We start from the raw sequence: 72089 nt of genomic DNA on the forward strand, positions 1-72089 counted from the left end.
CGGATATGAAATAAATACAACTTCTAGAAGAGATCACAATTTAACATTTTCCAATATTTCGACCAATCCTTTTCATAGAGCGATAACCAACAAACCACGATAGTAACTCCATAACTTTCATAGTGTGAGAAACGTACTCAAGATATCAAGTCAATGGCACGACAACACCATTCGTGCATTTATCTCATCCTCACCAAATATGTGTATAACGGTACCAACCAAGTGGCGGAAATGCCGATAACAATAATGACAAAATAGGAAATACATGAGTGACAATAATGAGCAAGGAAATACATATATGGACAACGTTAATATACTAGGTTGAAGACATATGAGTAATGACAACAATTAGGAAATAGGAACATAAACTTCACCTAACTAGCATGGTAGAAGGCATAGTTGTAGATATAACAATTAAGAAGGGAAAATATGATCTTTATAAGCTAACAAGTATAGGCATGAATGACTATCATGGTAGAAGGCTTATACTAAAGTGCAACAAAATAGAAATGCAAGAAGGAAGGCATGATATTTGCAAGTTAAACAGATAGAAGTCATGGACAACACAACAACAATCGAGACACAGGACAAAGACAGAACAACAACAACAAGTCACGTAGATAACATAGGCGCAACAATAATAACTCCAGGTAAATACATGAATGTACACACAAGGAAAAGATATCACAACATAAGGCATGTCCCTCGTCCTCGCCTGCACGGAAACACCCTATGTGCTTTGAACTCATGATAATATACGGCATCATCCTTCGTATTTTTACTCTCATCCTCACATGATAATGTAAATGATATCAGGATAATATAAATGAAATGACACAACATTACCCTTCGTGCTTTTACTCTCAAATGTAATGGCACGGTATCATCCTTCGTGCTTTACATTTCTCTTCGCATGATAAAATATATGAAATGACACGGCATCACCATTCGCGCTTTACACTCTCCCTCACATGATAATATATATGCAATGGCACGACATCACCCTTCATGCTTTATGTTCTTCCTCACCAAGTATATGTTTATCAATGACACACAAGGTAGGAAGCATAAATAAAGTCAAGGAGAGTGGTTAAACGAATATTCAAAATGAAGCCCAATCACAACTTTCAAGCCAACAATAGTTCAATAAACCCTCAAGGACCTTCTTATTCAAGTATTTCAGCAAATGTCAAGAATGATCTACAACACGAGTATAGAATCTAATATCTCAAGATTAACGACCGTAGCAATGTATTAGTGATTAAGCATAATGATGACCGAATTAGACACATCAATGATTTTCACAATTCCGTCAAATTTTAATCAATTTATAATAAACTAAATCTTGGTTTCTAATATTTAATTGCATATTCTTAGTAATCTAGAAGTCAAGTAAGACATGAAGCAGGGAGATCACGTAATTCTACAAGTCGCAATTTATAGTATAATTTATCCCCGAGTATAACTAACCATGGCACATGCATATATGCTCGTCACCTCATATATGTATCACCCCTGTATGTAGCAAATAATGTCAATTAGCAGAAAAATTCCATCAACAAAGCTAGGCAAGACACTTACCTCAAATAAGCCAAATCGATACACTAGAAGCGCCATCCCTCTCAAATCATCCTCTAAACGGCTCAAAACTAGCCAAAAGCAACTCAAAATCATCAAATAATGCCATAGGAAGCAAACCCAATCGATAAAGGTCGAATCTTTACACATTTACTCAAAGTCAACAAAAAGGTCAAACACGGGACCGCACCTCAAAACTCGACAAAACTCACAAAATCTAAAAACACATTCAATTATGAGTCCAACCATACTAGTTTTACTCAAATCAAACTCCGAATCAATGTTCAAAACTCAAAAATTCACTTTGTGAAACTTTGTACAAAAACCCTCAATTTTCTCTTTAAAATTCACAATCTAATTACCAAAAATAAAGATAGACTCACGATTATAGTCAAAATCGAGTAGAGAACTGATCGATGCCAACCCTGCACCACTACAAAGTAGCGAGAGCGGTCGAAGCAGCTTTTACCCGAGATGATCGGGATCGAATCCACAGGGAGCTAGAATTGGGAATTGGATTCCTATCTAAACTAGTAGTGCGTAGTGCTCTTAATTACACTTCCAATCATCTTTGGTTGTTTGCTATTTCTACTTTTTATACTAATAGTATGCTAAATTTATCTAAGTATGAATGCTTGTAAGGTTTTCTAAATGGTTAAAAAGGCACTATGGAAGTGACTTTCTCCTAGGTGAATACTTGACGGAATCTAAAGCCTAAGGCAAAGATGTTATGTTGGAAATTGCGATATAGCCAATGCACGAAAATACTCACTATATACCTCTCGGTAGCTTGAGTGACTTTGCCCTAATTGACTTTCTCAAGACCAATTGGGTGTCAAAATTGTGCAAGTAATATAGGCTCAAGTCGGGTATTACTATCTCTAGGTTTAACCCTTTAATTGGGACTATCAATCTCTTGATTACACCCCAATTCCTTGTTGGACTGATTTTCCTAGACTCAAGCTCTCTTTCTCAAGAGGAACCCAAGTCAAATAGGCACAAATTAGTGTTTGTAATCACTAATTCAATATGGAAAACACAAATCAATCCAAATATCAACTACCCATAAACATCTAAGTCTTAAATCAAAAGACTCATCACATAATCACACTAGGGTTGAGCCACAACCCTAGCTAATGGTCTAGCTACTCATAATAATGGAAGAAAATAGAGAAATAGATGAAGAATAACCCATATGACTTAATTACAAGCTAAGATAATGAAGATTCAGTATTAAAGTAGCTACAAATTACTCAAAATGGAACAAAACAGCCGTTCACGTGCTCTGGAGTCTAACAGATTACAAAAGTACCCTAAAAATGTAAAAAGAAAGTACTTATACTAGGCCGAATTTTTTGGACAAAAATACCCTTGACGGAGGTGTTGCGAACCGCGGAAAATGCACCGCGGCCGCACTGAAGCTTTTTGGCTTGACTTTCCATTCTCTGAATATGGCCACCGCGGGCCGCATAAAATGTACCGCGACCGCAGTGGCTTCATTGCGGTCCGCACAAAATGGACCATGGACCATGCTGGCTTCAATCCTCCAAACTACCAACTCTCTGAATCCCCCTCTTTGCGGACCGCATAAAATGGGTTGCGACCGCGGTGAGGCTACTGCGGTCCGCACAAAATGGATTGTGGCCGTAGTGCTTGAGCTTCCAAAAATTGCACCTCTCTGAATCTTCTCACCGCGGACCGCACTAAATGGATTGCGGCCGCGGTGGCTCTGTTGCAGCTATGCTTTGACTTGTTCTTGGTATTTGTGCATGTTTCACTCCTTTTTGTGCTGGTTTTGACTACTTTGTCACTTTTTTTTTACCAAACCCTGCAAGCAAGTACAACATGTAAGCCTTTGGGACTATTTGTATACATTTTTAATCAAAACTTAAGTAAAAATGAGTGTAAAATGAACTAGAATCCCTACTTATCAACTCCCCCAAACTTAAGCTTTTGCTTGTCCTCAAGCAAACAAAATAAGTCTCACCTCCTTAAGAGTAAAACCAAGAAAATTCAGCTGACCTAAGGTGACCTCATCTAGCATCAATTGGGACTAACAATTACCCTCAATTCAAATGAATCATTAACAACAATCAACCTTTTAAGCACCATGGACTTAGTGCGACACAAGATCATCAAGGATTGACTCAACCCATCAAAGAAACTATTTATACTACTTTGGTCATTGTGGAACCCAAACTCCTACTCCTCAACTCTCCCTGAGCAAACCTCACTTTTAGGTTGTAGCACTCAGAACGAGGATTGTGGAAAATACACACATCTCTCTCAATGAAAATCACAAGTCCGACTCTAAGTACCATAAGTTTGCCCCTTATGTGAATCACCACTAATGTATGCTTCATTCAACTCAAGATCATATAGGGCTTTTGTGGAGATATAGTGAAGGCTTTTGGTTCAGGGTAGGAAATATTTTGTCTAAGTAGGTTCCATCTTCCCTTAAGCACTTCATTTGTTTCATTTAGCACACATTCTCTTGACTCTTTGAGTCATTTACTTCTTTCTTATGGGTTAGAGAGACACACTGTCACTTTCTTGTTCATTTCAAACATTTTTCTCCTTTCTCAACTTTCCATACCTTTATCTCTTTATTTTTATTGCATCCCTTCATTTCTTCTATTTTTTTGATTTTTTGATTTTCTTTCTTTTTCATTGCCTTTCGTTTTCTTCATTTTTTACCTTTTACCACTTTGGTGCATTCCTCGTCTCTCCCCCCAAACTTATGTTTTTGCCTTGTGCTAAGAAAAGATCGGGTGCCAAGAGAGGGTCTTTTTAGAACGGGTAAAGGCTTGTATCATGGTCTTTGAAAGAAAAAGGTTTATGGCTCAAAAGAGTTGACTAGGGATATTATCATTGGTAGGCTATGGATGTTTTCAAGATAACATTCGGATCAAGGAGAGCCTATAATCACTTCTCAAGTCAAACTACACTTAGGATTTCGCCTAGACAAACATTCAAGGCAAGTTTTAGACTAATGGCACGGGACTTGGACTTGCAATTCTAATTCTCACCACGCAAGTTGTAGGATTGCTAAAGAGATAGAGTCGGGGGCCACAACAACCTTAGCTAAGATTTGAGCAACACAATGGTTCCGAAAAAACACTTGATAGTTATCGGCCAACACAAGAGTCTCAACGTCACAACTTTCACCATCCTATACACAACAATTTATTTTTGACCATAAGATCAAAGGCAATTGTGTTAGGCCCAAGCGAAGCTTTGCTTGAGGCACCATTACTCACTAGCTACTATTTACACCAAAAATAAAAAGAAAACAGATCCAAACCCTTAAGAAGGTTGTCATGTCATCCATCATCGGGAAGAGCCACCTGGTTCACACAAATTTCACCTTTGGAAAGAACCGTGGCATTAAGAAAACCAAAGGCTTATTGAACGCAAAATTCAAAATAAGAAGCTACCAAAATGAAATAAGAAGCTATGATGCGGAAAGTAGAATGAATATATACAAGAGGGGATTTAGTCAAATATACACAGGGGGGAATGAATATATACATCAGAAAGTAACTTTATATACAGACCAAAGTTGCAAAGTACGAAAAATGAACTAAAATGGTAAAATTAGGTACATACCAAAAGTGAAAATCAAAGCATAATAAAAAGAAAATAGTATCATATTTACAATACCAAATCATCCAAATAGGGCTACCCCCTCAAATGAAAGCCAGCATTGTCCTCAATGCTAACTAACCAAAAATAGCTCAAAATAAGATAGAGAGTAAAGAAAACTCCCTATTGGCCCTCCGTCTGCATAGGATCATGAGTCTGGGTCCCTGGGTCCTCGGACTGCTCGTGAATCGGTGACTGGATCCCTGTAACCTGTGTTTGTACTGGGTCCTGGGCCTGCACTAGGACCTAGGGCTGGCTGGAGGAACCATCCTGGGGGTCTGCTAACTCAATCACTGCATCATCAGTACGGGGGATCATCTTTCTCATCTTCGGTGCCCTCTCTAACTCCTGCTCCGGCTCAGGCTGGGCTGCTGGAATTGGGTCATGCAATAATAGCTCTAAAGGCAATTGATCAGCCTTCATTTTCTCTACTTCCACCCTCAACTCCTTCACTGACTCATTTGATGCCCGAGTCTTTCTCAACTTCTTTGTTTCCTTCGTCAGCTCCTTCAATGCTTTGCCATGAGAACCTACAGCCTCCAATATTAATTGTTGGTTATCCAAGAGCTTCTTCTGGTTGTTCAGAAGCTCCTTGAGAGTATCCTCCACTAATTGTGGAACTTGTGGCTGAAGGGGTACAGACTGGGCTGCCACTGAGGTTGAAAGCACAGACAGCATAGAAGTGGTTGCCTACATCCAGTTTATACTGGCAAGGGTTTGGCTCAAACGGTGGGCAGTCAATAGGTAGGCTGAAGATGAGGGGATATCTGGGGCAGTGGAAGTAGAGGGTCCCGGGGTAGTCTCTGGTATGGCTGAGGGAGGCTGAGAAGAAGCTACTACTACTACTTGCTCTTTAGACTGGCCAGTAAAGCTACGGCTTTGCCTTTAGGGTCTTTGGGGTTGTCCTCATCCTTGAGGCTGTACTAGGAAAAGGGTGCCTTCGGTTTCACCTTCACATCGAATTTCCTTTTTTCTACATCCTGATCCTCAAAGTACATAGTCAGGAAATGTGGAAAGGGGTATGATCTATCACCTTCATTAACCATCTGTGTGATTACCCTGGACATAACATTCCCGATGTTGATCGGGTACCCCGCCATGATAGAAGCTACCAAAATTGCCCGGGAGATAGGAAGAGACTTCTCATGAGTGGTAGAGTCTAGCCTACTGCAAACAAATGTCTCCCACCATTTTGCCTCAAAGTTCAGGGTTCTCCTCAAAATTTTGACTCCCGCTGTCAACCATGTTGGGGTGGTATCTGGGATTGCCAAGTACTCTACTAACCACGGACGGGCATCCTCCCCCAATGCTAAGTATAAAGTTTCATCCTCCTCTGGAAAGCTCAGGTATTCATTGATAGTTTGGCCATCAAACTTCACTATCAAGTTTCGCACCTTAGTCATTTTAGCTCCCTTTTTGATGTGGGAAACATTAGTGTAGAACTCCTTGACTAAGTGCTCATTTGCATCCTCAACGTTGCCTATGAAATAGTCCCAGCCTGACCTCTCTCTGAATTGCCTCTACACATTTGGGTTGTGAGGCAGAACATCTTTGTCAATGAATCTCCGTTCAAGTATCAACTTCCTCTCGGGCCACTATTCTCAAAATTTGTGGTAAGCAAGCTCACTGACAAATCTATCCTGCCAAACCTCCGACTTTCTAGTTCTCTCCACCCCCACCCCCTACTTGAGGTACACCCCCTCCTTCTTCTTCTTCTATGGGATCCTCACCGGGTGTTGAAGCTGTAGGTGAGGTAGAAGAAACATCATCACCGCTCTCAGCTGAGCCCTTAAACGACTCAGAAGAAATTACAACTGAAGCTTGAGCAGTATGAGTGTCTGGAGGTGTATCTCTTAATCTTCGCCTTTACGGCCAGTCAGGAACATACTCCAGCACTGACTCGGAGTCAGATGCCTCCCGGGAGGACAAATACTCACTTCCCGAATGGGAAACAGCTCTATCTGCAGCTTTTATTGACTTCCTAGTGTCCTTGATTGCTTGTCGGACATGGGGGGTCAATCTGATCATGCCTTGTCCCCTACCACGGAAGGACTCTCCTTTTTCCTTTTGTTTTCCACCACCGCCTCGTGATTTAACAATTTTTTGCAAGTGAAATTCAGTTGAAGCTTGTCAGTATCACAGTATCAGAAGAATCAGATAAGAAAGTAATTGCAGACAAAGAAGAAAATCGTTGCAGACAGCAGACTGCGGACCGCATAAAAGGCAGTACGGCTGCAAAGGGATCACCGCGGACCGCACAGAATGGTACCGTGGTCCGAATTGAGGTGGGGGGTCAAAATACCCACTCTCTGATAAAGGTCACCATGGACCGCAAGAATTGTAGTGCGGCCGCAGTAATGCACCGCGGACCGCAGAAAATACACCGCGGTCGCGGTCCTAAAACCTTCACTCTCTAAAGTTTTACCACTGTGGTCCGCACAAAATGAAATCGTGGACCGCATAGAGGCATCGCGGACCGCAATAAATCCACCGCGGATCGCAGTAAGCCATAAGCGGCAATACCAAATTAGGGTTTCAATTTTTGTCTCATTTTTAGCCTAAAATCATATATCATTAACCCACTAGGTGTTCAATCATTATTCTTAACTAATTAACCATAATCTAACATCAGTATGTAAACCTATGCTACAATTTAAAGAAAAGAGAAGAAAAAGAAGTACAACTAACTAATTAAAAGAAAATAAAACAAGGTTAAAAACTAAGAAAAGATTAATATTACTAGTAATGAGATGCAACACAGATGATTTAGAAACAGAGTTTGAATTTGTGCAGTTAGGGCCTGGATGAATAGTACTTTTTTACTATTAAGAGTGAGAAGGAGAGAAAAGGGTAAATGAGGGCTAGAGGTCCTATTTATAGAAAAGGAACCTAGGACCCACTGTACCTACCCACCGCGGACCGCGGTACTCAAAAACATGAAGCACTGGGGAGATAGCCACTACGGACCACAAGAAATGCACTGCGGCCGTAGTGGGGCACCGTGGACCGCATAAAATGCATAACGATCACGGTGCAAATCTTTAGAGAACCACCACTTTTTACCAATCAACACTGCAGACCGCAATGTAATTTTGCCCCCGCAACAAGGCCATTGCGGCCGCACAAAATGCATTGCGCCAGTAGTCCAAACTTCAGAGAGTGCATCATTTTTCCAGTTTTAGTCATGCACTACATCAAAACAATCCTACACACATCTCACAACTAGTTAGACCAAAAGTAAATCCTATACTAAAAACAAAAGCAAAGAAAAACAAAAAGAAAGACACATGGGTTGCCTCCCAAGAAGCCCCTGATTTAACGTCGTGGCACGATGCAGGTTACCATCAAATCACTTTAGATGGATCAATGCCACCACGTGGCTGTTATCAATCTTCCCAAGGTAGTGCTTGACTTTATGACCATTAACTCTAAAGACCTCCCCATTTTTGTTTTTCAAGTCAAGTGCACCAAAAGGAGTCACAAACACCACTTCAAAAGGTCCACTCCATTTCGACTTAAGCTTTCCCGAAAACAGACATAACCGAGAATTGAACAAGAGAACCAAATCACCCACTTTGAACTCCTTGCCACGAGCATACTTATCATGAAGGTACTTCATCTTGTCCTTATACAAGGACGGACTGGAGTAGGCATGGAACCGGAATTCAGCAAGTTCATTAAGCTGCTCTACACGAAGATTTGTTGCCACATCCCATTCAAGATTCAGTTTCCTCAAAGCCCACATGGCCTTGTGCTCTAACTCAACCGGTAGATGGCAAGCTTTCCCAAACACCAATCGGTACGGAGATGTACCAATCGGAGTCTTGTAAGCAGTCATATAAGCCCATAGAGCATCATCCAATTTCTTTGACCAATCGGTCCTATTTGCATTGACCGTCTTTGACAATATACTCTTGATTTCCCTGTTTGAGACTTCAACTTGGCCACTTGCCTGAGGATGATAAGGAGTATAAACGTTGTGATTGAGACCATACTTTGAAAGCAAAGTGTCAACCGTTTTCGACATGTCTATTATGTGTTTCCTAGACGGGTTCACGTCATTCTGAGTTTCCACCTCGGCATCTTGGATATCAATCCTCACTTCCTTATTAACGTTCTCATCAATCATATTTTCAACCACCAAAGGGATCTCATCCTCTTGCAACTCACCGTCTCGTCCACTTTTGTAGTTACCACCATTACATATTTGGAATTGTTTCCACCCTTCGTGTTTACTACCGTATCACTTGTTAAAGCCCCATTAGGGCGAGTATTCAAGGATTACGAGATTTGGCCTAATTAAACCTCCAAGTTTCTGATTGAAGTTTGTGGGAAGCCAACTGAGTATCAGAGTCTGCATTCTTTTTCATCATCTGTTCAAACATCATTTTAATTCTCCCCATTTCATTGTTGGAAGAACTAGGATCTTTGGGATAGAAATGGGGGTGGATTATTCGGTTGTTGATACATTGGGGGCCTTTGAAAGCCTTGCCCCCTATTTCCTTGGTTTCCATTATTCCAACCACCCTGATTGTTGTTTCCACCCTAGTTGTTGTTGTTGCCACTCCAATTATCCTGATTGTTCTGATTGCCCCAATTTGCATTTTGATTGTTGTTCCCCCAATTACTATTCCCTTGTTGTCATTGATTGCCCCAATTGCCTTGGGGTCTCTATTGTTGTTGGTTGGAAGAATTACCCATTTGGCCCTAATAATTGTTCACATATTGCACTTCTTCATTCTGCCCATCATAAGCATCATCTTGGAATCCACCACTATCATTGTCATATTGATCCGAACTCCCTTGGTTTTGTTGACCTCTTTGTCTTCTTTTGTTCACTAGCATGTTGACACCCTCCATAGCATTAACCTGTCGTGGATTTTGAACCTGCTGTAATTGTGACTTTGCTAGCTGGTTCATTGTTGTTGTCAGCTCTGCTATTGCTTGCCCATGATCATAGAGCTCTTTGTGCAAGTGAGTGACCGTGGGGTCACCCTGTGGCATATTGGCTCTATTTTGCCAAGCGGAGGACGTGTCGTCCATCTCATCAAAAATGTCACAAGCCTCATCATAGGCAACTTCATGAAATTACCCCCGACAAGTTGGTTCACTATACACTGATTTGTTGTGTTAATGCCCTAGTAGAATGTCTGTTGTATCATTGCCTCAATCATATCATTGTTTGGACATTCCTTTACCATGGTTCGGTATCTCTCATATCTCATGCAGTGGTTCGTTGGGCTCCTGCTTGAAAGTTAAGATCTCATCCCTCAATGCTGCCATATGTCCCGGCGAGAAATACTTAGCAATGAACTTATCCGCCAACTCATCCCAAGTAGTGATGGAATGGTTGGGAAGCCGTTCAAGCCAATCCAATGCCTTCCATCTAAGTGAGAAAGGGAATAATCTCAACCGAAGTGCATCCTCTGACACATTAGTTTGCTTGCTCCCCCAACAGGTATCCATGAAACCCTTAAGATGTTTGTAAGCATTCTGATGGGGAGCACCCGTGAAATACCCTCGCTGCTCCAACAATGTTAGCATCACATTTGTAATTTGAAAATTGCCCGCCCGGATCCGGGGTGGGACAATTGCACTAGCATATTCTTGGTTGGGAAGCACTCGAGGAGCCACTCTTGGAGGTGGCGGGGGAGGGTCTGGAACATTATTATTAGCCTGGCGGCCACTCCTTTGTCCTTGAGGTACTATAGGAACCTCATCATCAATATTGTCATCTACCTCCTCCCCCGACGGAAGATCTCCAAGAGGTGCGTTGTTTGTTGTCATTGTGTACCTGAATTTGCGACACACAAATTAGTAACACAGAAGGAAAGAAGAACAATACACAAAACTATTTAGATAGTTAGCCAAAACGGTTAGCTTCCCCGGCAACGGCGCCAAAAAGTGATCGGTGCCAACCCTACACCACTACAAAGTGGCGAGAGCGGTCGAAGCAGCTTTTACCCGAGATGGTCGGGATCGAATCCACAGGGAACTAGAATTGAGAATTGGATTCCTATCTAAACTAGTAGTGCGTAGTGCTCTTAATTACACTTCCAATCATATTTGGTTGTTTGCTTTTCTACTTTTCATACTAATAGTATTCTAAATTTAACCAAGTATGAATGTTTGTAAGATTTTCTAAATGGTTAAATAGGCACTAGGGAAGTGACTTTCTCCTAGGTGAATACTTGACGGGATCTAAAGTCTAAGGTAAAGATATTATGTTGGGAATTGTGATATAGCCAATGCATAGAAATACTCACTCTATATCTCTCGGTAGCTTGAGTGACTTTGCCTTAATTGACTTTCTCAAGACCAATTGAGTGTCAAAATTGTGCAAGCAATATAAGCTCAAGTCGGGTGTTACTATCTCTAGGTTTAACCCTTTAATTGGGGCTATCAATCTCTTGATTACACCCCAATTCCTTGTTGGACTGATTTTTCTAGACTCAAGCTCTCTTTCTCAAGAGGAACCCAAGTCAAATAGGTACAAATTAGTGTTTGCAACCACTAATTCAACATGGAAAACACAAATCAGTCCAAATATCAACTACCCATAAATATCTAAGCTTTAAATCAAACGACCCATCAAATACCCACACTAGGGTTGAGCCACAACCCTAGATAATGGTCTAGCTACTCATAATAATGGAAGAAAACAGAGAAATAGATGAAGAATAACTCATATGACTTAATTACAAGTAAAGATAATGAAGATTCAGTGTTAAAGTAACTACAAATTTCTCAAAATGGAACAAAACAGTCGTTCACGTGCTCTGGAGTCTAACAGATTACAAAAAATACCCTAAAATGTAAAAAGAAAGTATTTATACTAGGCCGATTTTTTGGACAAAAATACCCCTGGCAGAGGTGTTGCGGACCGCGGAAAATGCACCGCGGCCGCACTGAGGCTTTTTGGCTTGACTTTCTAATCTCTGAATCTGGCCACCGCAGGCCGCATAAAACGTATCGCGGCCGCGGTGGCTTCATTGCAGTCCGCACAAAATGGAACGCGAACTGCGCTGGCTTAAATCCTCCAAACTACCAACTCTCTAAATACCACCCTCTGCGGACCGCGCTGGCTTCAATCCGCGAATCGCATAAAATGGGTTGCGGCTGCGGTGAGGCTACTGTGGTCCGCTCAAAATGGATTGCGGCTGCAGTGCTTGAGATTCTAAAAGTTGTACCTCTCTGAATCTCCTCATCGCGGACCGCACTAAATGGATTGCGGCCGCGGTGGCTCTGTTGCAGCCGTGCTTTGACTTGTTCTTGGTACCTGTGCATGTTTCACTCCTTTTTGAGCTGGTTTTGACTATTTTGTCACTTTTATTTACCAAACCCTGCAAACAAGCATAACATGTAAGCCTTTGGGACTATTTGTATACATTTTTAATCAAAACTCAAGTAAAAGGAGTGTAAAATGAACTAGAATCCCTAGTTATCAAGAACACTTATCCCAATCCATATGGTGAAAATCGCCTCAAACAATTCCCAAATCTGAGCTCCCCAACTCAAAATATGACCAAATGAACAAACTCTCGATATTAAATATTTTTGCCTAGTTGTTCTACCTCGTTTTGTGTTCCAAATAATTCTGAAACTCGCTTTTGATGCCTCCAATGGATTCCTTGAGAAAATATAGTTATGTTAGGCTTTTTAATCACCCAATTTGGCCTTAAAATGATGGAGATATGATGTTTTGAAGTTTTAAATCAAATCTGAAAATTTAAGAGATAAAAATGACATTTTCGTAATTATTTTACACCAGAAAATCAGCAACGAAAGAATTTTCATTTTAGCACCCAAAACTCATTCGGAACCTCCGTACACAAACCATATATGCATTTCAATCATAAAATATGCGACGAACCTATTCGTGGACTCAAAACACCGAAAAGAGGTCATCTTGACTCGATATTGATCATGGTCAAACTCCAAATCCTTAACTTAACTAGTTTATTAACCAGTGATTCAAAATACACCCGAACCCCCAAGGACCCCATTCAATCATACCAACAAGTCTTTAAACATAATACGAACTTATTCGAAGCTTCAAATCATATCAAACAACATAAAATCATGAATCGTACCTCAAATCAAACTTAATGAACTTTTGAACTTTCAACTTCTAAAACTTGTGCCGAATCATATCAATCAGCTTGCAATGACCTCAAATTTTGCACACAAGCTTCAAATGACATAACGAAGATATTCCAACTCTTGAAACAAAAATCGGAACCCGATATCACCAAAGTTAACTTCCGGTCAAACTTATGAATATTCCAAAACTCCAAATTGCCAACTTTCGCTAATTAACACTAGAATCTTCAAGAAACACCCAAATGCAAATTCGGGCATACGCCCAAGTCCAAAATTACTATCTATAATTAACGGAACCATCAAAACTCTGATCCGGGGTCAAATACACAAAAGTCAAGCTTGGTCAACTCTTCCAACTTAAAGTTTTCTAGTTGAGAATTATTCTTCCAAATCAACTCCGGATCACTTGAAAACCAAAACCGACGATTCACAAGCCATAATATATCATATGAAGTTACTCAAGGCTTCAAATAGTTGAACAGAATGCTAATGCTCAAAACGACTGGTTGGGTCGTTACATCCTCCCCTACTTAAACATACGTTCGTCCTCGAACGTGCCAAGAGTCGCTCCAAAGCTAGCAAATCACTGCATGAGCTCATCGTACACATACCCATGGGTGATACTACATCACCCAATCCATGTAAGCCTACCAACACAATATAACTGAATATCCTTACTTCAACCTTTGTCCGTAAACCTTAGAACCAAATTTTCAGCATCCAAAATTCTATACAAGATCCGAATCTCGCATCTACACATTGTATAAGTCTAAACAGGTTGTACCAAGTCATAACCATAATCCAAGATGAAATCACATGATATACAATATAACCCGCATCTCATAGCAATAATTTCTGATCACAGTAGCTGCGCAAAAGCCAAATTCGGTGCCGGTAGTAAACCTCATATCAAATAAAACCTCATTCAAAACCTTCATACATTGCCGATGATGAAAGAAACATACAGAAACTCATAACCACTCATCAAATCAATAAGTCAAGAAGCTCACTCGTCCTAAAAGGACCATTTCCCAATTCTGAGCGGAAATATGGTATCATTCTCCCAAGCATTCCTTATCCCAATACGATAATGCAAATCTCAGGTCTAGAAACCTCATCTCTATCAATACAAGCAGCCCAACCAACTGTCACACCAAAATTCATATGAAGCCCCAAACAATGCGGTCCCGCACACCAAACAAGTAATAATTCAGACATGACAAATAATGGCAAGAAAGTTAAATATGAAGGCTATTAAGCAAGTTAAGCAAGAATGGTAATTTTAACATTTTCCTATGAACTATTTTCAACAAGGTGAGAGCAAGATACACGAAATAAGCATAAGGAGTTACATTTCAGCATAGTACTGTTGCAGTGCGCAACCCAATCCCATCATATTAGTCAACATAGGGTACCTTCTCGAGCTATAATACTCGGGCTCACTGATCACATGTGTGTCAATATCAAACATGATAGAATGCACCAATATAACTGTGCGAAGATAATTAGGAACAAATAATACTGAGAAAGACAAGCACAACTATGGTACAATAAGCAAATCAACATCATGAGGGTCATATCGTCCATAACGCTATAAAGCCTAAACAGAATTACAATATCCGTGCGAAGAATCATATAAACCTTACAACTCGTCATAGCATAGGAAAGGAACACATAGTGCTAATTTGTATGAGTCCACCAAACAGTAGAGTACCTGGTCCTCTACAAGATTCTGCTGAGAATGCTAATAAAACAGTATGTAAATAAGGCAGAGGATTTTTACGTGGAAAAACCCCACACAAGAGGATCAAAAAACCACGACCTACACTTGCAGGCTTTCAACTCCACTAACTTGTAAAAAAACTATTACAAGCCACTTTGCAATGACTTCATTATAAAGAATTTACTCAACTAACTTGTGGTACTCTTACCACAAGCCACTTTGTGACTTCCTAGTTACAAAGACTTTTACTAACTTGTGATGCTCTCACCACAAGCCACTTTGTAACTCTACAGTTACAAAGACTTTTGCTTATGACTAAACCTAGTCATAACATAAACTCAAGGAGTTTACGGATTTACAAGAGGATTCCTAATCAAACGCTTCTAGCTAAGCAGTTTAGGAGATACAATAAGTACAATCACAAATTTATAACTCAACTAGGAAAACAACAAGCTATCTTTTAGGAACTGGTCCGTAGTTGCGTTCAACTTTGTTCTTCAAGCCTATGAGGATTGATTTCTCTATTTTTGGCAAGAAGCTTGAATGGGAAACTGAAACCTTCAAGTGATGTTTTGTATAAACTCATTGTAGGTACATCTTGATCACATCACTTGAAATGATGTGAGCATTTTAGTTGGTCAGAGAATGGGTGGGCGTTGGAGATAGTGTAGTGCGGCAGAAACAGTGCAGTCAGACACTTTATTTCCAGTTATGACCAATTGACTTGTACTGTGATGAGGGAACCACAAGGGTATCAGATTCTTGTTTGGGTTCCTAGCTCCTGAAGCTGTAGCAGTTCACCTTTAGCTGGAATTCGTTAAGCTTGCAGTATAGTCCGAGTAGGTCAGGTTCCCTATCTGGCTCTTAACAGTAAGTTTGTTAGATCATCAAAATATAAGGCAAGAACATTAAAAACCTATCAATTTTCCCCTTTTTGATGATGACAAACTTAACATTTATAGAGTAGATTTAGAGCAGTAATAACCAGATTAAGTAACAGGGGAACAAGCTCTATCGTAACACATGTACTCTTTCCCCCTGAGTTAATGGCCATATTTTCCCCCCTTTTGGCATCATTAAAAAAGAGATAGAATAACAACACAAAGAAGTCCAGCTAAGCTAACTCATGTCACATATGTGTACATAATCATTAAAGAGAATAGAAACACAGAAGGAGAGTACTGACGTAACAAAACAAGGATTGATATTAATAAAACTTTAATATTACTTTGCTTTGAAAAAGCGAAAGGCAACATTGGACTGTTTAAAATGGGAGCATTAGTGTTTCATCCCAACCAAAAAAAACATCCGCCAAAACATCAAAGAAAACTTAACAAACATTTCCAAAAACTGGTCACTGAAGGGGTACTTAGGGGGCACTAGGAGTAAAGGGCTTGGAAGCTACAACAAGTGTTTGGAGAATGAGGTCTATTCGGGCATTTCCCGACTTTTGCTCATTGAGTAGTTCTGCTTTTAGGTTCTCTACTTGCGCCCTAAGATCAGCATTCTCCTTTGTCAAACGAGCCACTTTATCACTTGACACTGGAACCGCTTGGGCTTGCTGACCTTCCAAGATCGCATTCCTGGCCGTCAAACGATGAATCTCCTCAGTTGCACTATTCTGAGCATTAATATGTTGTGAGACGGTTGATGTACTTCCTACCCTCTTCTTTTCTATGCATTCACACTCTTCCAAAGTTGTCTATGAGAAATTCTGCTTCCTAGTCCCCACCTTGCCTGTCCCCAATGGGACTTCAAAGAATTTGAACACTTGAGTAAGCAGGAACCCATAGGGAAGGCCATGATTACCATCTTTGAAGGTGGCAACCTTTTGCATGTGTTCAATCATAATAGCAGGCAGACTCACAGGAGTAAAACTGTCCAGTTGCTCCATCAAGAATAGGTCAGACTTACAAGTCACTGACCTCCTCTCGGCTCGAGGCAATAGAACTTTGTTAACCAATTCGAACAACAGCTGATAGACAGGGAGTAGTGCTTTCTTATGGATCTGGTCCCCCTTCTGGTTTGCATTGGTTTTTACCATGGCATTTATGAAGTTAAACTGACATACATCTTTTACACGGGACACACCAGCTGTAGGAACTTTAAGAATCTCTCCAAGTAACTTTACATCGAACACGATGTCCACCCCATTGACCAAGGCACAAATGTGGTTAGTCTCAATTGGAAAGAGGCTAGCAAAGAAGCTTTGTACCTTATCCGCATATACCTTAGGTGCATCAATTTGAAATAGATACGTCCAACGTTGAAACTCGACCATTTCCAGAATTTGGTGCATTCCAGCCATCTCAGAGATTGTTGGGTCAAACGTACGCCCAGTAGAACTTTTTGATACCTCAGGCGTTCAGAGCCAAGGCTGACTTCAGTTCTCATTCTCTTCACATAATTAAGTTCTTCAAAAGGTTCAGACTTGCGTTTGCCGGACTTCTCTCCACTGAATTTTCCTTTTCCCTTGGATTTGACTAACACATCCTCATCAGACATCGAAAACTCACTCACCACCTCCTTCATCTTGGACCTAGATATTGACCCCTTCTCTATTGAAGCAGGCTTCATCTTTTTCGAAGACCATCTAACAAGTGAACTAGGTTCATCTGGGGTTTCCTCTTTCACCTCTACTATAGGGATCGCCTCATCACTTACAGGTACACCATCTTTCACCAACTTTCTCTTTTTCTTCTTACTACTCTTCTTGCTCTTTTGAAGGGCAGAATCGTAGGCCACCTTAACTTGAAGCCTGGTAGTAGGTCATATAGTTTAAGACTTAGGGGTGGACACAACCCTTCGCTTACTTATGAAGGCATCAAGAGCCACATTATCTAGGTCTTCTTCATCACTGGATCTCATTTCAGGTGCTTGAATTTCCAAGGGCATAACATCGAATGTAGGAACAACACTATCCTGGGAACGAGAGCCCTGACCTAGATCCTCTAGAGAGGGATCAGGTTCCTCATGTGATGCCCCAGTAGTATCTGCTAGTGCATCCCCTTCAACAGTTACAATGGCCCATTCTTCCCCCATACTGTGTGCCTCATTTTTCTGAGAGGTGATCTCATGCAGTACACCATCAGCAGACACTACAAACATGGTTACAACATTTTTCTCTTCCTCAAATGGTGCTACCACCACCATGGAATCGGTAGCAACGATGGAAGAACTCTTTGTGACCTCAGTGTTTTGACCTTGTTCTCCACTTGGTCTTTGACTGGTGGGAGCCTTAGACCATGGGGAGAACAGAGCAGCAGTTTTAAGGGTTTCTGAAGTAGGAAGAGACTGGGAAACTGGGTGAGGTGTGACTGTAGCGGCAGGAATAATAGTGGGTGAGGAAGGCTCAGTGGGAGCAAAAGGCTCCATAGATTGATCAATAGTAGTTATGACTGAGGCAGGGAGATCGGAAGTTGTCTTAGCTATTGAAAAAAGTGGTGTAACGATGCTTTTGGGAAATTTTAATGTAAGACTTATGGTTAGGAAGAGCACGAAAGAGGGGTTTTTAAGAGGAGAGGATAATTATGAAGAGAGAGGAATATGCACCAGTTCTGAACGGTGGTTTGGGTGTGGAGAATTGCAATGTTTCAGAGGGAGATAGAACGATTTGAAATGAAGAAACGTGACAACAGGATCTAAAAAGTTGATGACATGGTAGTTGTGTTTTGTACCCTTTTTAAGACGTGTATTAAATGATGCACATAACTACTAACCTTTGGTACAAGAACCAGGTTCTTGACCTTTTTATTTGAAAGAATCAATCCGCTTTTATCATTCATGCACTGCATCTACAGCTTCTATACTCATCATGCGTGTTTACCTGTAACAGTATTGAAGTGAGTTAGACATGGCCAGAAAATACTCTTAGCCAGTTATTTCTTGAAGGTGAAAGACAGATAAAGAGGAATCAGGTTCTCAATTGGGCTTTAAAAGCCCCAACTTCACTCTGTTTCTTTCAAACTGTTCCCTACTTAGTGCCTTGGTGAAAATGTCTGCAATTTGATCTTCTGTGCTGCAAAATTTCATACATATCAGCCCTTTCTCCACATTGTCCCTCAGAAAATGATGCCTCACATCAATATGTTTTGTCCTTTTGTGTTGAACTGGATTCTTGGCCATGTTAAGTGCATTTGTTTTATCACATAGAAGGGGCACACTCTCAGTGAGTACCCAAAGTCCTCTAGTTGCTGCTTGATCTATAAAAGCTGAGCACAACAGGATGCTGCGACTACATATTTAGCTTCAGTTGTTGAAAGAGCCACTGAATTTTGCTTCCTTTGCCCCAAGAGATAAGACATGAACCTAAGAAGTGAGCCATTCCATAAGTGCTTTTCTTGTTCACAAGATAACCTGCATAATCTACATCAACATATCCAATCAGATTAAAACTGTCACCTGACGGATAATACAACACTAGGTCCTGTGTTCCTTTGAGATATCTCAGTATTCTTTTGACAGCCTTCAAGTGAGATTCCTTGGGATTTGATTGAAACCTTGCACACAGCCCCACACTAAAAACAATATCATGTCTGCTGGCAGTGAGATAGAGGAGAGACCCAATAATACCTCTATACATGGTTTGATTCATAGAAGATCCAGTTTCATCCATGTCCAGTCGAGTGGCAGTAGCAATGGGAGTCTCTATCACCTTTGATGCTACCATGTCAAGCCTCTTCAAGAGCTCCCTGATGTATTTTTTGCTGACAAATGGATATACCCTTTGGTGACTGTTTTACTTGAAGACCCAAGAAGAATTTCAGTTCCCCCATCATGCTCATTTCAAATTCACTTCCCATGAGTTTTGCAAATTCTTCACACAAAGAATCAGTTGTTGCTCCAAAAATGATATCATCAACATAGACCTGAACAATGAGCAGGTTCCTTCCTCGTTCTTTAAGAAAAGAGTGTTGTCAATATTCCTTATTTTAAAGCCATTTTCCAAGAGGAACTTTGACAAGCTTTCATACCAAGCTCGAGGAGCCTGCTTTATCCTGTATAGAGCTTTGTCCAGTTTGAACACATATTCAGGGTGCTCATGACATTCAAACCCTGGGGGTTGCTTCACATAGACTTCTTCCTTAAGGAGTCCATTCAAAAATACACTCTTGACATCCATTTGGAACAAGGTGAATTCCATATGAGATGCAAAAGTGATTAGAATTCTAATAGCTTCCATGCGAGCCACTGGAGCAAATGTTTCATCATAGTCAATCCCTTCCTCCTAATTGTAGCCTTGGACCACCAGCCTGGCCTTGTTCCTTATGGTAATTCCATGTTCATCAAGCTTGTTTCTGAATACCCACCCGGTTCCTATAATGGTTCGATCTGGGGGTCTAGGTACCATGTGCCACACATTGTTTCTCTCAAACTGATGTAGCTCGTCTTGCATGTCTGTAATCCAATCTGCATCTTTCAAGGCTTCCGTGATATTTTTGGGTTCTATCTGGAAGAGAAAAGCTGACAAGGCAAGTGAATTTCTGGCTCTTGAACTGGTTTGTACTCTAGAATCTAGAGGAGTAATAATTTTGTCTATTGGATGAGAGCTTTGGTGTCTCCAGTTAGACGATTGAGGTTCATTTTGAGAGGAAAAGGGTATGTTTGGCTAATTTTCCTCTGTCCTTCTCTCAGATGCTAATGGAGTTCCACGAACTGCATCAACCACTCTTTCTTCAGCTTTAGTGGTTGTAATTGAGGTGTTTGGTTCTATTGAAGATGAGGCAGCATTGTCTTCATTTAGCTCATTTACTTGACTCATCATATCTGCCTTTGTGTTTGTCATGTTAATGACTTCACCAGGTACTAGTAAGGGTTCTCCATCTTGATCTTCCTCATCACTCTTCTCACATGATGGATAAGATTCATCAAAAATAACATGGACACTTTTCTCAACACATTGAGTCCGCTTATTATATATCTTATAAGCCTTGCTTTGAGAAGAGTAGCCCAGAAATATTCCTTCATCACTCTTGGCATCAAATTTACCAAGCTGATTCTTTCCATTGTTGAGAACATAGCATCTGCATCCAAATATTCTTAGGTAAGTCAGCTTGGGTTTCCTTCCATTCAACAATTCATACGGGGTTTTGTTCAAAAGTGATCTGATCATGCACCTGTTCACCAAGTAGCAGGCAGTATTGACAGCTTTAGCCCAGAAGTTCTTTGCAATTCCACTGTCAATAAGCACTGTTCTTGCCATTTCTTCCAGAGTTCTGTTCTTCCTTTCTACTACTCCATTTTGTTGGGGAGTTCTGGGAGCTGAGAAGTTGTGAGTGATGTCATTTTCATTGCAGAATTCATCAAATTTGACATTGTCAGATTCTATCTCATGATCTGATCTAATGCATGCGACTCTAGACTCCATCTTCACCTAGATTTTCTTCACAAAGGCCACAAACACCTCAGCGGTTTCATCTTTGGTTCTGAGAAATAGAGTCCATGTGAATCTGGAGTAGTCATCTACTATCACAAAAATATATCTTTTTTCCCCTCTGCTTTGCACTCTCATAGGTCAACACAGATCCATGTGCAGAAGCTCTAGTGGCTTTGAGGTGCTCACATCTCTTTTAAACTTAAAAGAGGACTTCACATGTTTTTCTCTAGCACAGGCATCATAGACTTTTTGCATCTTGAATTGTGACATAGGTAGACCATGGACCAGGTCCTTCTTAATTAGTTTGTTCAGAAGAGAAAAACTTGGATGGCCCAGTCTTCTGTGGCATAGTTCAGCATCATCATCAACAGCTTTCAGACAACTCAGATCACCACTCTGTAAGGACTCGAAATCAGCGACATAAATGTTCTTGTATCTTTTGGCCACCAGTACCATTTCACCGTTCACAAGATCGGTGACTGTACATATTTTGGACAAGAATTCCACCTTGTTTCCTTTATAATAGATTTAAGAGACACTCAAGAGATTGTACTTAAGGCCATTGACATATTACACATTTTCAATCGAATGAGTGAGTGACTTCCCGACTTTTCCAACTCCAAGAATGTACCCCTTTTTACCATTGCCAAAGGATACACTCCCTCCTTGCACGACTTTAGTGAAAGAAAGTCCGAGGTGTTCCTGGTCATGTGCTTTGAACACCCATTGTCCATGAACCATTGTTGACCGCTTCCTTTAATTGTTCCCTGCATAAGAGATTAAGAGTTAGTTTTAGGAACCCAAGCAAGTTTGGATCCCTTGTAGTAGGCAAGAGGATGAATAAGAGTTCTTTTAGTCCATGCAGGTAATGTGCGTTTTTTGTGAGTGGAAGCTAGTCCTTTTTTTGTAGCCACTTTTTCAACAAACACTTTGTTTTTCTGATTCGATTGATTCTTGGCCTGAACATCTTCCTTGAAGCGTCCAATGTTCTCACATTGGGTACAAGGCCGGTTATCAAAGACAGTGACGTACTTACTGTGAGGGTTGTGAGGAGTTTTCTCCCTTTGGAACCCTATTCCCTGCATGTTTTCACAATTATTAGTATGCAAGGCAGTGGTAACTTCTGAGGACCAGGTCCACTTTATGGACCTTTCACGATCATTCTTTACTCTTTCCAGATTAGTATGGAGTTTTCGTTTTTCTTAATTTCAGCACACATCCTAGATCTCATAGCTTTCACCTCATTTTCAAGCGTAATGTGTTCCTCACTGGCTATCTCCTTTCCTTTTCCAGAATTTTAGGTTTTGACTTAGTCCATAGTTTCACTATTATTTGCCTTAGGTCTGTAATTTTCACCAACAGATCATTCTTTTCTTTTTTGAGGATTTCAATGGTTTTCTTATGGTCAGTAGCTACAGCCTCTAAGTCGTCTCTAGTTTGTTCAGATTCTCCTAATTCTAAGGTCAAAGAATACCTATCCTCCACAAGACTATGAAAAGTATAGATTAGTACATCAGCTAAAGACATGAGTTTTTTTGGAGAATAAGATTTCAGATTTCTCTGAACATCCCCAATATTTATTCACAATTCGCAATCAAGGAATAGTCTGCCAACGAGAACATCCAGCCTCTGAACCTCACGAATACCCGAATCTTCATATTTGATCTCAACATCGTTCAAATGGCTGTTGCGTCACTCATATTCCATTATCTTACAGAAAAATACCCACAAGCCAAAACACAATGCACTTGCTAACAGGCGAACTCTCCTCCAACAAAAACAAATAGTGCCAGCATAATCTTAAACACCAAAAATTGTTTGTGTCATCAAGAACTCATATCCTTCCCTCCAAAACTAAACCGCAACCTTGTACATGCAACTTTTCAACCCCACACAGCGCATCACCTCTAATATGCTAACTCGTGACACTACAAAAATTCCATAATCAACTCTGAACCATGAGCAAATTGAATATCTCATCAACCGCAAACCTTTCATTTAATTCAATCCAAGAGAATATCACCTCACACAATATAGCTTCTATACCTGTAGCAAACACCAACTCCGGCCGTGGTCATAACCATGATGAATCCTTCGGAACTCATTAACACATAATCGAGTCATCAGAACCGATCGCATCTAACTCAACTGAGTCACACAGGCTGTCAACCCGAAAATAGCTTGATATGATATGCTCGCCCTGAAGGAACCTTCTGTGAATCCGAAGTCGTTTCTTGTATCTCTCTAATATTTCTATGTAGATTCATTCTTGACATAGAACTACCGCATATCTGATCACCATTCACCACCGATATCAACCCTACTTGTACACAAATTTAGAAGACCTTGAATGCTACATCGGACCTAGAACTAGTCAGATCCTTCTCGATAAACACTCACCTTACTCTAATCTTCAATACACAGCTAATACGCATCGATTAACCCGCGCTTTACTAGCACATGACTATTCGAAGAAAGAACCAAGCAATCCATCGACCTAGAAATTGATACAACGCATAATCCTACAATCCGATCGTCATTAGCAGACTTCCCCACTTAGTACGAAGTCATAGAACACCTCATCGGCAATCCAAATTACCATATCTTCATAGCATGCCCCGATCCCCCACTGCTATTTAGTTGAATACTTCAAAAACTCATGCAATACTGATCATAAAACACTCTGAAGACTCTGTCAAGCGCTTACTCATCCTTGCAATAGTCAAACAACTTCCCCAAATGCTCTGAAATGATAACATATGCACTCCACCGAATGGAAACCTCATACGAGACACATGATCCAAACTCATTACGCAGGAGATAGCCTACCGGCTGTACTCAAATCGACACCTTACCATGAATCTACTATAATCACAACAACTAGGCCACCAACCAGTCTTTTCAAGTTCGTGCTTACCAACTAGATACAAGAATCTGCCTCGTACCACAAATGAAGGACTGAAAGATCTATCACTACATTCGTTCCCAAGACAAGACAACACGTTGTGATGATAATCAAGCATCCATAGTCCTTCGCAATCCATCTACAACATTACAAATCGTCGGTGCATAACGAATACCGAGTGCGCAACATCGCATACGAACAAATAGGAAGAATCAAAGTCATATGTTTCCAGCTAAAACAAGGCCGCACGATGAGGAAAGAAAGAAGGGAAATTTTCCTAAATGCTCTGCATCATCTCGAAGATAGGTATGGATGTCATCATACCGATCCACAAGACTCTACTAGACACTTGCTCATGGCTCGTAAAACCTATGAACCTGAGCTCTGATACCAACTTGTCATAACCCAAAATTCACAAGTCGTGATGGCACCTAACCTGACCCGTTAGGTCAGTCAATTAATAGTTAACACAATTCTAATAAAATAAATGTGATCAGTAATTGATATATCTAGATTCCAAACAATGACAAGGACTGGTAATACAAGACATTAGCTACTAGGACTGGATTATTGCAAAAATGGATATAAAATAAATACAACTTTTGTTTCAAATGTACATAAACAGAATTCAACTCTACAATTACCCCAGTAAAAAGTGGTGGCCACATCCGGAAGGCACAAAAATCTTTAGAGTCAGCCCCCATAGCTCCGCTCCAAAATCTGCACGCAAGGTGCAGAAGTGTAGTATGAGCACAATCGACCCTATGTACTTAGTAAGTATCGTGACTGACCTCGGTGAAGTAGTGACGAGGCTTTTTAGTTAAAAGATACTCATTGATATAATCGGTACAGTAAACTAGCAATAGAACAATACTACAATATAACATAAAAGAGTACACGAAGCGAATATGCAAAGCAATAACTAAGTACTAGAAGAGATGACAATTTAATATTTCCCAATATCTCGACCAATACTTTTCTTAGACTGATAACCAACAAGCCACGATTGTAACTCCATAACTTTCATAGTGTGAGAAACGTACTCAAGATATCAAGTTAATGGCACGACAACACCCTTCGTGCACTTATCTCATCCTTACCAAATATGCGTATAACGGTACCAACTAGGTGGCAAAAATGTCGATAACAGTAATGAAGAAGTAGGAAATACACGAATGGTAATAATAAGCAAGGAAATACATATGGACAATGGTAATATACTAGGTTGAAGGCATAGGAGTACTGACATTAATTAGAAAATAGGAACATAAACTTCACCTAACTAGCATGGTAGAAGACCTAGTTGTAGATATAACAATTAAGAAGGGAAATCACGATCTTTATAAGCTAACAAGTAGAGGCATGAATGACTATCATGGTAGAAGGCTTGTACTAAAGTGCAACAAAATAGAAACGACTTGGATGTAGATATAACAGCAGGAAGGAAGGCATGATATTTGCAAGTTAAACAGATAGAAGGCATGGGCAACACAACAACAATTGAGGTAGGGGACAAATACAGAACAACAACGACAAGTCACATAGATAACATAGGTGCAACAGTATTAACTCCAGGTAAAGGCATGAATGTACACATAAGGAAAAGATATCACAACATAAGGCATGTCCCTCATCCTCGCCTGCACGGAAGCACCATTCGTGTCATGAACTCATGATAATATACGGCATCACCCTTCGTGCTTTTACTCCAATACTCACATGATAATATAAATAAGATCAGGATAATACAAATGAAATGGCATGACATCACTCTTTGTGCTTTTACTCTCAAATGAAATGGCACGGCATCGCCCTTCGTGCTTTACACTTCTCTTCACATGATAAAATATATAAAATTGTATGGCATCACCCTTCGTGCTTTACACTCTCCCTCACATGATAATATATAAGCAAATGACACGACATCATCCTTCGTGCTTTACACTCTTCCTCACCAAGAATATATATATCAATGACAAACAAGGTAGGAAGTATAAATAAAGTCAAAGAGAGTGGTTAAACGAATATTCTAAATGAAGCCCAATCACAACTTTCAAGCCAAGAATAGTTCACTAAACCCTCAAGAACCTTATTATTCAAGTATTTCAACAAATCTCAAGAGTGATCTACAACACGAGTATAGAATCTAATATCTCAAGAATAACGACTGTAGTAATGTATTAGTGTTTAAGCATAATGATGACCGGATTAGACACATCAATATTTCTCAAAATTCTGTCAAATTTTAATCAGGTTATAATAAACTAAATCTTGGTTTTTAACATTTAATTCCATATCCTTAGTGATTGGAAGTCAAGTAAGATATGAAACAAGGAGGTCACGTAATTCTACAAGGCACAATTTATAGTATAATTTACCCCCGAGCATGAATAAACCCGGCACATGCATATATGCTCGTCACCTCATATATGTACCCTGCATGTATCAAATAATGTCAATTAGTAGGAAAAATTTCCTCAACAAAGTTAGGCAAGATACTAACTTCAAACAATCCAAATCGATACACTAGAAGTGCCATCCCGTTCAAATCATCCTCCGAACGGTTCGAAACTAGCCAAAAGTTACTCAAAATCATCAAATAATGCCATAGAAAGCAAACCCAATCGATAAAGGTCGAATCTTTACACATTGACTCACCTTGAAACTCGAGAAAACTCACAAAATCCGATAACTCATTTAATTACAAGTTCAACCATACTAGTTTCACTCAAATCCGACTCCGAATCGATGTTCAAAACTCAAAAATTTACTTTAGAAACTTTGGACAAACTCCCCAATTTTCTCTTTAAAATTCACAATCCAATTACCAAAAATGAAGATAGATTCACGAAATATAACCAAAACCGAGTAGAGAACAGTTACTTCAATCCATATGGTAAAAATTGCCCAAATCCGAGCTCCCCAACTCAAAATATGACCAAATGAACAAGAACAAACCCTCAATATTAAATATTTTTGCCCAGTTGTTCTGCCTCGTTTTATGTGCCAAACTATCCCAATACTCACTTTTGATACCTCTAATGGATTTCTTGTAAAATCTCAGTCAAGTTAGACTTTTGAATCACCTAGTTTGGCCTTAAAATGAGGGAGATATGATATTTTGAAGTTTTAAATGAAGTCTGAAAATTTAAGGGATAAAAATGACATTTTTCGTAATTATTTTACACCAGAAAATCAGCAACGAAAGAATTTTCGTTTTAGCACCCAAAACTCATTCGGAACCTTCTGAACACAAACCATATATGCATTTCAATCATAAAACATGCTACAAACTTGATCGCGGACTCAAAACTCCAAAATAGATCATCTTGACCCGATATTGATCATGGTCAAACTCCAAATCCTTAATTTAACTAGTTTCTCAACTAATGATCTAAAACACACCCGAGCCCCTCGGGACCTCATTCAATCATACCAACAACAACAACAACATACCAGTATAATTCCACAAGTGGGGTCTGGAGAGGGTAATGTGTACGCAGACCTTACCCCTACCTGGAAGGTAGAGAGGCTGTTTTCGATAGACCCTCGGCTCAAGAGAAGGTGGAAGAAGAAGAAGAAGAAGAAGAAGAAGAAGAAGAAGAAGAAGAAGAAGAAGAAGAAGAAGAAGAAGAAGAAGAAGAGGAAGAGGAGGAGGAAGAGGAGGAGGATGAGGGGAGAAAAACAGACGAAGGAGACAAAAGACGATAAGGAAAAAAGGAGAAAAAGTAGCATCATATAGTAACAATCAGGGAGCAACAATTTACAGTAAAAAGGAGAAAGAGTAGCATCAAATAATAATAATCAGGGAGCAACAATTTTCAGTAGAAATTTAAGTACCAGATATCATAACAAACTAAAAGGAAGTAACTTTCAACCAACAACAAGAATATTACTAGTACTATGATACGAACTTATTCGAAGTTTCAAATCATATCAAACAATATAAACCACGAATCGTACCTCAAATGAAACTTAATGAACTTTTGAACTTTCAACTTCCAAAACTCGTGCCGAACCATATCAAATAAACTCGGAATGACTTCAAATTTTGCACACAAGTTTCAAATGACATAACGAAGCTATTCCAACTCTCGAAACCAAAATCTGAACCTGATATCACTAAAGTCAACTTCCAATCAAACTTATGAATATTCTAAAACTCTAAATTCCCAACTTTCGTCGATTAATGCTAGAACCTTCAAGAAACATCCAAATGCAAATCTGGACATACGCCCAAGTCCAAAATCACCATCTGAAACTAACCAAACCATCAAAACTCCGATTCGGGGTCAAATATTCAAAAGTCAAACTTGATCAACTCTTCCAACTTAAAGCTTTCTAGTTGATAATTATTCTTCTAAATCAACTCCAAATCACCTGAAAACCAAAATCGACGATTCACACAAGCCATAATACATCATATGAAGTTAATCAAGGCTTCAAACAGCTGAACGGAATGCTAATGCTCAAAATAATCAGTTGGGTCATTACACCTTAGCACTTCCTTTTTGTATTACAACAAGCTAAAGATTGTGTAATAGACAATGTGTCTAGTAATAAACTAGCTACTTGGTTGCGTAATAGATACTGGGTTCATCAATAAACTAGCTACTTAGTTACGTAACAATCAAAGCCACGTCTAATAACTTAATCACATATCACATTACATCAGTAGAACATTACATTATCTAAAAGACTTCCAACAAAACAAACTTCCAATAATTAAACTATTCCTACCAACAACAAACCAATATTCCTTCTCACTTCATCGTCCAAGCTGCCACGAATCCGACAACGACGCACAAGAGCATAACCCACTTATTCAGCCTCATTTCATTCATCTTAACCATCCCTCCAACATAATCATTTACAGGATATTGATTGCCTCCAAATAAATCCCTCCATCATCATCATCTTCCTCATAAACAACCTTTGCTAATATATTTTCAAGTTCAGCCTTCTTCATTTGCATAATAATTTTTTCATGCTTAAGAGTGTTCTTTTCACACTTCAAACTACTGATAATGTCAACAATTCTTGGATTTAGCAGATCATCGTCCCATTCCCAAAATTGACATCTTGTACCCTATCGAATGAAATGGAAAAAATAATTTATCAATAAAATTGAATCCCTAAAATTAAAAAGAGGCAAATTTGTGAAATTATCTTACCTTAGGTTTCGAACATTTTGAGAATCGCCTACTAGCATTCACTGGAGTTATAGCTGTGAATTGGCTGGCAGCCATGCCGTAGTGACAATTCTTTCTTGACTCAAATGACGCATTCAACACTAAGCTCATTTTCTTTAATTGTTTGAGTACGTTTTCGGAAGTAAAAATTGAGGTTGAAATGTGATCAATTTTGTTTTGAGATGTCCAGTCAAATGGATAATTTTAAATAGGTCAAATGGATAATTTTAAATGGGTCGAAAAAATATTTGGCTATGGATAGGCCACATGGACATATTTTAATTCCTGAACAGCACGAGCTATCTTCCATCAACCACTAGTCGCTGATAAACCCCTTTAATGGTCTATAAACCTTGAACCCTAACCCTGAAAGTTCAAAATAAATCAATAGACTTCTTTAATGGACGAGTGTCAACTTTAGGTTGCGTCCTCAATTCTTACTGTGGTCGAGGATAAACTAATGGCCGAAAATTTACTAACATAAGAATTATACCATGTTTGACCTTAGTTTTTTTGATTTTATAGCATTTAAACATCTTATTAATGATATGGAACATTTAAAGTTATTATACTTGGTGGTGTATTTCATACTATTAAGAGTTAGTCACTCTAGAACATATAACAACACAAGAAGCAAGGCCTCTAAGTATAAGAGTGTTGTCTAGTGAAGTGTTGTCAACAAGTAATACCTCTAAGTAGATGGCTGTTGTATATTGAATATTGGGCTGTAATATCGACATGTGTTGATATTAAGTAATGTTTTGATCGATTATAATGAATAATTAGTCTTCAAATTGCTTACATTACCTTAACATTATTTTGTAATAATGGTCAATGGCTATATAATGAAAGTTGTGTTAATCAATTATCAGCTTAGGTTAATACCGATATAACGGATACGTTATACTAATCCATTTTATCCAATTCAAAGTTTGCAATTTGATGAATTAGTACAACTTTAAGTTATTCACAAATAATTGTCATTTTTGAATTAATGTAATTGAATTAATACTTTACACTAACGAATAACTAATAATCGATGATCTATCCCTATGTCTGTCCAATTTATAATTGATATACAGTTCTTAATTCTTTACAATGGAATTCTATTAGTTTACATTTACAATAGAATTATAGACCACCAATGGGGTAGATTATATACTGTAGGTTTATTCAACAATTCATGTGAAATTCTTTTCAATTCAATGGCGAAAAATTCAAATATTTGGAAGACTGCATATCAATTCGAAAAATGGTAATTGGGCAATATTATAAAATATTATATTGTTTAAAAATAATAAATTCAGCACTTGCTGCAAAGAAACTCAACATAGGCGAGAACAAGTGTAATATTACAAACTACGAGAAAAGATGGTGTTACGAAACTAAATTGGAGTGAGGTGTCTAAGAACCCGTTTGGACATAAGAAATTTTCCTTTTTTTTCCTTTTTTTTGCATTCATAAAATTTTCAATTTTCACTTAAAGATCCATTTTAAAATTTTTCGAAAATTTGAAAAACTCTAAAAAGCTATTTTTCAAATTTTTTACTCAGATTACGCACAAAACTTCAAAAACAACCCAAAATTATATTCATGTCCAACACAACACTAATAGTTTTCAAATACCATTTTCACTTGATTTTTTTTTTGAAATTTTACAATTCTTATGTCCAAACGCCCACTAAAATTATTCCTGCTGCAAATTTTGTTAAAAAAAATAACAACAACGACCCAGTGAAATCTCACTAGTGGGGTCTGGGGAGGTAGTGTGTACGCATACCTTACCCCTACCTCGAAGGGGTAGAGAGGCTGTTTTCGAAAGACCCTCGACTCAAGAGGACCCAAAGACAAAAGGAGATAATATCAGTATCACTACAAAAATCATAAGGAAAATAAGAACAACATGAAATCCAGAAGAAATATGCAACGCAAAAACGTTAGCTAGTAAATAGGCCCGACACTGAAAAGCGAAATAGTAAGACACGACATTGCCACTAGCTATCTTAGACAGAAACCCTACTAGACTAGTCTCACAATAGTACGAAGTAAGGCAAGACTCAACTACCTACTAACCTACAACCCTAATACTCGACCTTCACATCTTCATATCAAGTGTCATGTCCTCGGAAATCTGAAGCCTCGTTATGTCCTGCCTGATCAACTCTCCCCAATTCTTCTTAGGCCGATCTCTAACTCTTCTCGTGCCCTCCACAACCGGCCGCTCACACCTCCTTACCGGGGCATCTACGCTTCTCCTCTGTACATGCCCGAACCATCTGAGCATCGCTTCTCGCATCTTATCATCAATGGGAGCCACATGCACTTTCTCCAAAATATCATCATTCCTAATGCCGGCATATCCACCGCAACATACTCATTTATGGTATTTCAATCTTCTAAAAATTCTTTACAAAAAAGGAAAGGAAAAAGCATATAAAGACGTTACAAGATGCGGCGTACCAAATATACAAAAACAAAAGAAGAACCCATTACATTACTGGAGTTTAGTTCATTTTGCAATCCATTTAGGGCGCGGACTCCATTGTTCACAGCTCAACAGTATAGCACTGCTCACAAGTATCGGGGAAAATGAGGAGGGAAAGAGGTGAATTGATTTACAAGATTTACAGAGCCCTAACTTATGGCCTATCGCCGCTGATTCACCTTCACCTGCGGTGGCGCAAATTCCGCGGCCTCGAACATCCTCTCCGCTGGCGCGAGCGTCTCGGATTCCCCTCTTTCCCTCGTCCCCCTGGCCCTCTCCTCTGGTTCCACGCTGTCTCTCTCGGTCATACTCCTTATCCTTTCATTTTTACTACACTGATTCTTACTCCAATTTATATATAAGAAGAATTAGTGTGTGTATGCATACACATATACACTCAATCTCAGTCACAGCAGAGCTTCAATTGATAATGCATGGATGAATCTGAGAGATAAACTCAGATTCATCAAGCTCACATGGTATCATAGCAGTGTAGGTATATATAGAGTTTAAGTTTTGTGCATTGTCTGTGTAAAAATATTTACACAATCGGGTCATTTGAAATGTAATTGCTTCAAGTAATTGCAGTTAACTTCATTTAATAACATTGATTTATGACCTAGAATAAATGATCAGAAACCTGCTATAACATGTTAAATTACTTTAATGGTGTAAAAAATTCATTACACTGGTAGTGTATATAATATAAATCGTTTTATGTAGGCTCTAATTTTTTCCACCATTGTGTATGTACTTGTAATTAATAAAATATGTATCCGTGTCTATTGTGAAGTATGTTGGCCGATTTTTTTCTTTCTCTTTTCATTTTTCCAGCTACTCTGCTCAATTTTTTGTTTCATTTGTTATTGTTGTTGTTTCTTTTTCTTTTTTACTCCCTAATTTAAAATTGTTATTATTGTTTGTTGTAATGTGAAATTAGGTGAAGGAATGTGTGCAATTCCAGTGATTAAATGCTGCATAGAGAGGAGGCCTGATGTAACTGTCTTAATGACGACTACCACCACATCAGCATTGTGAGTCTCTAATTTGAATTCCAAGTTCAAATGTTATTTTATTTTGATCGTTGCAGTTTGTTGCTTTGTTATTTCCTTTCAAATTTATTGCAATATTTTGCACTTATAGAAAATTGGTTTTGTTAGTCTTTTCACCTGACAATGATTTTCTATAATTTAGGGATGTAACGTTCCTTTAGTTTTTTTTTTTCTAAAATAAAATGGAGATATATGAAAAGGATGGTCCTGTGATTTGGGGAGGTTTAGGGAGGTTAAGTTCTTCGATTTATGCAAGTTGTATACCTGGCCCTGTATGGAATAATATGTGTCTCGAGAATCTCAGGAAAAAATATCGAGAAAAATAAACATTAAAAATCTCTGGATTGATGTCAAAAGTTTATGTTTTTTGCTGACCCAAGATTAGAGAACTCTTATGGATAGAAAGACCAAGCAATGTGGGGGATGGACATCTTCTTTAGGGTCTTGTATTTGTTTCTTTTTAAGCATTCAAATATATGGGTTGATCTTAATTGTGGTGCACATTACACGAGATGATTGCTTTTGATTCAATACCGTTTTGGATGCTATCAGTCTGTATTCCAGAGAATAAAAAAAGCTCATGTATTATCATGATGACTTATATATATTGTATTTAAAAGAAAATATATGAAAGCATGCACCTGAAACCAAAAATATTGGAAAATGTAGAAGTACTTGATATAAAAGTTTGGACAAGAGTCAGGAGGTGAAGCTATTACGGGGAGTCAGGTGTTGCACAATAGAACAGCTAAGAGGTGTATCATTAGTCATAACCTGTTTTAACTTGTTTTTCATTCATTGCTGGAAGAGTTTGTAGATGTGAATTCATTCTGTATCTTCTTTCATCACTATAGTTATTGCTGAACAGAAGATGTGTGATCTACAGAGAATATAAGGAGTCTAGGGTTCAAAGGAGAAAAGGAATTTCCCGAGTTCCGTTGTGTTTCAATATTTCCATGACTAATAAATTCAAGGTCTTTTTACTTACTACTAGTGTTGGGATTTTACTCACTTCCTATAGTTTTAACTTTTAATTGTAAGAAACTGCATCATCAGAATGAGAGACATTCTTCCACCTCTTTTTTCATTTTCCATTGAAGAGAAAATTCAGTATGTCTAATCTACTTTTGCTTTCCTACAGTGAGGTAATAAAAAACCAGCTTTGTGTAAAATTGCAGTGTCAGCACACACAATGTTTTCTACTTTCTGTTCTGCTGAAAAATACAATATTAAGTATCTGATTCTTTGCTTTCTTACAGTGAGGTGATAAAGCACCAGCTTCCAAATAATGTCATTTATCAGGTATTTGTTATGCTGTTTCCTTAAGACTGTATTATGCTTGATTTCTTGACATCACTAAGTTGAGTTGTCTGACAAGGCACTGCTATTCCAAATTTTTGAACATTTGCATGCGTAATTTTTTTTTTTGAAGAATCAATTATCATGCTGTGTAGACCACAAGCTCTTCTTCCTCCCGTCATGTTATTTTTATTCACCCTCCACATTTAAATTATCATTTTTTGTGGACCCTAGGATCTTTTCCATTGCTGTGATTTTTTCTCCCTTCCCCTTTCTTCTGAGCCACACTGGAAGAATGACCCTGTTCGTTTGCAACATTCTTATGATGTTCTGGCATTTCTTTTTCTGTACACGTGTTTCTTCTGAATTTCACTCCTGAGATGCTTAGTTCCATGGACAAGACTGAAGAACTTATGGTAGCAAACTATCAATTACATTTTATGTGTCTTTCTTACGTAGGCTAGAAGGTAGAAGGAGTGCCTCTGACATGTCTCTTTTTTTTTTTTTTTTTTTTACGCAAATGTACCAGTTTTCTCCCATTGACACTCCTGGTGCCATTGATGCTTTCCTTTGTCATTGGAACCCAAATGCAATCATTTTAATTGAAAGTGAGCTCTGGCCAAACCTCATTATAGGTGCCGCAAAGAAAAGGGTAAATATACATCTTATTCTATGAATGCTGCTAAACTTAGAGATCTGCTATTTTAGTTTCTAGTATCTTGGCTAAGGCTTGTCTTTTATCATCTTTATATTTTCCTGTTATGAGGTAACTGATGTAATGGAAATTTATTTTATTTTTTCATGAGAGGACTATATCATTTAACCTATTTTATTGTTCAGACACCTAGTTTAGTGGGTTAGCATCAATTATTTTTTCTTTTTTTTTTCTTTTTTATATTTCACATTCTACTCACTTGTATATTGGTATAACATGTCTTTCTCTACTTTTACACTCCCGTTATGCTACTCAGATTGCACTTGCATTGCTTAATGCTCGAATGTCTGCAAAATCTTATGACAGTTGGTCTCAACCATTTATTATTCCTCTGACATCATTGATGCTCTCTAAATTCTTGTTGATTCTTCCACTGGTACGTCTCGTGTTTTATCGTTGACGTGTTTGTGATCATCTTTTAAAGGCATAATCTTACCTTTAAGCTTCTGCATTTATATTTCTACACAGAGCACTACACAGGCAATTCGTTTTCAACTGCTGCAGTGTCCACCATTCATCATAAATTTTTGTGGCGACCTAAAGTATGGTATGGCCAAAACTAAAAATACCTGATCTTATTATCTTGCATGTACATTGGAGCTACTAGCACTTCATAATAAACTCTTTTTTTGTATATCCTTTAGTTTACTGTGATTATTTGTTTCTTCTTAGTGGCTTAGGAATACACGTATGGCTTCTTTCTTTTTCAGGTTCAGGAATATTTGTCACATCTACCGCTGCTTACCAGAGAGCAGGCGTTGTACCCTACTTCTCACTTCCTTTTTTTCCTGATTTAGCTGTAGGAAACATTGAGACTGCTGAAGGGGATCAGAGAGCTCTGGAAGAGTTGCAGGTACAGCTTATGAACAGAAAGGTTTGGATGGCATCTTCCATTCATAAGGGTGAAGAAAAAGGTAAATTTCTTGATGTATAATATTTTCCATGTATTAGAGACAAGATGAAGGAACAAAAAGAATCTTGAGGCAAAGGGAGTTGGATGAGAGAGTCTTAAAGCCCCATTATCCTATGCTGTTATACCATGGTAGTAGTCTGAGATTGAGTTCATCTAGGCACGTGTGTGAACAATATGTGGTGTGGTTTAGTCCCCTACCTTCAATTTTCTCTAAGGTGTTTTGGATAGGTTAAGTGGGGAAAGGTGGAGGTAGAGGAACTAGGCATGGGCTGGGCCCTCAAACTCATCACTCATGTCTTCATGAGTCTACGACAGAGTAAAGAGAAAACTCACGGAGCATTAGTGATTGGAAGAAAAATGATTACTGGTAGATGGTTTATTTTGATTGGGGGCCAGGAACTCAGATGTATGTATGGATATCGATACCTACCCAGTTGATTGTTTCTGTGCCAAGTCTGTTGTCATGCATTTACGGATGAAGTCAAAAATTCCTAGTGGTTCAGATTGACCTTGATTTCCCGCTTCAGCTAACAAAGTTTAAGGTGATCTGCTCTCTGTTTCTTCTTGAATCTAACTTAAGAATGTTGTTCTGCTTCTAACTTATCTATAAAAAAGGAAGAGAATTCTGTTCTACTTCTCTATCACTTCTCTAAAAAGATACATGTGAGGATGTTCTCTTTTATGGTTATCAAGTGTTTGTATTATTGGAAAGGGAAAGGGAAAGGGAAGGAAGTTTTTCCCAATCTGAGAGGAGTAAATTTCTGCTCTTTGGATGTAGCAGAAAAGAAGTGAATTGAGTCTACTTCATGGTCTAATGACCTTGAATATGACTGTAAGTTACTTTGTGCTGCTGAACGAAATTATGACAAAATTGATATGCAGTCATGTTGGATGTACACAAAGAACTAAAGCAAATGCATCTGGATATCATTACCATCATTGTGCCTCGGCATCCTCAGCATGGAGAACTAATTGCTTTGGTATGATTACTGTGCATTAGCCTATTATAAATGTTTTTATTTGTGTTGATGATCCATCTATGTCCTCTTCAAATTACTCTTGTATTTTTCTCTTGAACTTTAAACTTGACTGCATCATTAAGTTATTAACCATGACCATGCACCACTTTCTTGCCATTAAAAATGTCCTCATGTTCACTTGATTGGATGAGAGACCTTTATCGACCGGGGGCGAATTTAGGGGGCGGAAGGAGGTTCATCCGAATCTATCATGCAAAATTTGTTTTGTACCTCATATTATATTTTAAATCCCGCTGATACAGCCCAAAAGCATAGCTCAATGGTCAAGGGGGTTCAAAACCTTTGTGAGGTCACTAGTTCAATTCCCACTGGCCATAGTCTCTTCTAAATTTTTTAACTTTTTTCTTTTTTGAACCCCCTTAGCGAAAATCCTGCTTCTGCCACTGTTATCGACCTTTATCTTAGAATATGGAACTTGTATATTACTTGCTCTATCAAGGCTAGATTTATGATAGTCTTCTTCAACTTATGCAGGAATTGGAGAATGAGGGAGTAAGGGTGGCATTAAGGTCTCGTCATGATAAGCTCCTGCCAGGAACAAACATATATGTGGTTGATACATTAGGTTGTGACCTCTTTTTGCTTTATGATATTCTTTAAGCTAGCTGACTAAGAGATTTTCTTTTTAGATCTACTTGTTTTAGCCATCCGCATTTCCATTCAAAAAGTTAGTGACATTATTGTTTTTCTGTAGGTGAAGTAGTTGAATGGTCTCCATCATGCTTTTTCTCTGAATTCTTTAGTAGGATCTCTTACAAACTGGGAATAACTACATTAGAAATCAGAAACAGTTTTGCAGTTTGTTACTTGTTAATAAGCTTTTTTCAAGTTGTGGGTAAAAATGCGTCTAATATAACTATTGGGTGTGTTGTATTCACCGATTAATGATCTCGTCTCTCGCCACCTTCTTAAACTTCTATATGGCATGGATCCACATACTTCAACAAAGTACAAATAGCTGAAAGTTCCAATTTCCGTGTCTCACAAATTTTCCTTGTTTTTAGTTTACAGAGTAGAGCCAGCTTGCATATTAGGAGCAGTTCGAAAATCTAACCCCGAACAAAATAAAAAAGAGAGAAAATCTATCCCCTCATGCCACAATCCACATTATATCTATCCTTATATTATATGTTTTTCCACATAAGCTAGAAGGTGCAGTCTTAACTTCATAAAAAAGAGGATTAGCTACAGTGTTTAATTGATGAAATACTTTTTTTGCTTGTTAATGCAAAAATTTAAATGAAACAAAGTCACTGATTTTCTTATCATTCTGCTCTGTAGGTGAATTGAAAAAGTTCTACAGACTAACACCAATAGCCGTGATTGGAGGTTCATTTCTACCTGGTTCAGCTGGCCATAATATTTCAGAAGCCGCTGCAGCAGGCTGTGCTGTTTTGACTGGTCAATTTGGTTCCCTTCTTTTAAATAGAGCTTTTGATCTTTGGATTTCCTGGTTAATTTTGTAGTAGAATTCCAAGTTTGATTCTCATCTGGTGCATAATGTATATTTATATCGGTTCTTTGTTTTGGCCTAATTGTCAGGTCCTTATATTGGTCATTTCTCTTATATGGCAATACAGATGCAACGATTGAATCCTTTATCGGTATTACAGGTCTGGAAGCTTACTGTGAATTGTGATCTATAAAATTCAGTCGATTTATGTTCCTTTTTTCTTTTAGAAGTATAACTCAGTTGATTTGCAATAGAGTTCTACAGGACTGTATTCATGGTGTATTTTACATGCTTTGCATTGGAAGGGAAGGATGGCAGGAATATTTTAAGAAGGGGGTGGTTGAAATGGTTCAAGACCTATGTAGTCAAACTTCAAGGTCAACATTTGTAGGCTTCCTGTCAAACACTAAATTGGAGAAAGTGGCTTGACCAACCTGATAGGGAGAAAAGGAAGAGTCAACACAGTATATACCCATTAATGAGAAGTGGGAAAGAGCATGGTTGCAGAAATCCTATTTATACTTATAAAAAAAAATCCGTATCTATGAATATGGGAATGCAAGAATTCAATTATTTAATAATAGAAAATGAATTAAGAAATTTAAACTAGCAAGACTTCTTATAATTAACAACCTTTAAGTCAATAGCCTCCTTTGATTGACAAAAGCTTCAAGGATCTAGGTTTATTGTCTTTTGCTGAAATTCTGAATTTATTACATAGTACAGTACATTGAAGTGAAGTACTCCATATGAATTTTGTGAGATATGTAAATATATAGTGTAGCTTTTTATTTGCAACAGCAAAATATTTACTAAAAAGAGAATCCAACTGCAGATTTTATATAAATTGGTGCTGATGAACCTATGGTTTTTTTGGGGGGGGGGGTTGGAAGATTAACGCATAGACAATATCATATTGAAGTGTTTATTGTGGTTTACTTTGTATTTGATTTTTATCTTATCTCTTTGAGATCCTTGTCAGACTTCTTTGCGCTGTCAGGTTTCTGGCCACATTCTTGTTGAAGCTCTCAGCAACCTTCTTACTGATGCAAAACTTCTGGAAGCACGTCAAGAAGCTGCTAAACAAGCTTATCATGCTCTGTCTCATGGGATCACTGAAAATGTTTGGAGCCTTTTAGACTTGCACATTTTTCGGAATGCACTGGCACACCGAGGTTTGATGCTGTGAACCCCTTTCTTCAGCTCATCCCTATCCATGATTGGTATTTGTCATGTTGAAAAGGTCTTGGCAAAGTTCCTGCTTCATTGTCATGATATCTGGGGCAGGGAACAAAAAATTCATGTGAAGAACATAAATTCTTTTCCCTCCTTCCCCTGTATATCTGGTGCTCTTCTGTTAATTTTCATTTAATGTGATGAGAAACGCCTCATCAGATCATTGCATGCTAGTACCATTCGTGCAATACCTTATTAGATATCCGGTTTCCCTCTGTTTTGTCCTCAGCTATAAGCTTCTTTGCCTGAACTTTCTTAGAAGGAAAATGCAGGAGCTTATAGTAATGCATTTCTCTTGGATAGTTGGATCCCACCTCCACCACTAGGTTTCACTAATGCTTTGGCTTATTTTTTTTTCGATTCCTGCTCTAGTATATCCTTGTAACTTGCTGATTGACTAAATTTTCACACTATTTCCGCTATCCTGGCATCCACAATATGGTGTTGATACTTCACTTACTCCCTTCAGGTATTGTAAACGGTAATATCAATTAGGGAGATTCATTATCAGTTAGAACCTGTATGGATCAATTAGGATGATTCTTAGCTTGTAATTATACATTCTTTATATTCCTTCCTACTTTAGAACATAGGTACATCACTATTTAAAGCCCAATAACTTGAGGGAATAATCAAGCTGAATCATTCCCGAAACACCTCTTTTTATTCTTCTCTCTTTTTTTATCGAGTCCCTTCTCTTAATTTTATTTTTATTCCCGAAAAAAGAAAAATCAACGAAATATCGTTCCGGCAAAACTAAGTTATGTCTCATCATTCTTTCACTGGCAGCATTATCTAGCCTCATCTCGCACATAAAGAAGATTTCCTACCATGTCCCCTATTTTTAGAAATCCACCATCTGCGGCAGCGGAGTAAACTATAAAGCTTCACCATGTTCAATCGTTGTTGATACCACATGCAGTTGTGTGGCATCTTCTCTGGTGAACAATCTTGTCGGGAATCACTCTATTCAGATTGCTTGGATCTCCTGCATCCTTCTAATCCATCAACCACCCTCCCCAAGTGATGAATCATCGAAACTCAAGTTTGTCATTTATTTCTTCAAGCGGATTTCAGTTCCTTTCTGTTCTCTTGGTCATGGAACTTCCATTTTAATCCCTCTATTGTGATTCATAAAGTGAAGTTTCTCTTCCTTTACTTCTTTGTTTCAGGGTGAACCTCGACGGTTTTGCTATTTTTTCTTCTCTAACATAACCTACACTACTCTGAAGGTCTTCCTTCTTCCTGTACTCCGTTCGAATTTGAGAAGATGTAATTTCTTTGAACCGGGCACTAGGAGTAACGTAGATATCCACTTGGCTTCCACATTCATCACGAGGGCGTAGATCTAGAAAGGGATTATTTTAATTTTGGTTTTCCCAAGTTTACTTCCGCATTCATCATGAGGGCATAGATCAAGAAAATTCTTTTAAGTCTTCAGCTCTATTACCGTGGTTTAACTTATGTTTCTCAGACTCTCCGAAAATGTTGGCGGGTGTGTGTCAGATCCTTCAAAAGTAGTGCATTTTTTAAGGATCCGACATGGGTGCGACAACATTTCGACAGTCCGTGCAGCATAGGGTTTAAAAACCTTGAATTCTTTTTTTCTTTGAGAAACGATCATTTCGAACCTTCTTTATTCCTTGCAGTTGAGTAATCACAACGAGTGGAAGTTGCATGCAAGTGGGTGCAAAAAATTCAAGCATAAGTGATGCGCTCAAATTATTCCTATATAAATGGTGTAAGGTGGTCGATGCCAAATATAATAAACCAACTAGGTTGGGGTCGAATCCCACACGGAACAGTTGTGAAAAGATTACTTGAATAGTGTGTCACTTGACTAACTTCTACTCCGTTTGTTTGGAAAGAGTTTGGTAATTGTGAATTGTTAAGAGAAGCTATTTTGTTAAGAGAATTGATTAATTGGATTAAGAAACCAAGATTGGGTCCCTTTCTATGGAATGTAATGCTATCGGTGTTAATATGATATATTTCTAATGGGAGGTCCTTCGATATGTAAATGGTTCCTAAATGACTACCTAATATTTCTCAATACTTAGGTAGTATTTCCTCTTTATGATTTTCCCAAATATAAAAGAGACGCAATTAAGAGCAACCAATTTATGCCAAGTAGAACCCACTTATTCCTAAGCGATTCTATTAAACAAGGTTTAAAGCCTTGAGTTTTTGTTATTCAATTCTACCAAACCCTAACCCAATTTTCCAAGTGAAAGATAAAGTAACTTGGCACTGCTACGGGAGCTCTTAGTTGCTTGAGAACAAGCCAGAGTTTAAGTTGGGGGCGTTGATGTGCCGTAGAAATGCGGCACTTTCGATACCAATTTCATAGACTTTAACTTACCTTTTAAAGCATTTTGACTCATTTCTTATGTAATTTTGTTGTTTCTTAGGAAACCGGACTTGAAGAGCCAAGAACATGAAAAAGATGTAAAAAACCATGAAAAAATCATATTTGCAACAGATATGCGATCGCAGAAGTGATGTGCGAGCCGCATTTCTATCGCAGAAGCAACCAGAGCAGCACAATTTTAAGAGTCAAATATGCGATCGCATAACCATTGCGCGAACCGCAGAATTGCCGCACGAATGCGAGAGAAATTCCCAGTAATCCAAAGTGACGATTATGCGATCCATTATGCGGACCGCAGAATCAGTTTGCGGACTGCATAAATGGTATGCGATGGAAATTTGGAAGTGCTAAAGATCAGATCTGCGGCGTTGCAATGATTTTGCGGACCGCGGATCACTTCCCCGGTCCATTTTGCGATCACAAGCTAACCTGAAGGGCTATTTATGTTACATTTTGTCCGCGAATTTTGGGCCATTATAAATAGAATAACTAGGGTTTTTATGGGACATCTTGTCTCAAAAAGGTCCTACATTGAGAACATTGAATACACCACTTATTTTGGAGCTTTTTGGATAGATTCTGAAACTTTGTCTTTGTTCTAAGTTTTTATGACTTTCTTTAATGCTTTGTTCTTGTATTTTAGTATGACTAGCTAGCGTTAAATACTAAGGTTGTGGACCCTAAGTGGGTGTAATGTTAACGAGTGTTTACTATATATATATATATATATATATATTGTTAGATATGTACATAATGTAGTCTTGTCCCACATTGGAATAGGAGTAGTATGTCCTTATATAGTATAGCTATAAATAAGGACCTCTTGTATTGTATTGAACACACAATATCAATATATCATATTTTCTCCCGTGCCTTCTCACATGGTATCAGAGCTATCGTGAGAGATTTATCGCTATGCATAAATTCCAGCGATTCCGGGAAGTGAAATCAGTCATTATTACCCTTTTTTTCCGGCAACTTTTCAAAGTTGTTTTGCGTCTGCTTTGTCTTGGTTAGTGTTGTGCAAAATCCAACACTACCACAAGAGTAGTCACTGTCCGGCGACCAAACCTCAGTGAAAATCTCTGGCGGTAGTGTAGCGGTCGGAAGAAAATTTTCCGGCGAAGTTCTGACGTCGCGTGGGCCACCGTGTGGCCATTTTTCGGCGACAATTCTTCAGGACAGATTGTTCCCCTTACAATTCCGAGCCTACCCATCAAGGTTACACCAAATTCCGACCACTTTTATATTTTTCCGGCGTGAATAGTGATTTCAGAAGTGGACTTCCGGTCATTTTTTGAAAAAGTTTCTTCAGAACAGTTGGGTCGTATGGTAATTCCGATCCTACCCCTACTGTTTTTATTTCATTCCGACCACTTTGAATTTTTTCCGGCTGCTACAGTAATATTCCCGAGAGCTACAGTATTTCTGGAGTGAACATTGTTTTCCGGCGCAAAACAGTATTCTGTTTTCCTGCTATAAACAATGTTTTCTTAGCGATTTCTTCAGTTTTCCCAAAGGAGTTACTAATTTTAACTATTTCAAGTTAACCCTACTACTATTAATTGTAGCGACATGGGAACCGATACTTCGAATAGTCGGATGGTTTCTTTAGTGGATTATTTTGAGTTTCTTCAGTACAAAGCAGGTAAGCAGACATCTTCTGAGATAGCTTCCGTTATTCAAACAGGTAATAGCGTGACTTGTGTCTCTTAATCTTTACCCTCTGAGTCTTGGGTCATTGATTCAGGTGCATCGGATCATATTTCTGGTAACAAATCTCTTTTCACTACTATTTCGTATTCTCAATCTCTTCCAAGAGTCACAATGGCCAATGGGTCTCAAACCATGACAACTGCAATAGGTCAAACAAGCCCAATTCCTTCCTTACCTTTAGATTCAGTTCTTTATGTCCCTAATAGTCCTTTTAATCTCATAGCTGTTAGTCGCCTAGACAAATCACTTAAATGTGGCGTTTTATTTCTTGATGACCATGTTTTTATACAGGAACGCAGTACAAGGCGGATCATTGGTACCGGGCGTGAATCAAATGGACTTTATTACCTTATCCTTGCTAAATCACATGGACTCACATCTTGTCTTCCTTCAACAACTTGTCTTGTTACTGATTCACCAGATTTATTACATATACGGTTGGGACATCCTAGTTTGTCAAAACTTCAGAAATTGGTACCTGGTTTATCTCACTTGTTAGCTCTAGAGTGTGAGTCTTGTCATCTCGGTAAGCATACTCGCTCTCATTTTCCTCGACGTATTGATAATCGAGCAGTCACCTTTTACTTTAGTCCATTCAGATGTTTGGGGTCCTAGTCGGGTCAGTTCTACCTTAGGATTCCGCTACTTTGTTAGTTTCATTGATGACTATTCTAGGTGCACCTCGATATTTTTTGATAAAAAATCGATTTGAGTTGTTTTCTATTATCCAGACCATTCACGCTGAAATTCAAAATTAATTTGGGGTTTTTATTCGCACATTTCGTAGTGATAATGCCCGAGAGTATTTGTCTTTCCCATTTCAGCAGTTTATGAAATCTCATGGGATTATTCATCAAACTTCTTGTCCGTACGCATCTCAACAAAATGGGGTAGCTGAAAGAAAGAATAGACATCTTATTGAAATTGCCCGTACCCTACTCATACAATCTCATGCTCCGTTGCGTTTTTGGGGGATGCAGTTCTTACATCTTGCTATCTTATTAATCGTATGCCATCTTCAGCTATCCAGAACCAAGTTCCATTCTCTGTTATGTTTCCCCACTTACCTTTGTTCTCTCTTCCACCCCGTGTCTTTGGAAGCACTTGTTTTGTCCATAACCTTACTCCAAGAACAGATAAGTTAGCTCCCCATGCTCTTAAGTGCGTATTTCTTGGTTTCTCGAGAACGCAAAAAGGGTATCGATGCTATTCTCTTGACCTCCAGCGGTACCTTATGTCCGCTGATGTTACCTTCTTTGAAACCCAATCATACTTCACAGGTCCAGGTAATTACTTAGATATTTCTGAGGTACTACCAGTCTCTTCTTTTGGAGATTCAGTCACTATATCCCATCCATCTTCCTCTACATCTCCAGCTCCACCACCTATAGCTCCCGTTCCACCATCTATAGCTCCAGTTCCACCACCTATAGGTCCAATTCCTCCACATAATCCAGTTCAACCTTCTGCAGCTCCGCCACTTTTGACTTATCATCGCCGTCCACATCCAGCATCAGATTCTGCACCTACTGCGGACTTGTCTCCTCTTAGTCAACCAATTGTACTCCGCAAAAGTGTACGGTCCACACTTAATCCTAATCCCCACTATGTTGGTCTAAGTTATCATCGTCTGTCGTCACCTCATTATGCTTTTATATTTTCTTTGTCCACTGTTTCTATTCCTAAGTCTACAGGTGAGGCACTATCTCATCCTGGATGGCGACAGACTATGATTGACGAGATGTCTGGTTTACATGCGAGTGACACTTGGGAGCTTGTTCCTCTTCCTGCAGGTAAGTCTACTGTTGGTTGTCGTTGGGTTTATGCAGTCAAAGTCGGCCCGGATGGCCAGGTTGATCGGCTTAAGGCTCGTCTTGTTGCAAAAGGATATGCTCAGATTTTTGGGCTTGATTATAGTGATACTTTCTCTCCCGTGGCTAAAGTAGCATCTGTTCGTCTTTTTTTGTCCATGGCTGCTGTACGTCATTGGCCTCTTTATCAGTTAGACATTAAGAATGCTTTTCTCCACGGTGATCTTGACGAGGAAGTTTATATGGAGCAACCACCTGGTTTTGTTGCTCAGAGGGAGTTTAGTGGTTGTGTATGCAGATTGCGCAGGTCACTATATGGTTTGAAACAGTCCTCTCGAGCCTGGTTTGGTAAGTTCAGCACAATTATTCAGGAGTTCGGCATGACTCGTAGTGAGGCTGATCACTTTGTATTTTATCAGCATTCTGCTCCGAATCTGTATATTTATCTGGTGGTTTATGGATGATATTATTATTACTGGCAATGATCAAGATGGTATTACTAATCTAAAGCGACATCTCTTTCAGCACTTCCAAACTAAGGATCTGGGCAGACTGAAATATTTTCTAGGTATTGAGGTTGCTCAGTCTAGCTCAGGTATTGTTATTTCACAGCAGAAGCATGCCTTAGACATTCTTGAGGAGACTGGAATGATGGGTTGCAGACCTATTGACTCTCCTATGGATCCGAATGCTAAGCTTCTGCCTGGACAGGGAGAGCCTCTTAGAGACCCTACGAGATATAGGAGGTTGGTTGGAAAATTGAATTACCTCATAGTGACTAGACCTGACATTTCTTTTTCGGTGAGTGTTGTAAGTCAGTTTATGGATTCTCCCTGTGATAGTCACTGGGATGCAACTGTTCGTATTCTTCGGTATATAAAGTCAGCTCCAGGCAAAGAATTACTATTCGAGGATCGAGGCCACGAGCAGATTGTTGGGTACATAGATGCTGATTGGGCAGGATTACCTTATGATAGACGATCTACATCTGGATATTGTGTTCTAGCTGGAGGTAATTTGGTCTCGTGGAAGAGCAAGAAACAAAATGTAGTTGCTCGATCTAGCACCGAAGCGGAATATCGGGCCATGGCTATGGCAACATGTGAGTTAGTTTGGGTCAAACAGTTGCTCAAGGAGTTAAAGTTCGGAGAAATCAGCAGGATGGAACTAGTGTGTGATAACCAAGTTGCTCTTCATATTGCGTCAAATCCGGTGTTCCATGAGAGGACTAAACACATTGAGATCGACTGTCACTTTGTCAGAGAAAAAATACTTTCAGGAGATATTGTTACAAAGTTTGTAAAGTCGAATGATCAATTAGCAGATATTTTCACTAAGTTTCTTACTGGTTCTCGTATTAGTTACATGTGTAACAAGCTCGGTACATATGATGTGTATGCACCGGTTTGAGGGGGAGTGTTAGATATGTACGTAATGTAGTCTTGTCCCACATTGGAATATGAGTAGTATGTCCTTGTATAGTATAGCTATAAATAAGGACCTCTTGTATTGTGTTGAACACACAATATCAATATATCAGATTTTCTCCCGTGCCTTCTCTCTCTCTCACACACACACACGCACACACATATATATATATATATATATATAATTGGTGGTTGATTTTTATTCATTTCTTATGCTTCATTTATGGTTGATGGTTGCAAACATTAACTAGTGCTAATTTACTTTATCTTTCACTTGGAAAAGTGAGTTAGGGTTTGGTAGAATTGAATAGCAAGAACTCAAGGCTTTAAACCTTGTTTAATAGAATCACTTAGGAATAAGTGAGTTCTACTTGGCATAAATAGGTTGCTCTTAATTGTAACTCTTTTATATTTGGAAAAATCATAAAGTGGAAATACTACCTAACTATTGGGAAATATTGGGTAGTCATTTAGGAACCATTTACATATCAAAGGACTTCACATTAGAAATATATCATATTAACACCGATAGCATTACATTTCATAGAAGGGGACGCAACCTTGGTTTCTTAATCCAATTAATCAATTCTCTTAACAAAATAGCTTCTCTTAACAATTCACAATTACCAAACTCTTTCCAAACTAACGGAGTAGAATTTAATCAAGTGACACACTATTCAAGTAATCTTTTCACACCTGTTCCATGTGGGATTCGACCCTAACCTAGTTGGTTTATTATATTTGACATCGACCACCTTACACCATTTATATGTGTAATTTGAGCGTATTAAATTTTGGCACCGTTGCCGGGGACTACAGATTTGAAATTACTAACTAGTGTGTGCTTTACTTTACGTCTTTTTCTATTCCATCACACTTTGCTTGTTTTATTTGGTGTCACTAGGCAAGCATGGGTAAGCCGGAGAATATGTTTGCAGATATGGATGAGTATGTTGATCATACAAACGTCATTGTCCTTCCTAGTGGAACATAGCCTAATCCTAATGCTAAAGGCGGAGGGATTTTTCTGAAATTCTACCGATGATGATCCAACACAACACCTCAAAAAAAAAATTGGGTGTGTGTGCAATGCATAAGCAGAATCATGTTTCGGATGATATCTTAAGGTTGAGGGTGTCCAAATACTTCTTTAGCCGGAGAGCAAAGCAATGGATTCACAATCTTACCTCCCAACTCCATCCACACTTTGGGCTGAACTTGTGCATGTTTTTCTAGCAAAATGGTTTCCACAAAGCAAGAAATTCGAACTTCGGGAAAAAATTTCTTCTTCAAGCAATTATCGAGGGAACAACTACATGAAGCACGGGTTAGATTCAAGCAGCATTTAGTGAGATCACTAAATCATGGGTTTTCGAAAAATATTTTGTTGGAGAAGTTTTACACGGGTTTGGATCCTATGAATTAATCTGTAGCCAACAATGCGGCTAATGAATCGTTCGTAGGCAAAACATTTGCAAGAGTAACTCAAATCCTCGATAAGGTGGCCGAACGCAACCAAGCCTGGCATTCGGGAAACACTGCGGATGAAGTCTCACATGGTACCCCTTCTTTGACCAACATGGTCAAGGAAAATCAAGAAAGAGATCAATTTATTGTCGGGCTTGCTACCAATGTCAATGTGTTGACATAAATGTTTCCGGAAAGCCAAACAAAGAAAGTTAATGTTGTGGAACAAGTAAAACCAATGTCAAATGCTAACTATCAACATCAAGAAAGCCAACAACAAGACTATCCTCCAATGCAATACGAAGAAGCAAACTATGTTAACAATTCACAAGGAGGATATCAAAGACAAAACTACCAAGGGTCGGGACAACAACACCAATGAAGACCTAACCCGCAAGGGCAAGGTAATCAACAATGGCAAAATGACCAAGGTAGTTCTAATCAAGGAAATTGGAACAACAACAATTTTGCAAATTGGAGTTCAAATCTTCTATGTTCCACAAAAGGGGCAATACTCTAACTCTCAACATTGGAGGGAGAGTTCTTCAAGCGATTCCAAATTGGAGAACATGCTTGAAAGATTGTTGCAAAACCAAGAGAGATCCGAAACTTCAATTAAAAATATGACCGAGCTTGTGGATTCTCACACTGCATCTCTTCAAAAGTTGGAGATGCAAATGAGGGATCTCTCAAGAGAAAAAATCCCAAAACAAAAAGGCACACTCCCAAGCGATACAATTACGAACCCAAAGGGTAGTGGGGGTGGCCCAACCGCTCATTGTATTGCCATTACAACTCGAAGTGGGAAACTACTTCAATGTGAGAGTGAACGGGTGGTCGAAGTGGAAGATATTGAACAATAAGATGAGGCAATAGTTGAGGTGCCTAATGTTGTTGAAGTTAAGAGAATTCCAAGGTGAAAACTCAAGATGTAAGCCATGAAAAGGTTGAGGAAAAAGTAATAGGGGCATCAAAACCTCTAGCACCGATTCCTAGACCTTCCCCTCCATTTCCTCAAAAACTAGCTAAAAGAATTGATGATAGCAAATTCGAGAAGTTCTATAACATCTTAAAGCAATTATCGGTGAACATTCCGTTTGTGGAAGCGTTTCAAGAGATGCCCGGTTTTGCTAAATACTTGAAGGATTTGATCACAAAAAAGAAGACCATCAAGAATTAAACAGTGAGTGTCACCCACCGGATTAGCTCCATCATTTCAACAACCGCCGTCCAAAAGAAAGAGGATCCGAGGGATTTCACCATTCCATGCACTATTGGATTGCATAACTTTGCACGAGCTCTTTGTGATAATAGGGCTAGCATCAACTTAATGCCTCTTGCAAACTACAAGCAAGCAGGATTGGGAATGTTTAGGCCTACGAGTATGAGGTTGCAAATGGCCGACCGTTCGGTGAAGCGACCGGTGGGGATAGTGGATGATGTGCTTGTGAAGGTGGGGAAGTTCCTCCTCCCTGTCGACTTCGTTGTTCTTGATTGTGCAGTTAATAAAGAGATCCCTGTCATCTTAGGGAGACCATTCCTTGCAACCGGAAGAGCACTCATGGGCATGGAAACAAATGAAATTAAATTTTGGGTTAATGACGAAGAAGTTACCTTTCAAGCAAGTACGGGCATGAAATTGCCAAATGCATACGAGAGTATCTCGGTACTTGATGTCATTGATGTGGTAGAAGATGTTGTTGAGGTAAAAGATGGAAGAGGAACGCCTTGGTGAGGCATTGGCGGCGATCTTGACAAATTTTGATGGTGAGGACATAGAAGGATACATGGAGACGGTGAACGCATTGGAAGACCGAAGAAGCTTTCTTTTGACTTGGAGAATAGAGTCACTCCTCCCGCCAAGCCTTCAATCGTTGAGCCGCCACAACTTGAACTCAAGCCACTACCACCACAGCTAAGGTATATCGAGGGATTCCCGGATATACCTTCTATGTCCTCAGTAGGAATCCCTCGGATATACCTTAGGTGTGGCGGTAGTGGTTTGAGTTCAAATTGTGGCGGCTCAACGACTGCAGGTTGACGGGAGGATTGGCTCTAGTCTCCAAGTCAAAAGAAAGCTTCTTCGGTGCATAAGTGTATGAACCAAGCCCTTCCCATGCGTTCACCGTCTCCACGTATCCTTCTATGTTCTCACCATCAAAATTTGTCAAGATCTCCGCCAATGCCTCACCAAGGTATTCCTCTTCCATCTTTATCTCAACAACATCTTCTACCACATAAAGTACCGAGATACTCTCGTATGCATTTGGCAATTTCATGCCCTTACTTCCTTGAAAAGTAACTTCTTCGTCATTAACTTGGAATTTAATCTCATTTCTTTCCGAGTCCATGAGTGCTCTCCCAGTTGCAAGGAATGGTCTCCCTAAGATGATGGATCTCTTTATCAACTACACAATCAAGAATAACGAAGTCGGCGGGGAGGAGGAACTTCCCCACCTTCACAAGCACATCATCCACTATCCCCACCGGTTGCTTCACCGAACAGTAGGCCATTTGCAACCTCATACTCGTACGCCAAGGCATTCCCAATCCCACTTGCTTGTAGATAGCAAGAGGCATTAAGTTGACGCTAGCCCCATTATCACAAAGAGCTCGTGCAACGTCACGCAATCCAATAGTGCATGGAATGGTGAAAGCCCCCAGATCCTCTTTCTTTTGGATGTCGGTTGTTGAAATGATGGAGCTAATCTAGTGGGTGACACTCACCATTTCATTCTTGATGGTCTTCTTTTTTGTGATCAAATCCTTCCAAGTATTTAGCAAAACCAAGTATCTCTTGAAACGCTTCCACAAACGGAATGTTCACCGATATTTGCTTTAAGATGTCATAGAACTTCTCGAAATTGCTATCATCATCTCTTTTGGCTAGTCTTTGAGGAAATGGAGGGGAAGATCTAGGAGTTGGTGCTAGAGGTTTTGGCGCTCCTATTACTTTGTCCTCAACCTTTTCATGGCTCACATCCTGAGCTTTCACCTTCTTCGGAATTCTCTCAACTTCAACAACATTAGGCACCTCATCTTCTTGTTCAACATCTTCCACTTCGACCACTTGTTCACTCTCACTTTGAAGTAGTTTCCCACTTCGAATTGTAATGGCCATACAATGAGCGGTTGGGCCACCCCCACTACCCTTTGGGTTTGCAATTGTATAACTTGGGAGTGTGCCTTTTTTTGTGGGGTTTGTTCTTTTGAGAGATCCTTCATTTGCATTTCCAACTTTTGAATAGATGTGGTGTGAGAACCCACAAGCTCGGTCATGTTTGTAATTAAAAAGTTGGACCTCTCTTGGTTTTGCAACACTCTGTCAAGCATGTTCTCCAATTTGGAATCGCTTGAAGAACTCTCCCTTCAATGTTGAAAGTTAGAGTATTGCCTCTTTGATGGAACATAGGGATTTGAACTCCGATTTGCAAAATTGTTGTTGTTGGTGTTCCAATTTCCTTGATTAGAACTACCTTGGTCATTTCGCCATTGTTGGTTACCTTGCCCCTGCGGGTTAGGTCTCCATTGGTGTTGTTGTCTCGAGGCTTGGTAGTTTTGTCTTTGATATCCTCCTTGTGAATTGTTAACATAGTTTGCTTCTTCGTATTGCATTGGAGGATAGTCTTGTTGTTTGCTTTTTTGATGTTGATAGTTAGCATTTGACATTGTTCTTCCATAATATTCAGTTTCTTTGCGTGGCTTTCCGTGAATATTTTTCTCAACACATTGACATTGGTAGCAAGCCTGACAATCAATTGATCTCTTTCTTGATTTTCCTTGACCATGTTGGTCAAAGAAGGGCTACTCCACATACGGTGTTGCCCTAATGCCAAGCTTGATTGTGTTCGGCCACCTTGTCGAGGATTTGAGTGACTCTTGCAAATGTTTTGTCCATAAACGATCTATTAGCCGCATTGTTGGCTACTGATTGATCCGTAGAATCTAAACCCGTGTAAAACTTCTCCAACAAAATATTTTTCGGAAACTCATGATTTGGTGATCTCACCAAATACTGCTTGAATCTACCCCATGCTTCATGTAGTTGTTCCCCCGGTAATTGCTTGAAGAAGAAAATTTTGTCTCTAAGTTCGGATTTCTTGCTTTGTGGGAACCATTTTGCTAGGAAAACATGCACAAGTTCGGCCCAAATGTAGATGGAGTTAGGAGGTAGATTGTGAATCCATTACCTTGCCTCTCCGGCTAAAGAGTATTTGAATACCCTCAAACTTAGGGCATCATCCGAAACATGATTCTGCTTATGCATTACACACAAACCCAAAAAAAATTTGAGGTCTTGTGTTGGATCATCGTTGGTGGAATTTCGGAAGAATCCTTCAGCATTAGGATTAGGCTATGTTCCACTTTGTAGGCAACCGCATCCACTCTAGGAAGGACAATGGCGTTTGTATCATCAACATACTCATCCATAAACGCAAACACATTCTCCGGCTCGCCCATGCTTGCCTAGTGACACCAAACAAAACAAGCAAAGTGTGATAGAATAGAAAGAGACGTAAAGTAAAGCGCACAATAGTTAGTAATTTCAAAATCGTACTCCCCGGCAACAGCGCCAAAATTTGATACGCTCAAATTACACCTATATAAATGGTGTAAAGAGGTCGATGTCAAATATAATAATCCAACTAGGTTGGGGTCGAATTCTACAAGGAATAGGTGTGAAAAGATTACTTGAATAGTGTGTCACTTGACTAAAGTCGTAATTCGACTCCGGTAATTGTGAATTGTTAAGAGAATTGATTAAGAAACCAAGGTTGTGTCCCCTTCCATGTAATGCTATCGGGGTTAATATGATATATTTCTAATGGGAGGTCTTTTGATATGCAAATGTTTCCTAAATGACTACCCAATATTTCCATGTAATGCTATCGGGGTTAATATGATATATTTCTAATGGGAGGTCTTTTGATATGCAAATGTTTCCTAAATGACTACCCAATATTTCACAATAGTTAGGTAGTATTTCCTCTTTATGATTTTCCCAAATATAAAAGAGTTACAATTAAGAGCAACCAATTTATGTCAAATAGAACACACTTATTCCTAAGCAATTCTATTAAACAAGGTTTAAAGCCTTGAGTTCTTGCTATTCAATTCTGCCAAACCTTAACCCACTTTTCCTAGTGAAAGATTAAGTAAATTGGCACTAGTTAATGTTTGCAACCATCAACCGTAAATGAAGCATAAGAAATGAATAGAAATCAACCATTCATTATATATATATATATATTCAATGGTAAACACGCATTAACATTATACCTACATAGGGTCCACAACCTTAGTATTTAAAGCTAGTTACTTATACTAAAATACAAGAACAAAGCATTAAAGAAAGTCATAAAAGCTTACAAAGTCTTGGAATCTATCCAAAACAAGTGGTGTATTCAATGTAGGACCTTTTTTCAGACAAGATGTCCCACAAAAACCCTAATTATTCTATTTATGATGGCCCAAAAGTCGCGGTCAAAATGTGAACAAAATAGCCCTTCAGGTTAGTATGCGATCGCAAAATGGACCGCGGAAGTGATCCGCAGTCCACAAAATTGTTGCAACGCCGCAGATATGATCTTCAGCACTTCCAGATTTCCATCGCATATCAGTTATGATGTCTGCAAATTGATTCTGCGGTCCGCATAATCGTCACATTTCTCTTGCGTGTGGCAATTCTGCGGTCCGCATAACGGTTATGCGACCGCATATTTGACTTTTAAAACTGGGCCGGTCTGGTTGCTTCTGCGATAGAAATGCGGCTCGTACATCACTTCTGCGATCGCAAATCTGCTTTCTTCATGGTTTTTGACATCTTTTTCATGTTATTGGTTCTTCAAGTCCGCTTTCCTGCAAAACAACAAAATTACATAAGAAATGACTCAAAATGCTTCAAAAGGTTAGCTAAAGTCTATGAAATTAATATCGAAAGTGCCATATTTCTACGGCACATCAATAAGGAGGGATACGTATACTACAAAATTCCAACCTATCAGTTAAGACAAAAAGAAGCTCCATGTCTAGTGGGGAAAAGTAAACAAGGATAGGCTGATTATTGAAAAAGATGCATCATTTATCAGTATATTCTGATCATGTTGTTTACATTAGATTATCACGACTGAATACCATGATCTAGTGTGGTATAAGGATCTGACTGACTTTTTCAGGTTCCATAATTCAGTGATTTAGTCCAATGATGTTTGATCGGCTGGAGTTGATGTTATTGCTGCAATCCTTCGAGTTAAATTATGCGGAAGGAGCAGCAGAAACTCTCTCCTGGAAGGTTGCTCCAGGCTTGAAATGAAGAACATGATAATCTGAATGACGCGCATTTCCATTTCTACAGATTGGACGAGAAGCTCATAGCTACTATAACCAATACTTAGAAATCTCTTTCACCTCTAGGCTGATTTGTTCCTTTTCTAGGTGTGTCAAGCATGTTTGTGCCAGGTGCAGCGTTCTGAGCTTCACATAGTTAACAACTACGCCTCAGTCCCTAACAAATTGGTGTCTGCTATATGAATCCTCACTGAGTTTCACAATGTTGCTGACGTAAAATGGTCCAGCTTTTAATGGGATCCATCAGTGCAACTTTCATCAGATTTTTATTCTGGGAAATCTCACTGGATATCGCCTGGAATTTTGATGGTGGTTTCGGTAACAGGTAAATGCAATCATTATCTTCACCACAGAGGGGACATTCGTAGATTAAACATTCCGGAATATATTCTGTTAACAATTTCTTACAGTTGGCATACTCTATGACTGGGCATGAACAATGACTGCTGGAACTCTATGCAAGGATGAACTGGCATTGGCCGGGAATGGTGAGAAGTAACGTGGTACATTTTTTTTTGTTGAAGTGGTGCTATTTTAATGCATATTGGTATTTGGTGCTTTCTCTGCAGCAGAGTTCTCATAGTAATTTGATTTTTGTGATATGCGACAACTGTGGTTCGGATCCTTATGCTCACATTGTTGAAATTTGTTACAACGTGAGCTTCTGAGTTTATATTTAACTATGTATCTTCTATAGCACTGTGCATTGTCTTGTCTAGGTGCAGTATTACTGCTTGAAAAATGATAACTATACCCGAGCTGGCTACCCAAGCCTCTGTCCCTAGCCGTCGAGAAATTTAGGATGGGCTACTCTCTTCGGTAAAAGGCCATAGAAAAATGGGGCGGCATTTGCATCTATACCCGCTTTTTGTGTCACATTTTAACTTGTGCCCGCTTTGCAAAAAAATTGCAAGCGTACCCGCTTTTTCGCATAACTTCAGCATACAGGGCTGAAGTAGCAAAGACAATCACGCAAAACTTCAGCATTCTAGTAGCGGGGCCTGAAGTTCAGCTCTAGAGCTGAAGTTTTTTTACCACCTATTAATATTACATACTGAGCTAAAGTTTTTTGTGTTGTAACTGGGAAACTTCAGCTCTAGAGCTGAAGTTTTTTTACCACCTATTATATTACATACTAGAGCTGAAGTTTTCGTGTAATAACTGGGAAACTTCAGCTCTAGAGTTAGAAGTTTTCGTGTTGTAACGACAACCCGCCCATACAGCCAGCGGGGAGGATGGCACTACTGGCAAAGACCGTCTGGCGAAAACGCTGCAGGCGCGAAGCGTGGTAGGCCTGCGCCGGGGGAGCATACCATAGGGAGGAAAGGGAGCCCGGACGGTGGAATTGGCAAAGATTAAAGAACAAAAAGATCTCTTGGCCGAACAGATTAGCCCCCTGATTGAATCAGATAAGGCACGCCTTGTTTGAAGGAAGTGGCACCGCAACTTGGATGAACTTCCATCACCAAGTGAAATGGTGGAAATCATTATTGACCGCTTCGGCTTTCGTGTAGTAACTGGGAAACTTCAGCTCTAGAGCTGAAGTTTTCGTGTTGTAACCGGGAAACTTCAGCTCTAGAGCTGAAGTTTTAGAAATTCATAATCTAATGTTGACAATGCTTTTGCCATTGTTGCATATGAGGCTAAGACTAGGCTGAAGAGATCAAATAGTACATCTGATTTAGTTATCCAATCAAATACTGAAGATTTGCTTATGAGCAAAGGTGGTGGATCCATTATATCAGAATTCTATAGTGCAGAATATAGGAGAAACAATGCAGCACCCAACACTATGAGTGCTTCAGACATGGTGATTCCTATCACTTGCATGGAGCATAGCACAATTAGGATGGATAGCAGGTCCTTTGGCTATTCTCTTCTATGCAGCAGTTACTCTTTTTGCAATATCCATACTTTGTGATTGCTATAAATCTCCAGATTCTGCAACACAGATTTATAGGAAGACACAGATTTATAGGAAGACAGGTCTTTTGTTTGCATATTTCAGCTATTTATTTCAGAAGAAGAAGGAGGAGAAAGAGGAGAAAGAGGGCTGAAGTTATTTAAGAAGTGGGTATAAGTTAAAAGTTTTTAAAAAAATGGGTATAGGTTAAATGGGTACAATCTTTTGTAGAAAAATGAATAAGAAGAGTGTTTGATTGGATGAAGCAATTTATGTTGACGAATTTCCTCTTTTTTGTATAAAATCCACGAAGACAGACGTACTAAACTTCAAGATTTGTTAATCCACGAAGACAGACGTACTAAACTTCAAGATTTGTTTTAACCAAGGCTATAATAGCTATTTGGTCGTGTTCTTTTTTGGCCTAAAGTATTTTTTATTTTTTTTTCTTTTTCTTTTGTGGCCAAAAAGTGTTTGTTTTTCCAAAATTGTGGTGTTTGGCCAAGCTTTTAGAAGGAAAAAAAGTGTTTTTGAATAGAAGCAGAAGTAAATTTTGAGAAGCTGAAAAAATTAGCTTATTCCTAAAGACACTTTTTTTGAAAAATACTTTTGAAAAAAATATATTTAGAAGTATTTTTTTTCTTGTATCGGGGATCAATTGGAAACGGTCTTTCTACATTCAAAATAGGGATAAAGTGTGTATTTACTATCCTCCTTAGATTCCACTTGTGGAATTATACTAAGCTTCTTTTTTATTGTTGTTGTTCAAACACTAACTGCAACGCAAATTGTTTATCATTAAAAAATAAAAATATGACACTTTTGAGAAAAACACTTCCAAACAGGCCGTCTCCAAGTGAGTCCGAGGAACACTCTTCAGAATAGTGTTGGAAATTGGCTTTTTCTTAAATTTAAGCCCACGGTCTGATAAGGCATACAGAAATTACTTCTTTCAAAATATCTAGATGCAGAAATGTCTGTAGAAGTTCGTATAGCACTACTTTACTTTGGTAGGTAAGGAGGAAGTTCCTTAATAATAAAGGATGAAACAAAGAACAACAATAATTATTACACCTTAACCTACAAATTATTATTATTATGCACATTTTATAAATAAGTATCGGTCAAAGGAGCATGGAAATTAAAAAGAAAAAAATTATATATATCAGTCACGTAGCTTGTATCAGAAAATAAGGGAAACTGCAAATTAAAAGGAGGATCTTGTTACTATAAATCCGAACTAGTAATAAACTATGTACAAACAAATGTTCTAATGCTTGAACACAACTGTTGATCAAGCATGTTGTTTGACCAAAAGATGTCAAAACTTTTATGATTGAAACAAATAAAGATAAAGATGAGGTCAATCTTAATTAAACATAATAAAACTCAGATCTAAAAACGAATTCGGAAATTGATGAATAGAGCAAAATAAGAGCAAACGATCTTCATTCATCCTTTCCTTTCATCCTTTATCAAATTTAGGAGCGGTCAATTGTACATTTTGGAGGAAAATAGAAGGAGAGAATAGAGAGAAAAACGAAACCCCCTCCCCCCCCTTTTGGAATTCATCCCCTATATATATAGTTCTGGGACCATGGCTACCCTCTCCGGTCGACGTGCCCTCGGGCCGCGGCTTTTCGGTCGTTACCTGAATGTTGTCTTTGACTTACTAGACACTGTAGATACTTGGATCAAAGTAGGTCGTGGTGGTCCTCGCTACCCCACCCCTTAGGCGGGGTTCCAGATGGGTCGGCTATTGTGGTTAGATTTTGACCTATATAGTTAGTCCTTCCGTCCGTTGGGGTCGTCTATGGGCGGACCCGACAGACGGATTGTGATTTTGAACACTTAGGAAAAATGTGACTGTTTGTGCCTTGACCGTAGTTTTTTTTCTTTAAAACCAAGGCAATAGCGCGACACTATAACAGTGCCTTTGGACCATCGCGGCCGTTCGGAACCGAAGCGTTTGTTTGATTTGAAACGTCGTTCGTGGCTGCTGTCATTATGACACGCATTTCCTGGGGATTGAACCGTTTCGTGCCCTTATCAGTTTCAATTGGTGACTCTTGGGTTTCCCGCTCGGGGAATTTATGTCCCTATAAATAGAGAAAAGATATCATTCGTTTGGCACACTTTCTTGCCTTTGTTGAGAACACACTGTAGATCTTCCTCTTTTCAGATACTTTTAGATTTCCGATCCTCTTCGGTTAGCCGGAATTTTCCATCCCCATCTCTTCTTCTTCTTAAGCCTTTTGTTCTATTCAATCGATACCAATGGCTGGTGGTTCTTCCCGCGCTGATAATCCTACCGCAATTTCGGCGTCAGAAAGTGATGTTCCTGCTCCCGGAGTAAAAGCGATAGAAGATGAAGGGATTTCGATGGCGGCCGAGATATTGCCTCGCCTTGGAAGGTCGTGGAACGATTTCCACAGCCCCGCCGGAGAAGAAACGGAACCTTCCCCCTCTGTTATGACTGAGACGGGGATTGCGGAGCTGAGGGCAAAATGTGGGATCCCTCATCATGTTGAAATGTTGTCGGCGGTGGGAGACGATATCATACATTTCGATCGCCCAGGATATTGTGTGTTCTACGCCTATCCCTTCATCTTCGGGTATACGCTTCCTCTTCCCCTCTTGGTAGTAGATTTTTGCCATTTTTATGAGGTATGTCCGGCTCAACTTTCACCGTACTTGTATAAATTGTTCCTCATGTTACTCAAATTTGTGGAGCTTGCTGGTCGGGAGGTTACGTTGAGGCAGATACTCAATATCTTTTCTCCTCAACTCATCCGAGGCACGATGATCCACATGCGCTATCGAGGGACGAAGAGTCTGGTGGTGAGGATGGACGGCAGGGCCAACTATCGCTTTTATGAAAACTATTTTTATGTGCGTACAGAGCACCTTGTGGCGGACCCAACAAGATTCCCTGAGAGATGGAACTTCGCACGTAAGTCTTTGTACTTTTAGTTGGAATGATAGTCGACCACTTTCGTTTGGGCGGTGTTTGAACTGCTTTTTGCTTTTGCAGCCGCAAGATTACCTCCTGCGCATGTTGATGATATCCGCGAATGGGTGAATGTCATTCTTTCTCATACAGCGGGAATTCGCGAATGGTCGTCTTTCTACGAGAGATACGGGTGTAAGCCCCTTACTGGTAACTCTGCCGCAGTCTCTGTTTTTCATTTTGCAATTTTGGCTTTGTTGCTTATACGACATTTATCATTGGCAGGAAGAGTGCGAAGGACGAGGGCTCCTCCACTTGCATTTCATCAGCCGACGTCCTCCGCTCGGCCCGTGTCGAGGCATGCTGCCCGTCCTTTGGCAAGGGCTGCTCAAGTTAAGTCTGCGGCCGTAGCCGTATGCGCGGAAGTCGTTCCTCAACTCGGGGCTCCGACTTTTGTTATCCGCCCAACGAGGGAATCTTCCAGTACTGAGGATGGCGAGGGACCGTCAAAGAGAAGACGGGTGGAGTCTGAAGTGGCTCTGTCGACCGTGATATATTTAGAGGTTGACGTCCCCATGATAGAGTCAGAGATGGGGAACATTGCTAACCTGTCTGCAGAGGTGGAACCGATCGCCATGATCAAACTGTCGACAGAGATTCCAACTGTCATAGATGACCAACAGACTACTGTGATGGGTAATCGAAGTCTCGAGGCCGCTGTTGTTAGCCGCAGATAGGGGAAAAGGCGTCGTGGTCGATGACTACGAATCTGAGTCTAATCTTGATCCTGACGACGCTAGGATGTTTGAAGAGGGACTTACTCGTTTGGTGGTACATGCGGGAGGCCATCCCGTATACTCGAAATCTCGTCGGATATCAACCACATGGGGGATACGGAAGACCTAGTACCGCAGTTTGACCTCTTGTGTTCCGCCACCGAGAGCGAGGCTCTCCGAGATGTTCGTGATATTGATATGATGCACGAAGTGGCCGCTATAGGCCTGAGGGTAAGTTTTTTCTCTCTTATGTTCTTTTCATCTTTGGCGATCTAAGCCTTAATCAACCTTTTTCGTTTTTCAGACGTACATGGTGGAGATTGAGAGTGCTCGTAGGGCCGACACTCGGGCTAAAATTTTCCTGACGATGTTGGAGAAGTATCGGTGCTACCGCAACAAGTGTCGCGAGATGCACGAGCGGCTGAAGGTTGGCGCCGGTGATCGATCCCTTGGTAAGGAACTGGAGAAGAGGGACCAGGAGTTGATGCAGGCCATTCACAGGAGTAGCATGATCGATGAGCAACTTCGTGCAAAGGACGAAGAGCTTGAGCTGGGTAAAGGGGTTGCTGCAGAGTGCGAGCATCTCCAGGCGAAGGTGCGGTCGATGCAGTCCGAGTTGCACCAGAATGCCATCAGGGTCGAGGCGCTGAGTGCGGAATGGGTGGGAAAGTTGGCCGAACTGGAGAGAAAGGTTTTCGAGTTGGAGAACATGGAGAGTTCTTGGGCGTCGGCTTCAGCGAGGGCGGCGGCTTTAAAGGACACTATCTGCGTCCTTCGATCCGAGCAGAAATCTAAGAGGGTGACAGCGACGCTTAGGGAGGCGAGGCTCGAAGAGTGTATTAGCGACATTGATCGGGAAGCGTCAATTTTAGGATACCGGGTCGCTGCTCTTGAGGCTGAGAAGGCGCAATTGTTGGCCCAAGTTGGATCTGCCTCTCCCTCTATTCCCCGCTATCTACACGAGCTCTGGGTGCATGCCGAAGCCTAGCTGGACATATATAAAAGTTTGTGGGAAGCGGGCAATATTTCTGAGGCCGCATATGAAGGAGCCCCGGCTAAGGCACGAGAGGCTCGTGTTAATTATAGATATGATCCTGCGACGCCGGGGGCCGACGATGATGATAATGCTGAAGAGATACTTCCTGGATACGGTGACGAGGAGGGCGGCGGTGATGACGCCGAGTGAAATAATTGTTTATCTTTGTTTGTGTTGTTGTCCTTGTGTTGTTTTTTTTTTCTTTGGACTTGCCCGGCTTTTAGCCGTGTGTAATTCGTAACTATTAGCGCGACTGCTTTAAATAAAAAGTTTTCATTGGTGTATGTCTTTTGCACTCCCCTTCCTTCTCGTTTGCATAATTTTGGCGTGAAATTTCGCATTCCTGTATGGTCGGTTCCTGATTCTCGGGGGATTTAATCTTAGTCGGACTGAGTAAGACTTCGTCGTATGAGTCTGAATGGAGTCGTTGATCTTTCGGCGATGGTCGTTGGCCTTAAGGGTATAATTTCAAACTTGTCGAAATGTTAGGCCGTCGCTGTTCGATCGAGGTTGAACTCTTCTATTTGGCGATGGCCCTTGGCCTTTAAGGGTGTTATTTCAAACTTGTCAAAATGTTAACCCGTCGTTGTTCGATCGAGGTCGAATTCTTCTTTTTGGCGACGACCCTACATTTAAGGGTGTTATTTCGAACTTGTCGAAATGTTAACCTGTCGTTGTTCGATCGAGGTCAAACTCTTCTCTTTGGCGATGGCCCTTGGCATTTAAGGGTGTTATTTCGAACTTGTCGAAATGTTAACCCGTCGTTAGTCCCAATTTTTTGGAGAACCGGGTATCCTCTGGGGGAGTCCCAGTTTTTTTGGGGGGAGTCGAGCATTTTCTGGGGGAGTCCCAGTTCGCTTTATTTTGTTTACATTGGAGAGCATAATGTTGAAGTTTTCTTGTCTAGTCTTTTTGCTTTCCGACCTGGGGATGCCGTTGGCGGTCGATATTTCAGTTGCTTTGTAGTAGTTTCCCATTCTCCAGTTGAGATGTTCCTTTGCTCACTCGCCCGCACGACACTTGTATTCCTGTTTGAGCAAACAACAGAAGGTGAGCCAAAAATGATATTTTCCTTACCCCGATCTGATGAATTGGTGAATGAGGGTGGATCAATAGCATTGCTCGCTTTGTCTAGCTTTTCGGGGTAGTGATTTCTAAATTCGGTGGCCGTATTCAGCTCTCTTTCCCCTTCTTTTTTGTGCTCTTGCTCCGTGTGGGTTGGGCTCGCCTTAGCTAGTTCATGGACCGCCCGGTGTATGGGGGAGGATGTTGGTTGTCACTTCTGCTTGCATACAACATCATGATCTGGATTGGCACGTGAGGTTCACTTACCGCTCTTTTTGGTGGGTGATTATATTTCCGGTTTTTGATCTGGAAGAGACTAGGAAATTTCTGTAAGAAATCCTCACAGACTGCGCCAAATTGTTTGACCAAAAGATGTCAAAACCTTTATGATTGAAACAAATAAAGATAAAGATGAGGTCAATCTTAGTTAAATATAATAAAATCCAGATCTAAAAACGAATTCGAAAATTAATAAATAGAGCAAAATAAGAGCAAACGATCTTCATTCATCCCTTCTTTCATCCTTTATCAAATTTAGGAGGTGGTCAATTGTACATCATTTTGGAGGAAAATAGAAGGAGAGAATAGAGAGAGAAAAATGAAAGCCCCCCCCCCTCCCCGGAATTCATCCCCTATATATATAGTTCTGGGACTATGGCTACCCTTTCCAGTCGGCGTGCCCTCGGACCGCGGCTTTTCGGTCGTTACCTAAATGTTGTCTTTGACTTACTGGACATTGTAGATACTTGGATATAAGTAAGTCGTGGTGGTCCTTGCTGCCCCACCCCTTAGGCGAGGTTCCAGCTAGGTCGGCTATTGTAGTTAGATTGTGACCTATACACATGCTATGTGTAAGTAACGGATTATATTTTTATATGTCTGCCCTTTGTAGTCCCCAAATGGCCGTTAGCCCGTTACCTAAATAAAATCTGAAATGACAAAAATCAAAAAGATACGACAGTCCCCACTACCACTTTTCTAGTATTAATACGACAAACTAATTAGGTATACTTGTACGGCTTGCCTTTTGATTTGCAAATTGTGGAGTATTTGTTGGTGGTGACATCCCACGGTTGATACTCATAGTTGTTACTCCCTTCATTTTAATTTTTATGAACCTAACCTATTTGATTGAACACAAAGTTTAAGGAAAAAAAAGACTTTTGAATTTGTAGTATAAAATAAGGCACATATATTTTGTACGGTTATAAATCATTGCATAAAGATAAATTATTTCAAAATATGAAAATTGATCATTCTTTTTGGCACGAACTAAAAAAAAATAGGTTCACATAAAATGAAACGGAGGGAGCATATGTTATAAATACTACTATATTTTATTAAAGACCTTTTTTGTTACTCATACAATATTGCAGAGCTTTTTAGATGAATATATGTAGAAATTTTAAAAAAAACTCAATGCTTAATAATAGCGTCTAAGAAGTTAGAAAAACGACTAAAGGGTTACATGGTGAGAGCAACAGTATCCCTAGTCCAAAAAACCCTTTGAATTGTTCTCAAACCACTTGAACAATTTGAAATTACTTTTTTTTTTTAAAAAAAAAAGTTTGACCTACTGCTTCGACATTTCATGAAGTGTTTGAGGATTTGAGAAGTTGGAATGATGTCAAGATTCGAGCAGCTGAGCTTTAACAGTAATATTATAATATATAATATTATACTAGTAAAATAAAAAATAAAAACAAAAATGAAAATGAAAATAAAAAGAAAGGGGGTATGCTAGCTAGCCTGGTGATTGTTTTTTTCTTTTGGTAATTCTAGCAGGGGCTGAAGGCGGATCCAGAATTTTTACGTGACAGAGGCATATTATTCTGTTCAACTAGTGCTCCTAAAAGCTTTTAGGATTTAGAGTGTCAACTGCTTTAAATTAATCATTGTCAAAGTATACACATATACATATACAAAATTTTCGCTGAAGTTTACAGGGTTCGGTGACCCCTCACTACTACACATAGGTCTGCCTCTGCCAGGGGCAAAGCTAGAAGCTCGAATATGGGTTAGGCCGAGTCCATTAGCTTTTGCTTAAATACTGCGTTTGTATTAAAATTTTCAGTAAATATATATAAATATTAAATTTAGAACTCAATTATTATCATTTAAAGTCATCGTTCTAAAAAATTTAAATTATAAATTAAAATCTTAGCTTCACCTCTAATTATCTAGCCAGGTGATTGTTTTTTTCTTTTGGTAATTTTAGCCAGGGACAGAGTTAGAAGTCCGAATACGAGTTCAGCCAAAATCCATTAGCTTTTTCTTAAACACTGTATTTGTATTAGTATAGTGTAAGTATATATATATATATATATATATATATATATATATATATATATATATATATATATATATTAAATTTAAAATTTAATTATTGATATTTAAAGTCATCGTTTTAAAATTTATAACCTATAAATTAAAATCATAGCTCCGCCCCTGAGTATCTAGCGAGGTGACTCTGCCCATAGAGTTTGACAATATTTTATAGGTGCCAAAAAAAGAGGAAAAGAGTCGATGAAAGCTTTGCCCTTTGGGAGTCTGGACTACTGGTTAGTGTTGTTTTGTTAACAGTCAACCAAAGAGAGGCGCCAGCCAACGAAGAAATGACCTCAAACACGTGTTGTTGTCTGTTTTTTCTTTTGAAGACAATGCTACTTCTAGAAATTGCTCGAAGGATACGACAGTAACCCTCGTTACTTTATTCTGTACTCGATTAATTCCTTCCCAAGAAACCCCTACAACAACCCCTCCCCCCCCCCCCCCCAAAAAAAAAATAAATAACATAGTTTATGTTTGACCATAAATAATACTGTTATACTGTTTTTTGCCATAGTTTCCATGCAATCTTAACTTTACTAATATTTATGTGCACCTATGCAAAATCTCCGGCGATCTCAACTCTCTCTAATATCTCTTTGTCTTTCTCCACACCATGGAACCCCCACCGATCAAGCCACCACTCCCACCGGAACCTCCGGATAAACACATTCAAATGGAGGTAGAATTACCTCAACACTCTTATAAGGAAATGCTCCTGGATAAACAAGTGAGCAACCAAACCAACTTCTACGACATGGATAACCAATCAATTCCAGAATTGGATAAAAGGAAGCACATTGAAGGCTCTATTCCCCTCTCACAAGAAGATAAAGATCGCCTTTATCTACCATGGAGATACTCGGTTATCATCAAAATATTCAAAAGGAAGATGCCTCACCACATGCTTCGATCTAAACTAATTGACCTATGGAAGCCATCCGAACAGTTAATCTTGATTGACCTAGGGTGAGAATTCTACATAGTAAAATTTAGCTTAGAGGAAAGCATGGTGAAGGCGCTACACCTAGGGCCTTGGTTTATCTCTGGAAACTTCCTATCAGTACGGAAATGGGAATCAAAATTTGTCCCTCAAGAAGCCACCCTCACCTCTACTGCCATTTGGATACGGCTACCCCATCTGCCAACAGAATTCTACGACAAGGATATACTAGAAAAAGTTGGGAGGAAACTAGGCAAACTCCTCAAGATAAACCAAGGTACATCCTCTACCCTAAGGGGGAGATATGCACGCATCTATATCCAAGTGTCACTAGAAACCCCAGTGGAATCAACAGTAATCATAGGAGACCATAAACATGAGTGATTTATGAAGGCGAAGGAACCCTTTGCACCATTTGTGCCAGGATAGGGCACACTGCTCCCAAATGCAACTATAAGTCATACACATCCACAACATCCAATGGATCACAGGAAGTTCATCAAAAGGAACCAACCCCTGAGGAAAGCGAATGGAAGACTGTCACTTTCCCACGAAGACGCAAGCAGGGACAACCAAAAACAATTATCAACAATGAAGGTAAAATGCATAAACCACAGTATATTCCACAGGAAGAAGAGATACAGGTAAACATGTTTGACGCCATTTAAGGTAAATTCTTACAAACCCAAACTTTTAATTACAATTCAAAAAACTCATTAAACAGTACACAAAAAAACAAAAGGAGGCCAACTGGCCCAATAAAACTCAAACACGGGCAGAATACAAGCCCAAGAGACCAGCCCAACACGGGAGCCAAACAAAAAGCGGGGCCAACAACAGATGACCCCACATGTTCAAATCACGAGCCCAATTCTCAAGAGGACACCAGCCCAAACCCCAATGCCCCAATCATCATGCTTGGCAGAACGCCCAATGGGGCTGGTCCCTTATCCCCAAATGGGTACTCCACCATGGGAACAACTAACAACCCAACTCCCTACCTAAACACTAAAACCTATGCCTTCCCTACCAACTCTACTGCAACATCCTCTAATGGAGAAATCCCAACAAACACAAATGATAATCGAGTGCCCTATCTATAACCCCTTCCTTCTCTAGTCGAAAAGACCACAATCGTCACCTCCATTACATCCCCAATTAATGAACACTCAACCCCCGAGTCCCAATGCTCAAAAACCCTTCCACTATCCAAGATGTGACACAAGAAGGGTTAATGATGGGAGAACAGCCCTTAAACTTCACTCCCATCGTTACCCAAAGTAGTAAACTCAAAAAGCACAAAAATGGCAAAAGAAATGCTGCCCACCACCATCTCCACCCATCCACTACCACCGGACCATCAACCAGTCTCCTGGTTGGAGGTTGCCTTGCAGGGGAAAGGGCTTTCCTCCGATTTCACCCTGGACAATTGGAAGGTGACACTGATAGTGCAAAATCCAGCACACCTAGCCAGGGTGATGGTGGAAGCTTTGAACAAGGCTTTGGTGGCGTTTGGACCTCTCTTATGGCAGTCGATGGCTAACAGCGATAGCCTATCACCAATAACAGACCCCCAAACACTCAACAATCACATCCTACAGAGCTTTCAATCCCTCCCCTTCTTCCCAGATCTGATAAAAGAGGACCCAGTGGCGGAGCCGGTCTTCATCCCGATCGACCTACCAACCAACCCCTTATCTTCCACTCCAAAGAGAACGAATAACTCACCACCCCACCAGAATATCCAAAAAGGAATCTCCAAAGCACTGGAGATACTCAAGAAGAAGAATACCCCAGAAGAGCCGGAACAGACTTACCCAGCACCAAGGACAAACTTGATCCTACTCGACTTGGTAAGATCGATAGAATTCAGCACGGAAGCAAGCGAGATAGTTGTGATCCTGTGCCCCAAATCCATGTTCAAGTGTGGAAGCCTAGTCTCAGCCCAAACACATGGACCGTTGAAACCACTGCTAAACCTAACCCCAATCCTGAGCTTGAAGAGAAAGTCTCCACCCCCTCCCCCAAATGCCAGGTCTGCCAGGACCAACGAGACCTCGAGAGGGATCTCACAAATCACCCACAACTCCAATAATGAACTACATCATATAGAATGTTAGGGGTGGAAACAATGCCGAGTTCAAACGGCACTATTTAGAGATAGTGAGAATGCACAATCCTGTAATGCTAGTATTGCTCGAGACAAAGATGGCAGACCACCAGTCCTTGGCCCAACAGCTTGAATTTGACATGATCATCCAGTCTCCAGCAGTAGGCCCATCTGGGGGAATTGTGTTTATGTGGAAAAGTGATCTCGTAGCTGTGAAGAAGTGGCTACCACCCCCCAAGGTATCCACACAATGGTGAAGGTAAGCCCAGATCACCCTCAATGGCTCTTTTCAGCTATTTATGCTGGTAACCTCTTAACGGAAAGAAAGCTCCTATGGGAGCAGTTAACCATTATCTCTAATAACACAAGAACAAACTGGTTCATAGGAGGAGGAGACTTCAATAAAGTCTTAAAAGCCAGGGACAAGTTTGGGGGAAACCCTATAAACTTGAGCCGCAACAACCTATTTTGGGAATGCATAAACAAGTGTCACCTAATAGACCTAGGGTACAAAGGAAGCAAATACATCTGGACTAACAAAAGGTACTCCAACAGAACTTCCCTAATCCTGGAAAGAATTGATAGGTGCTTTGCCAATGAAGGTTGGATAGAACAGTACCCTAAGGCTACTGTACTATACCTCACTAGGATCCACTCAGACCACTGCCCTTTAAAAATTCAACTGGTAGGGCCTCCAAATAATAAACCCTCAAGGCCCTTCAGATTTGAAACAATGTGGGCTAGCCACCCCTCTTTCCCCAGTATCATCAATAGAGCCTTCTCTAACCAATCCACCCTTCTCCAATCCACTGAAAGTTTCAAGACTCTGTTAACCAAGTGGAACCAGGAAGTCTTTGGAAACATATTCCATCAAAAAAAGAGACTCATGGCCAGAATCTATGGTATTCAAAAGTCTCCTAGCTACCAATTCAGTAGCTTCCTTCTAAAGCTTGAAACAGACCTTAATGTTGAGCTGAACCTCATCCTCAAGAATGAGGAAGACTTTTGGAAACTAAAGTCTAGGATCAACTGGCTAAATGAGGGTGATGCTAGCACCAGATTTTTTCACACTTCACCCATTAATAGAAGAAGGAGAAACAGAATCCTATCCCTCAAAGAAGAAAATGGTAACTGGCTCCATGACCAAAAAGATATCTAGTTAGACATTGTTGGCTTCTTTACTGAACTATACACAACTTCTCACTCTGAAGACCTATGGGCAACCACTTACCACTCCACCATGAACCCATTTTGTCCCAAAGCGACAGGGTTTTCATGGACAGACCCCTTCAAGTGAGTGAGATAAAAAAGGTTGTCTTCTCCAACAAACCCTTCAAATCCCTAGGCCCTGATGGCCTCCACCCTTTCTTCTATAAAAAATACTGGGATATTGTAGGGGATTCTGTCACAAAATTTTGCCAAAAGTGCTTCAACACAAGCTCCATGGATAACACCATGAACCAAACCCTTTTGTGCCTAATTCTTAAATGCCCACAAGCCTCAATGTTGAAAAACTTCAGATTCATTGGCCTTTGTAACACCATTTACAAAGCAGTCACAAAGATCATTGTAAACAGGATAAAACCTATTCTACCTCACATCATAGGACCAAGCCAAGCAAGCTTCCTAACTAACAGAAGGGCATGTGACAATGCCATCATTGTCCAAGAATATATCAACCATTTTAGGAAAAATGAAGGACGAGAGTGGCAATATGATTCTAAAAATAGACCTATAGAAGGCCTTTGACAGGCTGGAATGGTCTTTTATTAGAGACACTCTAGATGCCTTCAATTTCTCCAAGGGCCTATCCAGGCTAATCATGTCTTGCATAAGTACTTCCTCCATCTCCATCCTTATCAATAGAGGGAAAACTATACCTTTCAACCCCTCAAGAGGCATAAGACAGGGAGACCTTATGCCCCCCTATCTATTCATCCTGTGTATGGAAAGACTTTTTAGGTCCATTGGCAAGGATGTTCTGCAAAACCAATGGCACCCCATAAGCATAAGTAGGTCTGGACAAAAAATCTCACACCTATTCTTTGCAGATGACCTCACCCTCTTTGCCAAAGGTAACATCAGAAACTGCAATACCATTCTATCCATATTACACAACTTCAATAGTCAGTCAGGACAAAAAATAAACCTAACCAAATCTAGAGTCCTGTTTTCCTCAAACACCACCCAAGATACCTCCCAACATCTCACCAACCTCCTGTCCATCAAACACACAACCTCCTTTGGAAAATATCTTGGTTTTCCCATTTTTCACAAAAAACAAACAGCCTCAGACTTCCAATTCATCATTGACAATATGCAAACCAAGTTGGCTGGCTGGAAAACAAAATACCTTAACATGGCTGGGAGAACAGTCCTGGCCAAGACCACCCTGAGCAGCATCCCAAGCCATGTAATGCAATACATCACCCTTCCTACCAAAGTAACAAATCAAATTGATAGAATCTAGAGAAACTTCCTTTGGGGCACCACCCCTGAAAGGAAAAAGCTCCATTTGATTAAATGGGATATAGTCACTAAGACCAAGTCTAGAGGAGGGCTAGGGCTTCAAAAGGCTAGCATTAAAAATAAAGCTGCTCTCTCAAGTCTGGCTTGGAGAGCTTACAAGAACACCAACAGTCTTTGGGCCAGAGTTCTGATCCACAAACATTGCAACATGTCTACACTACCCCATGTTTTGAGACATCCAAGGAAACCCAAATCCTCAATTTGGAAAGGCTTACTAAAGGGTTGGGAGATCTGTAGCAAAGCCAGCAGATGGGTTGCTTAATAGAGGAAATAGGGTCAACTTTTTAAATGACATTTGGATTCCTAACCAGCCAGCTATCAGGCATATGATAGAAGGCCCCCTAACCCAAAATGACCTCCAAGTTAGGGTTGAAGCAATTCACAATATGGGTGTCACACCTCCTTTTTTTACCTACACCCTGTAAAGGGGTATAAGGGAGTTTTTCCAATTAAAGGACAATCGAAACGGGATTAATTATTTAAAGATTCAGAGTCGCCACTTGGGAGATTTATGGTATCCCAAGTCACCGGTTTAATCCCGAATCGAGGAAAAGTTTGACTCTGTTTAACAGTCCGCAAACCAAAAATTCGGGTAAGGAATTCTGTTAACCCAGGAGAAGGTGTTAAGCACTCTCGAGTTTCGTGGTTCTAGCACGGTCGCTTAGCAATTTATACTTGACTTAAATTGTCCAATTACCTATTTTAGAACCTATGTGCAATTATCTTTTTTGGCATTTAAATCACTTGATTTATTCGTAATTAAAGAATTGAGTTACGCGTACGTATACTCTTTTGTTTTGGAGCGTCAAAAATCATGTCACACGTACGTATCCATAATTGATAACGTATTCGTATCTAAGAAAATTTTAGTTTGAAGCTGCGCGAACGCATCCCTCGAGTCCCCCTTTTTTTTAAGAGTTAAATTTGCAATTATGGTACGCGAGCGTAAAAATAATCAAAATACTAATCTAAATTGGGTCTAAAGCAAACTACGATCGTTTAAAACAACAAAAGAAATTTGCGGAGGCCATAAAAAATTCAATTGATGGTGAACCCCGATTATAAAAGAGTTAGTATTAATTATCTGAGGGCCATGGATTATTTAACAAAAATGGCAAATCTCAATTTCTAAAGAGTTAATATTAATTAAGTGAGGGCCATGGGTTTTGGGATTTTATTCAACATGGCATACCTCGAGTTATTTTACTCAGCCAAAACGAACTAAGGATGCTCATAAGTGATTATTTTGCTAAATGGGAAAAATATGCTAGCTTTATGACTTAATTGCTTTACCAATTCCTATACGAAATGGCTCGAACCAACAGATCATATTTGTTTTAATCCCAATCCAATTTTGTATCTTCCTAAGATTAACGAACGGCCTAACCAATGTAAATGCTAACCAAGCAGCCTATCGATTAATATGGCAATGGGAATTCAATTTAACTAAATTCACATTTTTCTCAAACAGGTTATTTTCCAACTGAAGATAGAAGCTACATAATCTTGTAGCAAAATTATGAACACTAGCAAATGACCAAATAAATACAGAGGAGGCAAATTATATTTATTCAATTCTTACGCACCAAGAGAA

The 72089-nt window shown here is 39.6% G+C and overlaps 1 protein-coding gene across 3 annotated transcripts; it reads left to right on the plus strand.

The window, feature by feature from the left end:
* The first annotated feature begins 31988 nt into the window (after positions 1 to 31988).
* Positions 31989 to 55551, plus strand: LOC104210689 (probable 3-deoxy-D-manno-octulosonic acid transferase, mitochondrial). Of its 3 annotated transcripts, XR_011404287.1 has the most exons (14): positions 31989 to 32310; positions 32948 to 33041; positions 34319 to 34361; positions 34888 to 35010; positions 35330 to 35449; positions 35542 to 35620; positions 35871 to 35987; positions 36869 to 36966; positions 37501 to 37591; positions 38308 to 38427; positions 38569 to 38639; positions 39462 to 39654; positions 54684 to 55180; positions 55266 to 55551. XR_011404287.1 is itself a non-coding variant. In XM_070165044.1 (13 exons), the coding sequence occupies exons 1-13, from the start codon at positions 32112 to 32114 to the stop codon at positions 54698 to 54700; spliced, it is 1365 nt and encodes a 454-aa protein (XP_070021145.1). In that variant the 5' UTR covers positions 31989 to 32111; the 3' UTR covers positions 54701 to 55551. The 3 variants fall into 3 exon arrangements, 2 of the variants coding, with proteins under 2 accessions (XP_070021145.1, XP_070021146.1); XM_070165044.1 differs by having other exon boundaries at positions 54684 to 55551; XM_070165045.1 differs by having other exon boundaries at positions 39480 to 39654; positions 54684 to 55551.
* The last annotated feature ends 16538 nt before the right edge of the window (positions 55552 to 72089 follow it).

The sequence above is a fragment of the Nicotiana sylvestris genome, chromosome 12 (assembly GCF_000393655.2).
Source record: "Nicotiana sylvestris chromosome 12, ASM39365v2, whole genome shotgun sequence".
In the NCBI taxonomy this organism is placed as follows: Eukaryota; Viridiplantae; Streptophyta; class Magnoliopsida; order Solanales; family Solanaceae; genus Nicotiana; species Nicotiana sylvestris.

Excerpts from the sequence above, each read along its gene's own strand:
- LOC104210689 (XM_070165044.1), top strand. The coding sequence starts at position 32,112 with ATGAGGAGGGAAAGAGGTGAATTGATTTACAAGATTTACAGAGCCCTA. Across the intron at positions 33,042-34,318 it reads ACTACCACCACATCAGCATT|TGAGGTGATAAAGCACCAGC; the intron begins GTGAGTCTCTAA and ends GCTTTCTTACAG. Across the intron at positions 36,967-37,500 it reads ATGGAGAACTAATTGCTTTG|GAATTGGAGAATGAGGGAGT; the intron begins GTATGATTACTG and ends CAACTTATGCAG.